Genomic DNA, 60,948 nt, shown 5'->3' on the forward strand with positions numbered 1-60,948 from the left:
TGATATGAAAAGAATGGAGCTTTTTGAAAACATAATTTGTGATGTGCTGCCCAATGCCTTTTTTGGCATGGACGCCCTCTTAACACCTACAGTATGTACAACAATCGATGGTCCGAGATTAAACCTATATATATGTGTGTGTGGCAATGCTTGATGCCAAGTCTTCTATTACGAAAAACAGAAAGAGTGTGGAAATACTTCCATCCTCGGAATACACTTTACCCAGATTCTTAGCTTAACCTCACATTGATTTATCTCCGAAAAAAAGTGAATAAACATATAGTCTTTCTCATTTGATTTTCTATAGCATAGTCGGGAAATACCATGACTGAACATCGACCTAGTGGTGTATCAATCTTACAATGACACCAAGGAACTTTTTAGTTGGAAATTCTTGCTATTTATTATTATTCAGAGGAGTTAGCCCTACCCCTTTTAATACCAAAAACATATGATAACATTTTAAAAGACAAAAAGGGTATTTAGTGCCACTCTAAGAGTGGTAACCTCTGTGTTGGTGATTAGTCACGGAACACGTGTGTCTCATTCTGTATTGTACATGTTACTAATGCGTGTTGTCTGAGTCTTTTTGACTGATTCACAATTATTCACGTTACATCCATTTAAAAAAAACAAAGAAATTGTAATGCCATAACTTGTATATCAGTATATCAGAAAAGACTTTGAACTTGTTATTAACATTCAATTCACAAGAAAAAGGAAATTGTTTTTACATTCATTTATTTGTAAGGCACATGCATTAAAACATAAAAAAAAAACTTAAACACACATCTGGTACCAAACACTTCACTCTCTTGACATCTCTTTTCCCCCTTTTTAACACACAATCACAAAGAGAGCTGAAAAAAGACCTGTATTCTAAAATATCTCTGTTGAAATTACATTTTCATGAACATTGAAAGAATCATATATCAATGTAGGTAAAATAAAGCAGATCACCTGTAAAACATTATAACGAAAGTATATGTACTCGTATCCATTGTAGTCAATAACAAAATAGAAACAATTTCATGTTAAGTTTGTTCTGTCTTATAATTTGACCGTATAATCACTAACCAATTGGTCTGCAGATAGTAGACCATAAAAACTATATTGCTCTTTATATACACTATATACATATTAAAACTACACTTATTGACAAATGGACTAAACTTAAGGTAAAGGACAATTAGACAAAGGTCATGAAGCTGTTATGAGAATCATATAGTCTTTCTCATGATGTAAAGGCTCATGTCAAAAGGAAATTAATGATATAAGTCGAACTGATTCCCTTTAGTAAACATATCTGTATTTAACCTCCACAAGAATGGTCATAGTTCAAAAAGTGACAACCCTGACACATCTTTGAATGCGAAGAAGGAAAATATGAATTCACACTCAAGGTTTCTTCTGGTAACTCGAGACATATCTATATCAACCCACGAGTACATGTATCATGTCAATGCTCAATTGTCTCATATTGAATTGCAGAGTAGAAAACAAAGAATAATAATGTGCAATATTTATTCAATAATCTAGTTTCCTTATTCAGCCTCATTTCTGCATAAATTTGCTTCTGTTTAGCCAACTCTTTTACGTGCCCCTGTAAGAGAGCTTTAAAGTGAGTTGGTACAATGTTCTTAAATATGTTTCCATCCATATCAGAAAAGGAAGGGTGTTTACGCTCTTTTTTCCCTAGTAATTTGATGAAGTCTTACAGATATTTCTGTTTGTCAACGACTGACTCCTGATGTACCCTGGGTCGTGACAATTCGGACACCTGTGTTATATATACTATTTTGATAACCTTTCCTACACCAAGCATTTGGCTGTACCGAACAATAGTAGCCTCTGTTAGATTTCCACCAGTATCTTTCACACTCTCTCTAAAATGTAAATGGTAAAAGGAAATCCTTTTAGATACTGAATATTTAATTCAAATGCATTGAAAAAGATTTAAGAGTTCTAGAATTTGGTTGTATTAGGTACTACAATATTATCAGGTCTACAAGCATGTAGTGAATAATTTAAATCATAATTGTAATGACGCAATATACGTCAATATATATGTGTGGAAACATTCAGAATATTATTTATTAAATTTCTATTATGCATAGTTAAAATGAAACGAACTTCATATTCTTTGTTAAAGAATTCCATCTGCAAGTCCATGGCAATGTTTTTCCTCTGCCTCCATTTGGGTTAACTGTTCTACTCCACACCAATGTGTGTTTCAATCGTTCAATAAGGTTCATGCCCAACCATATCAATGTTAGTATAGTGTCTCTTGTTATCAACAAGGAACTCTGTAACCGTCATTTTCTTCTTCTGCTTCCTTTTCTTTTTATATGTACTACCATTACAGGAATCACTGCCAAACCATTTTCCCTCATCACTTTTTATATCATGCAGTCTAAATTGAACCAAATATCTCTTAGGAAATCTTTGTTATCACAACAAACCATGTTAGATCCAGGCACCTCTGTCTAACAAATGCAAAACGGAGACTCAGGCATGGATTCTACCTCTACTTCAACACCCAGTATTTTTCCACTATATCCTGTGATGATATGAATATTTCATCCATAACCTCTGTTGCCATCCTTTTCATATAGCGGATTTGTTCTTGCTTATTGTTTCGGAAATCAAATGAAATGTCATTTAGTAATACAGTTGTCATGCAGTGTAAGCCTTCTGTACAAAATCCTATGAATTCCTCCCAATAGTTAAAGCTTTCCTTCACATACCTTGTTACATTTCGATGATTGAAATAATTCTTCAAATGGAATAAACGTCCCTTTTCTCTGCCACTGGAGCCTATGTACCATTCATCGAAGATATCCTGCAAAAACAAATTAAAAAAAAACAGATCAAGTAATGCATGCCACCCAGAAATTTTCTGACATATGTTTTTCTTTAAGGATTTGTCACAGGCACTTGGGACCAGGATTTTTTTTATTTTCCTCAAAAATATCATTAAATCATTTTGTCTCCATATTTGAGTAATTATGCGTGTTCTCTGACATGTCCGCTTGCTATTTATTGCTTTTATACTATGCCTAGTTTCCATCTATATATTTCTTTAACAAGGCTAGAAACTGTACAAATTCTTAAAACAGAACATTTTTTAGCAACGGTAACTCCGCTTTGTTTTTCTCTAAGAATTTTTTTCCCCCAGTCGTTAACGACGAATCATTCCGTTCTTATCGTATTTTCCTTCTTGCACAATACTTAATTCCGGCACGACAGTGTCTTAATAGTCAGAAAGTAAACTTTTAAAATTCGAATGCATAGAAAATGTTTCCTTTGACTTAATCCTTGTCTTGGTCTTGGTCTTTTTGTAGTGAATTCTTCTTCACTTCCTTCAATAAAATAAAGAAATATTTAATAATATGTGAAAAAAAATCCCTATTTCAAACTATTATCATTACAGTTTCCTTTCCTTCCAGATATCTTTCACCGAGAATATTGGGCAACTTTTCCTCCAGATCCATTTCAATATAATAGTTAAAAAAAGAAGTCAAATATAAAAAATGTATAAAAAAAGCTCATGAATTAATGGTCAATTCTGTTTTCAATCTTCAGTCTGACCCAATATATATCATAAGGTTTTGTCTACTATATAGTGTCCCTCTTAACATAACCTCGGCTTCTAAGAATGCATTTAAGTCTGTGTATTGGCTTTAGTTTATTGCAACTTAAACAGCTTACCTGTTGTGATACAATTCTAGGCCTTTTAATCTTTCTTGGGATGACATGGACTTCTCACGTTAATCTTCTTTGACAAGTACCCCTTACTGGTGCTGGTTACTTCTTTAAATTATTGTTTTACCTCAGATTTGGCCTGTCGGATTTTAGCAATATTTGCTAAATTCCATGAACATGATATGCACAGAAATCTGCTTTCTTTTGTTCTGGAATGTAAAACGCAACAAAGTCTTCTTCTAATCTCTTTCTTATGGATTTGTTTAAACTTTTTACTTTTACTTTCCAAGATATACTTTGTCGATCATAGGACTTTTTCCTTAAAATGTTTTTTTTCGTCTGCAGTTGCAGCGGCAATCTGCCATATTGTTATCGCTTAACCTGCGGAAAAGTCTACTTTACGCATAGTAGTATTCAATTTCCAAATATGGTCAATGAAACCATATATGGATAGGCTCCGCCCATCTCCGATATCGTGAGATCGTCAACAATTTAAAAAAAATATTTCGGACTAACGCTTTCAGTATGGTAAGTGACAAATATAAGATACTTGAATGAAAGAAACTAAATTTAGCCAAAATAATTAAAAAAAAAAATAAATTTGCGTCATAACAGTCAATGGAAAAGAATTGTATACCTCATGGGAACGTATGTGGATGGAGGGTTACATTATCATGTAACTATATATGAACCAGATTATTATGAAGTTTTGTTCAACCCAATGCTTTTCCTAGGCTATTAGACTAGTATGCATGGAGTACCTAGACAAGCATTTAACAATCATAACTATCGGATTTGCCAAATTAAGCAATACAGGTTGTCTTTATAAGCCTGAAAGGGGAATAAAATTATAAGTATTATACAGATACTTCCTGCAGTAAAGGTTATATTATACTGAATCATTAAGTTCATGTAAGATAAATTCAATGTAAACTGACAGAACGATCCCACTCCTCTATGCACAAGTTTTGTATCTTCTTATTTACAAAAAAAAAAAAAACCAAATATTGTTAATTTCTCCATTTACATTTTTATCAAATTATTGTCCAGGATGTGTTTGTTTTGGCGGAAGTATGAAAAAATTGACAACGGAATGGAAAGAATAAGTCATATTTCCGGTTGGAGCGGTGGTATTTTTGACAGAAGGGTAGTATTTATGAACATAATGACCAGAGTGTCCAATGGTATACTTGATACACTCAAATATACACTAGATTCCACTAAATCGAATGCCTGTTGAATGCATATTCCTGTTAACTGAATAAAGTCTCAAAGAAAAAGACATTTCCTATCTTATCCTTGTAAAAAAATACTCTTATTTGCAGAACATAAGGCCAAAAATGAGAAAATTCCTCTTAACTGCATAAATATTTTCTCTTAAATATATATATATATATTTATATATATATATATATATAAAGGTCTGAAAAATTCCCAACCATGTTAGAACTGTCAAATTTGCGATGCAAATTTTTGGTCGTTCCCTCCGCGGGACTCGAACTCGTACTGCTGTGACATCTATGGCAACACCGCCTGCACAAAGTCCAGCGCCCTAGACCACTCGGCCAGCTAGGCTATATAAAAATATAGCTTTCGCTGGCCGGGTCATTCCTCCTCGTAGGATTAATCTAGGGCTGTAACTTAGTACACGATGTAAGGTGATACGGGACAGTTCATTTAGATGTTAATATGTAGGATAGAGGATCAAATTAATGATGCATGTCACAACAAATCAATATTATACAACGTCTCAGAATGTGACGACTCTATTTGCTACACTGCTCCATCGGATCAAATTGATACAGGGAAGATATATAAACGTATAGAAAGGTCTGAAAAATTCCCAACGATGTTAGAACTGTCAAATTTGCGATGCAAATGTTTGGTCGTTCCCTCCGCGGGACTCGAACTAGTACTGCTGTGACATCTATGATGGCAACACCGCCTACACAAAGTCCAGCGCCCTAGACCACTCGGTCTTTGATTAATTACTAATAGATAGATAGACATTGTAAAGATAGATAATGAATTGTTTATGCATCTATGCACTTATTGTCCATTAAGCCATGGCGGTCCACAACAAAGGCTAATTAAGAATGATCATCTGGTTTCCGGAGAATGTGCATCAAAATGTCCACAGAATAATTATATCAACAACAGCCTCGCAACGACTATGTTACACTTATTAACTCACATCTAAAGGGTATTCTAGAATATTTCTAAATGTTTAACATCACTAAATATAACAACATTCTAGTAAATAATTGCACAGCAAAACAGGATGGTTAAAATAATTCAACGTTGTTTTTGAAGTAGCAAAACACTAACAACTTATGGATTAGTTCATACACTTTTATATAACACAGCAAACAGCTATCTATCCAATATATGATACACGGTTATAACGAAAGTACAAATAAGTAGTCTTACTGCCTTCCCAGGTTTATATAATCCAGTCAAAAAGAACGGCTTATTGCTACTAAAACATGAAAGTCATTTCTAATGGTAAATGATAATAAGACAGCAAATCAACATGATAACATCCAATAATGTCATATCCTACAGCAATTGTCATAAGCATGGGTAGATATGCACAAATTTAACCGGTTAGTTGCTCGTTGTATATAATAATGTAAACAGTTTCACTATTGCTTTTGTTACTTTGTATGCATAATTTTAGTTACTTTATATTCTTTGATGTGTATGTCTGTTTTCCATGTCTGGTCTTTGTCCCTTGATAACATTCTTTTGATTACCGCTATAACCTTGGTTCCCTTGATTACTCTTTCAATACATTCACCAATCGATACCGCGCAGTTTGGACATGATGCAGAGTTTTATTCTTCTCCGGAGGTGTAATCTTCACCTACGGCATGTACAATCGACACCATTGGTACCCAGGGGTGACTCTAATACGCTTTCTCTTGCCACACCACCGACTAACCAACACATGAAACACAACCCGTTAATTTATATAATTAAGATATCTATAGTTCCAATTTTGGCATATCCAGATACATCAAATCCTTACACATTATATTGTGATGCAAGTAAATGTTATATTGGTGCTTGTTTAACTCAATCTTGTAAAGAAAAATGGAGTTAAAACTAGTGAAAAGCCAATATATTTTTGTCTCATAAACTAAGTCTCGCTCAAAGAAAGTGGCCAACCAAAGAAATGAAGCATTAGCATTTTTTTTTATAGTTTATCTATAGATCATTATTTAAATTTAGCAGAATTCGTAATTAAGACTGATGATAAACCTGTTAGAAATTTTAGAATTGTTTGGAATAAATTTCTGTAATAGCCTTTTCAACAATATTTCTTTGATGTAATGGGGTTCTATAAGGTTTTAATTTGATTGGTTGATGGTCACCAGTTGATTTTCATTTTTACTGTATCGGTTTCTCCTAACTGTGTATCTTTTTCTGCAAAAATATCTGATTTTTCAAGAATGATTTTCTCAATATCAGTCCTGTACTCACCAGGATCATTTATTTCTTTAAACTTTATTTCATTTGTGCAATTATTCTGACTTTTATTTACAATATCAATTGAAATAATGGGAAATTTTCTATATTTATCCAATTTGATCACACAATTACTCAACATTATACTTACATAATCTGTTTAAATTTAATTTGTGATATTGTGATATTTCTTTATAAATGAAACAAAATGTATTAGCATTTTGTGGTTTCAAAATAACATTTGATCGCAATCTTGCCATTTATTCTACCCGTAAGGCACATTAATATTTTGTATCCTCAAACACATGAGATCATAATAAATTTTAACACCGTTTTCTGTCATCCATTCACGTCCAAGGATAATTTTTTTTGCCACCAGCAACACAAAATAGACTTAAATTTTTAAAAGTGAATTTGTATCCGATTGTAAACTAACAATTTTTTAAAACAATTTTGGTGGAATTTTCATATATTTATAAGCATTTTAATGCAAAACTTGAACTCCGCACGCGCCTGAATCAATAAGGCTACGATATTTTCTTTTCTCTATTTTTATTAAACAGGAATTCGGACTACCAGCTTAATATATTTTGAAATGTGGCAAACTATTTCCATCAATGCACTCTTCATCGGCTTCATCATAAAGAGAGCTTTCAAGTTGTCCTGATACGTCTAGTTATTCTTAACCTTTTCATTTTTACAAAATTTCATAATGTAACCTACTAGTTTACATTTCCAGCATACTACAGGTTTCTTTTTATGCGTATAATACTGATAATTTCACTCCCCTTTCAGGCTCATTTAATCAACTAGTATTGATTAATTTGGCAAATCTGATAGTTATGTCAAATTTGATATGCTTGTCTAGGTACTACTTGCATAATAGTCAAACATCGGGTTTCACGAAACTTCTTAATTATCTGGTTCATATATAGTTACACGATTCCGTAACCCTCCATCCACATACGTTCCCGTTAGGGTTTCGATTCCGTTCCATTTACTGTAATGACGCAAAATTATTTTCTATATTTTGGCCAAATTTAGTTTCTTTCATTCAAATATCTTATACTTGTCACTTACAATACTGAAGTCGGTGTTAAACATTTGTTTCTTGCTTTTTTCATCGTTAATCTGAAATATATTTTCATGTTTCATACATTCTTAGAAATCGAAGTTGTGTAAGAGGGATATTATTTAGTAAACAAAACCTTACTGACTTCTGTTTTAACCACTACATTAAATGGAGCTGGAGGAAATGTTGCACAGTATTCACGGTGAAAGATATCTAGAAGGAAGCTGTAATGATAAAAGTTTGAAATTACGATTTTTTTTTGCATTTATTTTCAAATATTTTACATAGAAGGCAGTCCACTCCAGTGAAAATAATGAAACCACTGCAACGAAGACCAAGACAAAGATTAAGTCAAAGGCAAGTAAAGATCCCCCCTCCAAAAAAAAAGGAAAAGAGAGAAAGAAAAATATTCAAGTGTATCTTCCCATTCTGTTTTATGGATTTTATTGAAACTTTTTATGTCAGATGGTAAGACAATACATGTACATATACAACAGTGATCACCCTGTTAGTCTGTCTGTATCAATTTCATGGCCCGGCCGTGACATTTTTTTTCTTTTGATGAAGGTTTTATATATTTGGCTTGTTGGTAAATCATCTAAAGTTGATTTGTTGCGTACCATATTTGTTGCCAGTTGACCTTGAACTTAAACCTCAAGGTCAAACTTATGATTTATAGGTAAGAAATAAGTGTCCTATCTGAATTTTTTCTGTCTTTCAATTTAGGCTTATGATATCTAGAATGTTGATAGATTGACCAAAGATAAGCAATGCATGGTGCACCATGGTTTATGACCTTTGCCATCCTATGATTAATCTTTTCTTTTTTTTTTCAATATAAACTTTTGATAGTTTGGTATGCGGGTAGATCAGCCAAAGGCAATATGTTGTGCACCATGTTTGATTACTCTTGACCTTGAACTTTCAACTCAAAGCTAATTAAATGATTCTTAATTAATGGAGAAATTCAGGTATGGCACTCAGAGGTAGTTTCAATCTCAATGATATTCAGTTATACATGTGTATATTATGATAAGCTTTTACTACAATGTATGATATCATCTTTTACAGGGTACAGCTTCGCCAGTAGAAGTGTAGAGAGCGTACAGATATTTCATAGCAAGACACTACATGAGGGGGGTTTAAGTTCCAACACAGAGTTGGATTCCAGAAAAACTTTGCATGAAGTGTATCTTGAGACAATTAGATCAGAAGTTTCCAACCTCGTTAAGAAAAAGACCACTTAATTCCATGGTAAAAAAAACTCAGAATGAAATAAAATACTTCAGTTGGGATATGAAATAGCGGACTTAAAAGAAAACTTTCCTGCCTAGAATAATGCTCTAATTGGAGCACTAACATCTAAATACTCAAGAATATTTAGTGGATTGTCAACTAGATAGGGTGTGACTGTCATACAAACTGTTGGTACCCTGATATCGATCATTATGTATCAACTGCAGCCGCGGAGAATGAGTGACCTTCAAGAACTTAACCATGCAGATGTGGATGGTAGGCTATAAAAGAGAGGTAAGATGGATTGACTGACCATGATATACATGTATATGCGTAGTATGCTTCGACTCTCTCTGCTGTATACATTTATATGTATTGATCAACATACATATCGTTTTTAGAATCTTCATTATACACATGATTGTTTTTAATTCACTTTTTTTTTCATTGCAGTACATATACTTTGTTTTCTTTTTTCTAGGTATTTGCAAAATTCAGTAACCTTACAATTGGCACTGGAATCAAAGGTGTGACAGCATCTATTGACAGAACTCATCGAAATTTTGACCAAGAAGTAAAAATCATGGAAGACAAGAGTAGCAGATTACCTGCTATTACCATCAGATATATCAACTTCAGCTACAGTATCTTATGGTAAGAGCCAAGAAATCAGTAAATGTAAGTTGATTATGCTTCATCTTCATTGCGCATGTCTTATGAAGAATTATCTGACATTTTACCGATCCAACCGACTGAACCGGAAATACAGAATGAAACTGCAAGAAACAAAACTTCTGAATTATCCAGTAAAATAGACCACAAAGGTATGCCACATGTAGCATGTAGAATACCATTATCAGTATACCTCAAGTTTTGAAACGTTGCATAATCATTAAAAAATGAATTTAATAGTACATACTTTACATATATTTCTGACAGGTCCATGAAAACTCAATGAAAAGTACTGTTTATAAAATTTCCACATTTGGTAAATTTCAGAAGTCTATCATATTAGTAATACCTGTACTTGTAGTTATTGAAAGGGCATCTGCCTAATTTTTATTAATAATCAAAGGCAGATAATTTAACGCAAATGAAGAATATTTTCATTAAGGTTGCATGCCCCAAAATTGTACCATCACTTAAACTGAACCAGAAAAAAATGATGTATAATTCATGTAAATTGCTATTCTCCATTTGCTTTGACAATGTAAATCAAAAACCAACTATAAAACACCAGACCAGAGACCGAAAAAAAACCAAAACAAAATGTATATATGGTGCCAGCTTATGCAGCTTTTGACAGAGTTTCGAGCTGGTACTTAAGGATGCAATGAAGATATAAACTAAGTTCCTTTGGAGACCTTTCTGCCATCACCAATTGATGAAATAGACCTTCGATCAGAGATTACCACAATTGTACAGAGGATATTACGTACACGTCTCACAGCGTTTAGTGAACTTCAAGTCTGATATTAGTTGGCAATTCCAGCATTAATACAATACAGAGTCATTAAAGTGATGAGTATGTGTTATAAGATGAATATCTCCATAATAATTTTTTATCTGTACCAGTAACCTTGAAAAACCTATATGTACAACATCAATATACTACTTGATTGAATCAATGAGTAATGCAATTATGATTGGGAACTGTGGACTTTGGGTTCCCGATGTCTGTCTGATTGAAATTTCTTTCAAAAGGGGGGGGGTAAATATTGTGGCTACCTTAGTGGATACAACTTGCATTTATACTTATTTAAGAGAACAAATGATTAAACTGACTTATACTATAATAAATGTAATTATACTTGCAAACTATTTAAACAGCATTAATGTACATGATATTTTATTAATACCATTTTATAACCTCGGCAGATTCCTATTGGAATTATTGACAAAGATGAAAGTAGGATTGCAGATATGATAACCATAATGGAGAAGTACTACAATTATGATCCTGTAAAGCCTACAGGAGAACTTCTTGTCCGTTCTCTGCATGCCGATGGGCTCAGCCGTGAACGTGAAAATGACTCACAGAAGGCCCGAATTAATACAGCTAGTCCAACTACAAGGCTTTTCCGTGAATATCTAAGAATGGCATAAACGCTGTCTATTACAGGTACATTTTAATAGCCACAATGATGTTGGGCATAAATGTGGGTTTTGCTCACAATAGTTCTAGCTTTAAGTGATTTTAACTATGTTGTCAATTTTAGGATATCTTTAATGAATTGTACATAGGCTTCAGTGACAGAGAAAGGGGAACTTTATTTCATTTGAAGAATTATTTCAATCATCGGAATGTAACAAGTAATGTGAAGGAAAGCTTTAACTATGGGGAGGAATTCATAGAATTTTGTCAACAAGGCTACATATTATTACTTGCCTCACACTGTACGGAAACTGTATCATTACAACAAGCAAGAATAAATCCGGTATATGGGAAGGAGGATCGCAACAGAGGTTATGGATGAAATATTCATATCATCACAGGATATAGTGGAAAAAATACTGGTTGTTGAAGTAGAGGTAGAATCCATGCCTGTGTATCCGTTTTGCATTTGTAAGACAAAGGTGCCTGGGTCTGACATGGTCTATTGTGATAAAAAAGATTGTCGAAGAGGTGTTTGGTTCCGTTTAGACAGCATGGATATGGAAATTAATGATGTACTTAGTGATTCGTGTAATGTTAATACAAGTAAAAAAGAAAAGAAAGCAGAAGAAAATGACGACTGCAGAGTTGGTTCCTGGTTGATGACAAGAGACACTATACTCTAAGATTGATTAGGTAGTGCTTGAACCAGATGGTTCGTAAAGATGCGATAAGAGAAAACGATGGCAAGCGGAAGTTTTACATGTTACAGTTTTATGAAAGGCATCACTCGAAGTATTTACTCATCGGTCAACTTTAAAACACACATTGATGTGGAATAGAACAGTTAACCCAAATGGAGGCAGAGGAAAAACATTGCCATGGACTTGCAGATGGAATTCTTTTACAAATATATATATAAAGTTAGTTTTATTTTAACTATGCATAATAGAAACTGAATAATTAATATTCTGGATGTTTCAACACACAGATATTGAATTACATTACGTCATTACAATTATGATTTGAATTATTCAGTACATGCTTGTAGACCTGATAATATTCTAGTACTTAATACAACCAAAATTTAGAACTCTTTTTCAATGCATTTGAATTCAATATTCAGTATCTAAAAGGATTTACTTCTACAATTTACATTTTTCAGAGAGTGTGAAAGATGCCGGTGGAAATTTTGTTATTGACTACAATGGATACGAGTACACATACTTTTGTTATGATGTTTCACAAGTGACATAAACGATGTAATAGTATTTTATTGTCTATGGTTGTCCATTTTCGATTCTGTTTTGTTGATCTGCTTTAATATACTTACATTGTTATACGATTTTTTAAATGTTTGTGAAAATGTAATTTTGACAGAAATCATTTTGAATACAGGTCTTTTTGAGCCCTCTGTGTGAGTATGTGTGAAAAAGGGAAGAGAGATGTCAATGAGAGTAAAAATTTGATGGGTACCAGATGTGTGTTCAGGGTTTTAATGTTTTAATGAATGTGCCTTATAAATAAATGAACGTGAAAGTATTTTCCTTTTTCTTATGAATCGAATGTTAATAACAAGTTCAAAGTCTCTTCTGATATACTGTTCATCAATCTGTAAAATAGATGTAACGTGAATAATTCTGAATCAGTCGAAGGGACTCAGACAGCACACAATAGTAACATGTACAGTACAGAAAAAAGACAAACGTGTACCGTAACTAATCACCAACACAGAGGTGAGCCACTATTAAAGTGGCAATAAAAAACCATGTTTGTCTTTTAAGATGTTATCATATGTTTTTGGTATTGACAAGGGTAGGGCTAACCCCTATGAATAATAAAAAAACAGCAAGAATTTCCTACTAAAAAGTTCTTTGGTGTCACTGTAAGATTGATTCACCATGATGTCGGTGTTCAGTCATGGTATGTCTTTTTCGGTACTGTAGATAACAAAAATTACCCAGTGGTGAAACATGAGTCACACACAATGGAAATCATACAGAATTGGTGTTCCTGCAGTATACCAAGTTCCAGGAAATCGGTCTAGTTGTTTAAGAACATATGTCCTCATTTTGTCAAAATATCATAACTCAAAAATTTAGTGCAAAAAAAAAATCTATGTATTTTTGTTGCATAGAGGTAAGCCCATTTCAAGAAATTTTCGTCAATAGTTCCATTAAGAAATAGCAACTACGAGTGAGGATAAAGCTTTGCATTGAAGGTGCATAACTACAACAAAAATCAGCAGATGAATATAACTCCAGTGGATTTGGTGTATATTATCAAAAAGTCAATGACCAATTGGGATGAATACATAAGCCAAAGGCGACTTGTGGGTTTTCGATCAACATCAAAGACAGTCTCACACCAAAAAAAAAACTGGCAAAAACATTACGAACAGGCCCAGAAAAATAGTCGCCTAAATGTACGTGTATTTTGACTGATCAGTATGGTAGGGCATATAAAAATACACATAATTCATTCAATAATTAGTTAGCATTTTTTCATTAACTGCTAGTTCTATCTTAAAACATGCAGAATAATCCTCAAAAGTCACTTCATAAAGCCCTTAAGTGGTTCTTGTTGTTTGCTGGCATATGTACATTGTGTCTGACAAAAAATGTAACACTAATATATCCCACAGTTGTATGACACCTAACAGTCTCCACTACAATCTGATTTAGTTGTCCATCTCGTATATTTCAATACTGTCTATGATTGTTTGTTTGTTGGGGTTTAACGTCCGAGCAGCAATATTTCAGCCATATTCAGACGATACTGTCTATGAGAAATTCCTTCAATACTGCTGTTCTGAAGCATTTCCCTCCCTCAACAATTCCACGGAGTTGGTTCTTCTCCTCAAGCTTACAATAGCTTCTCTTGTAGGCATAGCATATAGCTTAACTTTGTCGCCCATGTTATCCCCATCGACCTATATCTTGCCGGTATCCGAGAACGCTTGCAGGAAGACCCCAATGAATGACAATGTCTACATCTCTGATGTTGATTCCCATACCAAAGGCAATAGTGGTTATTAAAACTTTTATGTTAACATTTTATCTGTAAAGTCACTCATTATTCTGTCTTTGGGTTCAGAGCCTGTGTTTGCATGAAACATTTCAATTTTCCTGTTGTTGACTGGTGAACAGTTGTCAACAACTGATCTCTTCATTAATGCTGTGATGATCTACATGTACATTCAATAACACACATTAATGGATTTCACATACACTATTGTCTTCTTTAAATTGTCTGTGTTCTATAAGTAGTCTAGCAGCCATGACAATTCTGTTTCATGATTAGTCCTATCACAACACCTCCAGTACTGGTATTAATTGAATGTGGATCCTGAAAAATTCGAAAGATCTTTTTGAGACAATCAGTTCAAGACTATTATCTGAATATAATAGCATTAAAACTATGATTTTTCAACTGTGTACTTCTTTTACCATACTCAGTTAAAATCCCAACTTAAAAACATCATACATCGTTGTTTTTTTAAAAAAAGATGGTACACCCAGATACAAATATATAGTTCTTGTAGAGATTCCTCATACTTTGTAAGAAATAATTCCAAATCATCTTCCAAATATACAGAGGAAGATGTTTACAAAATGGTGGAATTTTTAATCGACAACATATTTGTCCAATGTGGTGGACGTGTTTTTCAACAAACGGTCGGCATTCCAATGGAAACAAATTGTGCTCCTTTACTTGGTGACCTATTTCTTCACTCTTATGAGGCTGACTTTCTAGCTTATTTGATCAGAAAGAAAGAATTTCGTTTGGCTAGATCCTTCAATCTCAGTTTCCGCTATATAGATGACGTATTATCTTTAAACAATCCTAATTTCGGGGATTTGATATATCGCATCTACATAAAAGAACTTGAGATAAAGGATACTACAGACACTGTGAAGTCAGCCTCATATCTTGACCTACAATTAGAAATCGATGGTAAAGGAAAACTATTGATCAAACTTTACGACAAACGTGATGACTTTTCATTCAGAATTGTCAACTTTCCTTTCATCTGTGGCAACATCCCTTCGGCTCCTGCGTATGAAGTGTTCATATCACAACTCATACGTTATGCCAGAGCTTGCCGAAACTACGCAGACTTTTTGTATCGCGCTAGAACTCTAACAAATAGGCTTCTGGTACAGGGTTATGTTGCTACAAAATTGAAGTCATCACTACAGAAGTTTTATGGTCGTCATCATGAACTCGTGGATCGTTATGATGTATCCATCAGCACCATGAAAACTGATTTATTCAGCGGGCCATAGTTTACCTTTCCTCGTTTGTCTATCCCGGACTTGACTTTTTATGAGCAAGTCGGCGAGTGTTTCTAGAAAAGCAGAAGACGCTTACCCTACCGGTGCACCTGGTCCATGCTCCCAGTTTTTACTGGAGTCCGAGTTGCTCATTTGCTTTTGTTACTTTGTATGTATGATTTTAGTTACTGTATGTTCTTTATTGCGTATGTCTGTTTTCCATGTCTGGTCTTTGTCCCTGGATTACATTCTTTTGATTACCGCTATAACCTTGGTTCCCTTGATTACTCTTTCTGTACATTGCTGTATGTCCAGAAATATGCTAGGCCTAAAAAGGAAAACAGTTTAGAAATGATTCAGAAAAAAAAATATCTTGAACATATCATATGAAAAACAAGCCCTCCATTCTATTAGCAAAGTAGTATGGAAAGGTATAAAAAAGCAAAAGCATAATCAATAATAAAACAATGATCTTGATTCATTACAATTTCTCAGAAAATAATCAAGTTGCAAATTCTATGCAGAATGCATCTACATATGATAACTGACCATATATCTTATATTACTAAATGTTATTTCAGATCTACTTGGTAGTCTTAATTTACTTTTTTCTTAAATTTGCATACATGTAACATTCAAAGTTTCTGTTTGTATTTTAGTCTGTAAATTGTGAAGTGAAATTCGCCCTGTCTTATGGAAATGAAGTTCATTTTCATTGTGTAGACTTTTTATATAAATATTGACAATTATTAAAGGTATCTAGTATGTGTTTTTCCATGGATGGATTTATATCACTACCTTTTACTATTGTGTCATCCGTAAGGGCTTTACAACTAATTTTCGGATCTGCAAAACTTGGTCCTTGATCAAAGATTTAACATTTTGATATAATTAAGGCTGAATATTTTTGAACTGGTTCGAGCTGAAATATAATGTAGGAAACAACTAATTGCTACTATTCTGATCTAAAAAAATCTTTTGCAATGGCGGACTATTCGGACGTGAGTTATGGGCTCCGAAAATTTTCTATGTATTTATAGTGTTTATGGGATTTACATGGCTATATAATAGTGTAGGACTGATTTATATTGATTATGGATTGTAACAATATTTGGATTGAAGATACACAAAAGGTAGTTGAAGTTATTTACATTTAATCGGACTGTATTTTGTTTTCGTTGTCCAAAATGGCTGAACACAATTTAGTAAACAATAACACAAAGGATGACAATTGTAATACACCTGTTGGAAACTCGATAGAGAGTGCCCGTAGAGTTTTATATGACAATACACAATATAATGTACCATGTAACACTCCAGCATTAAACCAAATACCGATTCCACAACGTTTGATATTCTCTGATCAACCCTCCCCCCCAAAATTTCAAAACAAACAGTCTACCATTAGAAGCAGTTCTAAGTGACATATATACGAAATTGAATAAAATTGATTCTATCCCTGCTCTTTTGGGTAACCTTGAAGCCTTGCCGTCTATAGACAGAAGACTCGGTGCAATTGAAAACCGATTTTCACATACTGAGACTGAAATACTGCAAGTAAAAAGTGACATAAAGTAATTAGAAAACAGGGCAGCAGGATCAGAAATAAACACTACAAATATTACACAAAGGCTGAATATGGTCGAGCGGCAACGAGACCAAATGAAGTATGAACATGACGAGTTGAGGGAACGGCTAGTTGATGTTCAATCTCGTTCAATGAGGGAAAATCTTTTGTTTGGGGGTGTTGAGGAGCACGAGAGCGAAAGAAATGATCCTGACAACATCAACACTGAAAACGTATTACAAAAAATTATTAAAGAAAAACTGGGTATTGATGATGAAATCAGGTTTCATGTTGTGCACAGGCTCAGACCAAGACGTGATCGTAAACCTCGTACCATTGTTGCGAAATTCGAAAGGCGTTAGGATAGAGACCGCGTTTTAAAAGCAGCCCCTGGTAAACTTAAAGACTCTCCATATAGTGTCTACGAGCAATTCACGAACGAAATTATGGAGAGACGGAATATTCTGTGGCCAGTGTTTAAAAGGGAACAAAGGATGGGGAAAAAAGTTAAGTTTAAAGAAGATAAACTTTATGTAAATGGTCAAAGAATTTATCCCGAGGATGTGCAGCAAATGCGAACACAAGGTCATCAGTACAGCAGGGATACATTTAACGGTAGATGTGTGAACAATGAAAACATGCAAGCTCCTGTGACCATTTCCCAACACACCCGCAAAGTGGAGATGTTCAAAACGGTTCCACATAGGACAGGCCAACAAGGGGACAGTTTGTTTTTGATCAATCTTCTGACAATTTTAAAATCTCATGTCTAAATATTTGTAGTATAAAGAATAAATTGTTATTCAAAGAATTCAATGATATTTTGATATTTTAATAAATTATGACATTTTTATATGTACTGAATCAAAAATTGATAATTTAGATGTGTTGAATTTACCAGAAGGGTATAGTAGTTTTTCTAACTGTAGAAAACAATTTTCAAAAAAATCAGGAGGTATTACTGTTATTGTCAAAGAGAAGTTAAAAGATATACTTAATTTTCAAGATACTGATTGTGAATTTGTGCTATGGGTTAACATTGAAAATATTATTAAACAAAAACATTTACTTTTGGGGTGCATTTATATTCCCCCCAGAAAACTCTAAATATTCTTCACAAGAGTCTTTTGACCAAATTGAAGCAGAACTTTTGTCATTAAAAACTGAAAGTACTGTTACAGCACTGATTGGTGATTTTAATGCCAGATCTAGTACACTGGCTGATTATGTTGTACCTGATGACAATTTAATGAGGTTTTTGAATATTGATGAAATGAATGATGTGCATAACTATTTGTATGAATTTCAAAAGCTGCAAGAAAAGGGTATACCTGTGGATAGAAGTAGTGAAGATAGAGGTCGATGTAGTAATTATGGTTATAAAATGTTAAATTTTTGCAAAAATAATAGTATTTTATAGCAAATGATAGAATTTGTGATGATGCAGGTATAGGTAAAGTTACATGTAGTGAAACTAGCATTGTTGATTATCTTATTGTTTCGCCAGATTTATTTCCCTCTATAACAGAATTTCAAGTGGTAGATTTTGATCCATTGATCTCTGACGTTCATTGTCGATTACATGTCACATTTTCTATTTTGACAACAAATGATTTGCATGACAAAGGTCCAACGGTGGGTGTTAGTAAACCTGTCCGTTGGATTAGTGACAGGAAAAATCAATTTGTTGACAGCGTTGAAAATAGCTTATTATTACATGTAGATGAACTTACTGATCGGATTGATGAATTTGATGTAAACAGTATTTCGTTTCAAACCGATCTAGATACTTTTGTAGAAGATTTGAATAAATTGTACCTAGATTCAGCTGTAGATACGTTTGGTACTAAGACTGTTTATTCGAATACTCAAAGAAAAATTGATCAACCGTGGTTTGATGGTCAATGTCATGAAAAACGTAATGAATTTCACAAAGCGAAGAAAAAATATAATCGCTTGAAAAACGATGACAGTCGTCGAGGATTAAAATGCGCTGCGAAAGCATATAGAGTTCAAATGAATAAATATTATCAAGAGTACCAATTTAAGATCGAAAACGATTTGCGTGCCACGTCCGAATCAGAACCGAGAGAATTATGGAAAATACTTAACAAGATAAATAGATCAGCCGATAGTCAATCAAAGAAATATTGATGAGTTATATGAGTATTTTAAATATCTTAATATTGCCGCCGAAGATGTCGAATCCGATAAAGATTTCGACATTCCAGATTGTAATGATGATGTTATTAATGACATACTAAACGGCAATATTACAGAAGATGAGATTTTGAAAGCCGCAAAAGATATGAAAAACGGGAAAGCACCGGGATATGATATGATAGTGAATGAGTATATTAAGTCTTCGATACATTTATTTTTACCCTTGTATGTAAAGCTTTTCAACAAAATACTAAATACCGGTGTTGTTCCTAAAATTTGGACTCTGGGAATCATTTTACCTATTTATAAAAACAAGGGTGATCCCCTGAATTCAGATTCATATAGAGGTATAACCCTGGTATCGTCAATGGGCAAACTTTTTACTGCTGTTTTAAACAACAGATTGGCAAAATATGCTGATTTATTTGACGTTATTCCTGACGCACAAGCAGGCTTTAGGAAGGGATACTCAACTCTTGATAACATTTTCTGTTTGCATGTTTTGACTGAACTATATATGTCATTTGGTAAAAAATTATACTGTGCCTTTATAGATTTTAAAAAGGTATTCGATACGGTATGGAGACTTGGGTTATGGCAAAAATTGGTACAAAAGGGTGTTACTGGTAAAATACTTAATGTGATTTATAGTATGTATAATAGCATTAAGTCATGTGTTAAGCAAGGGGGTGATATATCTGAATTTTTTTCGTGTGATCTTGGAGTAAGACAAGGCGAAAATTTATCGCCTTTCTTATTTTGTATTTTTCTCTCAGATTTGGAAGACTTTTTGAATGCCAATAATATTACAGGCCTTCAAAAAGTTTCAGAAAAATGCCAGGACCATCTAGGAGTCTTCATATCAATTTTTGTGTTACTTTATGCGGACGATACTATACTGTTAGCTCAATCTGCGGAAGATTTACAAATTTGTCTTAAAGTTTTTGAAGATTTTTGTTCTCAATGGAAATTGTCAGTTAATACTGACAAATCAAAGGTATTGATATTTTCGAAAAGAAAAAATAGAAATGTATTCAATTTTGAATTATATGGTTCAAATTTAGAAATAGTGAATTCTTATTCATATCTTGGTGTACTTGTTAATGATAATGGTAGATTTACATTAGCAAAAAAGAAACTAGTTGAACAAGCACAAAAAGCTCTGTTTGCTTTGTACAGAAAAATTAGAAATATTTCGATACCCATTGATCTGCAGCTTAAATTATTTGATTCATTGATTACACCGATTTTATTATATTCATGTGAGATCTGGGGTTTTGAAAATATAGATATTATGGAAAAAGTTCAACTTTTCTTAAAAGAGTATTATCTATCAGGTCGAGTACACCCAACTTTATGATATACGGTGAAACAGGTAGATTTTCTTTAGAGATTTTTATTAAGTTACGAATGTTGAATTTTTGGTCTAGACTACTGACAAATGAAACAAAATTATCAAGTATTATGTATCAATTGTTGTATAATATGCATCAAACAGGCATGTGTAACTCAAAATGGGTCAATTATTTAAAGTCAATATTAGATGATACAGGTTTAAGCTATATATGGAATAGTCAATGTGTATTGAGTAGTTTTGATGTAAAAATATGTGTAAAAAAATATTTATGTGATCAGTTTATCCAAAAGTGGCATAGTGACATTGACAACTCATCTAGAGGACAGTTTTATGCATTACTTAAAAATGATTTTTGTCGAGAAAAAATTTGTTAAAATTGAACAAAAACAGAAGAATTTTTATAAGTAAAATAAGATGTTCAAATGTGAAATTTCCAATCGAGACTGGTCGTTGGAATGGTATTCCAAAAGAAAATCGTTTGTGTCATCTCTGTGAAACTGAATCCATTGGAAATGAATTCCATTATCTGTTTATTTGTCCACATGTAGAAATTAAACAGTTCAGAATTAAATACATACCCCAATATTTTATAACGAATTCAACCTATGAAAAAATGAAAGGTATGCTTTCATTTTGCAATGTAAGAGTTTTGAATAATTTGGCCATTTTTATACGAAAAATAATTTCATACCTATAAGGAAGATTGTTGTGAACAATATGTATGTACAGTTTACGTATTATATGTTTGTTTGAAGTTCGCCATTGTATTGTTTATGTATTATATATGTATGCCTCTTGTTACAGTGTAATCTGTCTAGAGTGAAATAAAAACTTGAAACTTGATCATTAAAAAGTTTCCCAATAGTACCCCCCAAGTTAACACAGGGGCCACCACAATTAAAAATTTTAGGGTGGGGCAAATCAATGCTCAAATACCCTGTGGTGAAATCTGTAACATGTCTGTACCTTTTAAACTGTATTTGATCCTTTTGCCTATCAGAATAATATTGCAATTCACAGTATGGTTTTCCTCACTTAATTAAACAATGAATAAATTGGGAATAGTTTTAGAATTGTCAATATTTTTAGACCTCTTTTAGTTATAGAAGAATCCCTCTTTTTCTCTGTGCATACAAAATAATCCACGCCATTCACAATCTTTACATGTACAGTATACACAAAACATATATCTCTGTTTCTGAACTTATAAAATGTTTCCCAATTCACAGTCACATATACATTTTGTACCAGTCGACCCCAATACTTCAAAAAACTTCAAATGGATAGTATAAGTGCACTATTTGCTGTTATAACACATAATTTCGTTTTTTTTTCTTTTCAACAACAACAAAAAAACAAAAACAAAAACAAACAAAAAAAAAAAAAAAAAAAAAGAAAAATCCCGACCCCAAGTACCTGTGCATACACCCACACTTCCATGACAAAACATGTATGTCATTTTTAATAATTCGTTGAAATTAAAAGAGATATCATACATGTAAACTAGCTGATATATTTGTAGAAATGTCTATATGACTTGTATGATAAATCATTAAGTATTTTGTAAGACAAATTATAGAAAATTGAAACTTAACGATTTATAATATAATTTCGTTATCGGGACAGGGTTAAAATTTCTGCATGTACCGAAAAATAAGACTTAAAGTTTAAAAGATACGCAAGACATGCAGTTCCATGGCTTATATCATTAACAATTCTGTTGATCTAGATCTTGATATCAAATCTTTATATAATAAGTGAATATTAATCTGACGAAGCACAATGAAATTCCCTTTAAAAGTTTTTAATAGTGATAAAGTACTAATCATTTTGCAATGGGACAATATGTTTGCTCTGCCGACAGAAGAGATTGATTGATAATCATTGATTAATTGATCATGGTTTTACGTCCTACGACAGATATTTTATGCATCCAGGACGAGAACGATTGACCGATCGAAAAGACCCATCTTTACACCTGTTCAACTCGCTAGCCGGATCTTTAATGTGCTAGCTCACAGAAGCAACAACCCGCAGATCGGCATGCCACCCCTCTCGAGCACATCATTCTGATTTCGAGCCACCCAGTCGCCGCTCTATCCCCTAAAAATCGAACCCAATATCCCCGCACTCGAAGCGAGCACGCTACCCTGAGACCACCGATGCGAATCAGCCAGAACAAAATTTGTCATATGGCCTACATAAAAATATCGCTTAAAAACACGCAAAAGTATTATGCTAAACGGTGAAAATGCTTGTATTACTATTACTTGAATATCTTGTTCAAAAACAAAAATAATAATAAAGGTGTATAGGCCAATAAATGGTATCATTTATAAATTCATTGATGCATTGAATTATATAAATAGCACTGAGGATAAGAATCATGCAACATATGATTCGTGGTTGGAAAGCCTACATATTTTTAAAATGTTATAGTAAACAGAAATTAAGATGTGACTTTTCATATAACCCTTGTTCATATGGGATAACAATTATAAAGAATGTACTGTATAAAGTTCAAAATTAAGGGAGATAACTCTGTAAAAGACACTGAAATACAGTGGAAATTGTTGGATTTTCGAAATGGATTATCTCCTAAGAGCAGACAGATTGGAATGAACAATTATACATTTCATCATATAGACCTATAAAGCAACTTAATAACTAAAATAAAAATGAGTAGTCTTTTTTTTTTGGGGGGGGGGGGTGGGGGATGTATCACATATGACAGAATTTGCATGATTCTTACAAACACTGCTACTTAAACATTAATGTCTCTCTTGAAAATATACTGCTATATCTGTTTTGTTCGACTGAATTCTGAAACAAACAACCCATCAATGGCTGAGTTTTTTTTTGTACTATTATAGCTGAAATATTTATAACCATTTTGTAACAAATATAATGCAGATACTGTTTTGCTTAAATAATTTGAAATCTTTTTAATCATTTTACAAAATAATTAAATTTTTCAGTTGGTTTTCTACGAACTCTTGAGAAAGGATTTCAGAATATTATTTCAAACCTAAGATGTTCCAATTAGGCCTGCTTGTGTAGATGTATTCGTCAAGTGTAGACTACAGTTTAAAACGTGTTCTTATCTGAATAAAAGACTAAATAAAAATGTTTATTATATATGATATACTCAAGGTAGTAAAACACAAAAATAAGTATTAAAATTACATAAATGGATTTTGATTCCATAAATATTCGTGAATAGCTCAAAAAGCATTCATTTCGGAATGAGTGGATTTCCTTTTTTTAAAACTGAAATTACATACAAGTATTTATTATTCTCTTCGAAGATTTATAAAGTTCAAACGGACTTTACAATTTACACCGAGAAGTTTATTTATAGGACTATATAATTTACACTTGTAGCAGTTTAAATGTCTATTACTTAGTATTTGGTGGATGACTGTGTCTCATTGACAATCATACTACATCTCCTATTTTCATATACTCATGTACAAATTTACACCGAGGTTATTTTTAGATATTTTATAGTTGCTCCCCGCTACCTTATCTCATTATTGCAATTTGATATTTTAGGTAGTTGATATAAATTTATTCAGTACATGCGTACTTTGATACACACTTTTACATCGAGTTTAACACTATGACTTTACCGGAAAAGCTTTCTTAGTGTAAGGTTAAATATATATTTGTGAGTTTCCGTTTAGTAACAAAATAACTGGAACTTAAGGCGAACTTGGAAAAAATATATGATTCCCAATATCTTGTAAGTAAACGAATTCACATTTTGATTTTTTTTAACTGAGTACATTGTATTTTGATATCTACAAATAGCGTTAAATGGATCATACGTTGTACTTTTAACTGTATATACTCCCACACAAAAGAACAGTCAACATAAACATTGAATTAATTTCTCAAATCATAATGATAATTTATCATATAAATAGTTTCTATATGAATGTGAAATTTGCATAACTCCTATCAAAGAAATGTATTTGAAAAAGTGTCAAATCAGTGTGCTTGTCAGTATTTGGTGTGTCCATATTTTCTTAGAGTATGGAAATATAATACTATCTAGCCTAGATATTATACAGTCATGCTTGAATTCGTACACACAACAATATCGTAACATGTTCACATTTAGATAATTTGTTGTTTTACTAATTGGTATATAAGATAATTGATACACAAAATGAAATCGCTATGTACATCAGATATGCTCATTGGGTTTGAATGATGGATTCAGTAACAATTAATTTACATTTTCTCTACAGTGTGGAGTTAACAGAAAAAGGGGTTGGGCAGAAGATCAACCAACGAATTGCCTTTACCAACTTTAAGTTCGTTTTGTCAAAAATATATTGTATTCCGTAAAATTAATGACCTAATTCAAAATTGCTGGTCTTCGTTACAAATGTTTTCTAGGTATTTAACAAATATTTAGGTATTTCATCGTTCGATTTCGGTAGGTTAAACTTCTTTTATGTAAATAAAAGACATAAAGTATTTTAAAACACGTTTAGCTAATTAACATTTTCTGTGGCTTTCAACATGTCAGATGCTATAGGTTAGGATGGCACCAAGTCAGAAAATAGCTTGCCAGACAACCTCTAGAATTGCTGGAGTAATGTTCCTGTTAAAATATGACTGCATGTAATATGACAGTCATATGATTATATCTTTCATCGATCAATTTTGACAGTGAATTCATCCCCTATTCAATCATTGTAAGTTAAAATTTTGAAGTATTCCGATTTTATAAACTAATAAACTTATACACAAATATTATGATGTAATTTGCAGGAAGTAAACATGTTGTTGTTTCGGGACGTAAGTTAAAACCACGTTTCCGGAAACAAGGTTAAATCTTCTTGTCGTTAGGGAAGTTCATTCAGCTCAGACGAAGTGTGTGAAACTTATAAAAATGATTGTTAAGGAATACACTAATTTGAAATTAATCTATACATTAAATGAAATAGTATCAATGGAACCAACATTTGTGTATAATTTCCAATAACCGAAAAGTATACCATGGAAAACAACGTACGGTACAATTATAATCATTTCTACCATGATTTATTTTTAGAAATTTTCAGGATTTGAATCCCAACCTGAAAATTTCTGATTTAAATAAAAGAAAGGCCAAGTAAAATAAATGATATTATATTTGTTTCATATTACATGGAATTTTATCATAGGATAGTAGATTTTTTTGAATGACGTAAATTTCAGGTTTTTAACCTGTAAAAAAACGGGAAAATAATCATCAAAAAGGTGTCTGAATCGGGTAACCTGAAAAACAAATTAAAACAAAACTAGATGGACACCAAAATCACTATGCCCGCAAAGCTGATTTTCGGCGTACTACCTCGGTAAATGTCGGAGTATTGTATAATTAGGTTTGCTGACTTTCACACCAATAAGATGCCAAAGTGGGTTTACGGATAATACCCATGGACAACCAAGGTCCGAGAAAAGCGGACATTTCTTCATGATTAACATCTTCCCATTTATTTAATCTTGAATTTGGTTTTAAGTTGTTAGTGTTCCGAATCTGGTTGGCATACCGATTAGTTTCTTCACCAAAAATGTCAATAATTGGAGTATTGTCATCAGAGGATAACCAAAGGAAATATTCAAGTGGTTCAGAAATTCAAACGGGGGGATTAGTTGGTCCGATTGATTCATCAAAAGGTTCAATATCATGTGGAAATTCACAACTGTCAGCATTCTGCACTGTCCACAGATATTCAGGGTTTAAATCTGGATAATTTTCTTCGTCACTTTCTTCAGCACTCTCCTCGTATAGGCTGATATCTGACACATTATCGTCAAATTCGTCGTTCATTTTGAATAAGTATGACGTCATCGTATTTATGACGTTAAGACTTGTTATGAAAATTACTTAGCAACATGATAAAAATACAAAACTGTAACTGTTAGCCTTTTTATTGGTCTTAATTGTAATTTAATTTGTGAAGAAATTTTTCTTCCTGAATGACATATTATACACATACTACCTGCAATTGAGGGTGGTATACTTAATTACCACTCGAAGGAAGAATGTCGCCCGAGACGTAGTCGAGGGCGATATTCTTTCCTGAGTTAGGTGATCCATTATACCACCCTCACCTGCAGGCAGTATGTGTTATATTATACTGAATATCTTTTTTAACCAGTATACCACCATTCTATTGATAAACAAATATCAAAAGATCCATTGACTTAATATTTCTCCTTGTAAAGTGCTTTTTTCCCCTCTGCAAAACCATCCTTAACCCTTTCAGTGCCAAAGCGACATTTTTGTCGTTTGAGGGTTGGCTGTCAAAGCGACGTTTTTGTCGTTTGGAGGTTGACTGCCGAGGCGACAAATTTGTCGTTTAATTTAAAAACAAACACATTTTTGACTTATTATACTGTCTTTATTTTACAGTAATTCATGATACTATTTTGTATATATGTAAAAGGGAATGTAGTCGCAAAGTCGCAATGTTTTCTTTCTGTTTTCATAAAAGATAATGTAAATGACGTCATAGCATTATCGCACGTGAAAGTGCGGGGTAAAAGTGGTTGTATAGCCCATGGCAATTCGCGGTCATTAAAGTAATCTTTTCTCGACCGTAGCCTCATGAGAGGTATTTATGTACGACACATAGACACTATTTAGACTAGCTTTCGTATAATTTCACAAGAAAATTTTTCTTGTTTAGAGTTAATTTTTTTTCGAAAATATTCGGGTTATTAATTTCTAATGAACTACGCGCAGGTATCACATATCAATGCGCGAATTACAGAATAATACATGTATAGGTAACAGTGTGTGAGAAGATTTCTAGAAATCGAATGTCAGTCGAAGAAAGTGGAAAAGCATGGATCTAAAGTCATTCCAATATGCATTCATAGACGAAACCCAAAATATGCACAAAAAACTATTTTGTTTCTTGGATTTTGTTTTACCTGTAGTTAAGGTCCGTACGTACATTCATATTGTTTTAATAAGTTATAGAAGATATTGAACACTAAGCCACGCAAAAAAAAATAACAAAAAAACCTATTCAGCTTATAGTACTTGTACAGTGCACTGATATAGCAAATACTTACGAAATGCATTTCAAAAGTTTTATTCCTCTGATTCATATATAGTACAAACCCATAGGCAGAGTATATCTGATGATGTGTCACTTTTACCTTAAACACTGTAAACGTATTGATATGCGCTATTTCCGCGATGGACAAAAAAATAGTACACGCGGAATTGAATTTTAACTCTGTATAACGCTGATCATTTTACGACACCGCGAAAAAAGACACCTGCGAATATATATTGACAGAATCCGTAAAACTCCGAAACCGCAAATATAACCCGTTTACAGTTAATGTGTAAAATCCGTGATTTAATACAGGCAACTCATTTTGAATCAACATAAAAAGTTTCAACTGGAAAACATCATATATTTTTGTCTGGAACAACTTTTTGCTGTTTACATAAGGAGAATGGATAATGCGAGTATGTCAAAGGGACAACCACCTCACCTGGATGAAAAATGTCAGCTCAAGGCCACCCATCGGTCTTCAATGAAGATGGGGACGTAAAACACGTTTTACTTTTTCCTTCCAATTTTCGTATTAGGTTTACCAATTTCTTCTTTATAGTTGGTTTAATTCTTCATTGGTAAAAAGAAATGGTAAACGTCATATATTTCACTCTCACTAAATTTAAGCATATCGAGGTGGCAAAACGATAATAAATGTACATGCAAATTAAGGACACAAAAAAATACAAGTACTCAAATAGCCCAATGCAGTCAAAACAAAACTAGCTCTGCAAATATTTCGTTTATTTACTATACACAGTTTTCATATGTTTGTGTTCTGTTGCATATTATGACATACAGACTATTAAATGGAAATTTGTTCGAACGTTTCTCCTGAGACCAAGCTTGTCGGTACCCATTTGCCATATTTTCTGTGTGATGTGCTAGGAAAAATGTCATCAAATCATGTCAGATTTAAAGTTCTAAATAATTAATAGGCATTAGGACATTCTGGTATTACATTAATATCTACCCAAAAGAATGAAGCATTATAAAAAAAAATTAGTTTAAAATTTCGAATGATACGTAAGATCGAGTTTGAAGGTATAAAGTTTTTTTCCAAGTCAAAGAATACAAACAGCAATATTACAACGTTTGCAGAATCGATCAGAACAAATTGATATCAGATCTATTGTTTTCTGAGGCGTAGACCTTTTTTGGGGAGGGGGTGGTGATTTGCTTATTGAAGGCATGAGAAATATTTTAGCAGAAGTAGTATTTCTATTTGACATTCTACAGGAGTACTGGGAAATATTGATGAATGATCACGTTTTCTTTATTTGGCTAAGTAAAACTTTATGCAAAAAATGCGGAATAAGCTTTCCTTTAAAACATCCTAGCCCTCTTCCGCTAATAAAATGGTACAATGTTTGTTGCCTTTTACACTTGTTAAAAGAACAGTTTCCTCTTCTGGTGATGTCTGTGTGGCAGTATGATGTCAGTAAAGTTTAACTGGCGACGTTTCCAACTGAAATTTGAACGCCCGTTTCCGTTTTTCGTCGGTATCACTTATGCGCTTAAAATTTCACAATTATCTTCTTCTCGGTAAAACGCTCGAAAGGTCTGTAAACAAATTACGTCATTTTGCACGTTTGTTTTGTTTATATAAACATTAAAATGAACGAAGTTGAATATTCTGACAACACGAGTCTAATATTTTGTTTTCGATAAATCATCGTAAATCAATTATTTGTACTGAAAAACGGCAGAAAACCACAGTACTGAAAAATGACTGAAATTTACAGTACCGAAAGTTTACTGAAATTTTCAGTACTTAAAATTGACTAAAATTTATAGTACTGTAAAATGACAAAAAATCAAAGTACTGTAAAATGACAAAAAAGGTAAGTACTGAAATTAACGAAAGAAATTCCTTACTGAAATGCTATTGGAAAGAAAGTACTGATTTTATATCGGCATTAAAAGTACATAAAATCTGCAGTTAAATTCCTGGTAGTGTATTCATGACGTCGCCAAAGTATTTGGCGCTGATAACGTCGTTTTGTTGAGGCTTTGTGACGACGTCAGCAATGTTCAAGATTTGAATTTGGCACCGAAAGCGTTAAAGAGTAATCAAGGGAACCAAGGTTATAGCGGTAATCAAAACAATGCAATCCAGGGACAAAGACCCGACATGGAAAACAGACATACACAACAAAGAACATAAAGTATCTAAAATCATACATACAAAGTAACAAAATCAAATGAGCAACTCGGACTCCACTAAAAACTGGGAGCATGGACCAGGTGCACCGGTAGGGTAAGCGTCCACTGTTTTTCTAGAAACACTCGCCGAGTTGCTCATAAAAGGTCAAGTCCAGGGTAGACAAACGAGGAAAGGAAAACCATGACCCGTTGAATAAATCAGTTTTCGTGGTGCAGATGGAAACACCATAACGATCCACGAGTCCATGATGACGGCCATAAATCTTCTGTAGTGATGACTTCAATCTTGTAGCAACATAACCCTGTTCCAGAGGCCTATTTGTTAGAGTTCTTGTGCGATACAAAAAGTCTGCGTGGTTTCGGCAAGCTCTGGCATAACGTATGAGTTGTGATATGAACACTCCATACGCAGGTGATGAAGGTATATTGCCACAAATCAGTTCTATGCAGCATACATAGGAACATTCATACCAAGTGTGGATTCAATTGTAGTGTCAGAGGAGAAGATATTAGAAAGAAATAACTTTAAAAAAACAGCAAAACTCGTTGAAAAAAGGCAATAACTCCAACATTACCTAACAACGGATTAAAACTGCAGATATATCTCATCACTGAACAATTTTATCCATGTCAGAATTTAGCTAAACCTAACGGTTTTGAGGATATATGCATAAAAAAACAAACAAAACTACTGTCTGACCCCTATGTTCTATTATTAGTAACGAAGGCCATGTTTTCGACGAATCAAAAATCCTCACATAAGTTTTATGCAAGATGCCACAAGGAACATTCATTCCAAGTTTGGTTCTAATTAGTCAAATAATTTCAGGGAAAGAGTAATCAAGGGAACCAAGGTTATAGCGGTAATCAAAACAATGCAATCCGGGGACAAAGATAACATATGGAAAACAGACATACAAACAAAGAACATAAAGTAACTAAAATCATACATACAAAGTAACAAAAGTAAATGAGCAACTCGGACGACTCCACAAAAACTGGGAGCACGGACCAGGTGCACCGGTAGGGTAAGCGTCCTCTGCTTTTTATAGAAACACTCGCCGAGTTTCTCATAAAAAGTCAGGTCCGGAGTAGACAAACGAGGAAAGGAATACCATGACCCGTTGAATAAATCAGTTTTCATGGTGCATATGGGTACACCATAACAATCCACGAGTTCGTCCACATGATGACTACCATAAAACTTCTGAAGTGATGACTTCAATCTTGTAGCAACATAACCCTATTCAAGAAGCCTATTTGTTAGAGTTCTAGCGCGATACAAAAAGCGTAGTTTCGGCAAGCTCTGGCATAACGTATGAGGTGTGATATAAACACTCCATACGCAGGTGTTGAAGGGATGTTGCCACAGATGAAAGGAAATTTGACAATTCTGAATGAAAAGTCATCACGTTTGTCGTAAAGTTTGGTCAATAGTTTTCCTTTACCATCGATTTCTAATTGTAGGTCAAGATATGAGGCTGACTTCACAGTGTCTGTAGTATCCTTTATCTCAAGTTCTTTTATGTAGATGCGATGTATCAAATTCCCGAAATTAGGATTGTTTAAAGATAATACATCATCTATATAGCGGAAACTGAGATTGAAGGATCTAGCCAAACGATATTCTTTCTTTCTGATCAGATAAGCTATAAAGTCAGCCTCATAAGAGTGAAGGAACAGGTCACCAAGTAAAGGAGCACAATTTGTTCCCATTGGAATGCCGACCGTTTGTTGAAAAACACGTCCACCACACTGGACAAATATGTTGTCGATTAAAAATTCCACCATTTTGTAAACATTTTCCTCTGTATATTTGGAAGATGATTTGGAATTATTTCTTACAAAGTATGAGGAATCTCTACCAAGAACTATATATTTGTATCTAGGTGTACCATCTTTTTTTGGAAAAACAACGATGTATAATGTTTTTAAGTCAGGATTTTAACTGAGTATGGGGAATAGAAGTATACAATTTTGAAAAATCATAAGTTTTAATGTATTATATTCAGATAATAGTCTTGAACTAATTGTTTCCAAAAGATCTTTCGAATTTTTCAGGATCCACATTGAATTAATACCACTTCGGGAGTAACAAGTGTTGTGGTAGGACCGCAGACCCTCTTTGACAGTTGTACGTATAGAAGTTAAAAGTTTTGAAAGAGGTTTGGTGGTACATTTTGCAGATCCAACTATGAAACGTTGTTTGTATGGATTCTTGTGGAGTTTAGGAATCCAGTACATAGATGGTAAATTCCAATCATCGTCCTTGGTAGAGAGACCAAAAGGGGATAGCGCAGATTTATGGTTTTCCACAATCTCTTTTTTGGAGAGTGTGGTAGCAGTATAGATCTTATCACTGCTATTATTTTCTACGTCTACCTCTGATAATAAACATTGGATGTAAAACGTTTTGCAGACAAAAACAATGTTGTTTTGGGCTTTGTCTGCTGGTACGACAACATATTTGTTATGGATAGTAGACAATGTTTTTGCTACATCGGGGTCTTTAAAAATGCCGTCTGGTGTTTTTTGTTTTGGGCCGAAATTAGAAAATACAGTAATACCGGACTGCACAACGGTAAGGACGAGATAAATTTCTGGTCGGAGCGGGTTGTTTACTCGAAGGAAGGGTGGTATACTGGAATACCACTTATCCTTTTATGCAATCAACATTCTAGAATTTAATATGTATAACATATTTCCTTAACGCATTCGGCCGACGAAACACATATGTGTCCTTAGCGCAGGCAAAGGTTTAAATTTTTTAAACCTCTTGAGTGCCAAGGCTTTCCCTTTATTTTGTCAAGGAAGAATTTGAAATTTCTCAGTGCCAACTGTTCTGTTTATGACATACAGACTAACTTTACGTCACAAGTAGGGCACAACGGCGATCGAACGCAGAAACTGAAAAAAAGGCATTGCATATGGAGTTAACGAGTTCTGTGCCACAGGGCATTGACAAACATACGTACAAATTCGTACATAAAAATAGAAAGAAAGGAAAACGATAACAAACATAGATATGATATAGTTAGTCGTTTCAGAAAAGTGTTTTCAACGTGAGGGTTTCTAGAAAAATCTTATTTACCAAATTAAGCCTCTTCATAGATCGATCCAAAAGGGGACAGGGGCCCGCTCCCCCCATAAGGTCGACAAAATTCAGTTGATAAAAAAAATCACTGAGCCATGACGGAGCCGGGCTCCATCTTACGCCTTTTTCATGTATCCTAAATTATGAAACTATATATATGAAATGACACCTTCTCTAGGTCGAACTCTCTGAAAAGGAGCACTTTTTTCATTTATTCTGATGTAGTTTGATATATTGGATGAAAGGATTTGTTTCTGTTATCAGGTTAAAAATTTATAAGTCGTTGGATCAGATCTTTACATGTTTTGACTTTATATTTCATTTCCTGTCAGACTAGACGGGAAACAATCTTCTTTCTAAGTACAATTCTCTCAGAATCTCGTTTTTGATCTTGAACCTTATGAATTAAGCTTATTTAAAACATTAAAAGGAATACTGAGTCTCCCAAATTTATTATATATTACAATTATTACTTGTATGCTGAATGATTTTATTTCCTAATCAGAAAATACCTTGCGCTATTACAAAATTTGCATGTAACAAAATTAATTTTCATAATCATAATTATTATGTTCAGCTAACAAAATGTTCCGTGCGATAGATGTCAACTTTGAGTGAACATCTTTTGAAATATTTGCGATTTTATCTAAAAAAAACATACATGTATATAATGCACCGTTGATATTGTATGTTAGATAATTAAAAGTTTATCATTTTTTTATTTGTTGCTTTAATTGTTATGAGTTTTTTTTTACAAATATTTCTTTTTCTTCTATACGAAATAACACGTAAAGCGGGATGATTTAGATAGATTGTACTGAAGAAGAAAAAAAGAGAGAAGTAAATGAAAAGTGAACATTCAGTGATCAAAGGAAAAAAAACAAATAGACAAAAGATCAAAACTTGCAAGAAATTTTTAATTTTCGCTGTAAAGCACCCCACATATCATCACGTTTAGACTTGTGATATCAGTTACATTATTGAAGAACAACTGACTTGTTTTTTGAATGTGTAGACAACAGTTGCTAAGCCTATACATAGGCTCTTTGGCTTAGTAAGGGTTAAGAGACCCAGGCCTGTTCTTGTAAGTTTATACCCTTCACTTTCAAGCTCAAACATTTTAACATTTAGAGGCTTCATTCCTTGTAGCTTCTTTGATATACACTGGTAGAACTTATCGGTGCTGGATTTAGCTTCATATTTCGATATTTTTGATTTGAGTTCTTTGACAGTCATGTATTTGACAGTCGCCTCTACAAATAGAGTTCACTGGCGACGAGTTATTTGCTACACCTAACAACATCTGCCCCACCGATATCGATATCGCCAATCGTCGACTTTCTACGACGTTTCGTCATTTACAATGAATATTGCATTTTCTCAGTTACATTCAATCGGTACACCCTCGGCCAATCCCGGTAATGATCGGAATCAACGAGATTGGCCGAAAAGTTGCGATTTCACTTGTAGTAAACACTGTGATGCTATAAATGTCACGAATAGAATTTCAATAAAGATGGCGAACTCGCGGCCTTTTGTATAATCTGACTGTTTAATATTTAAAAAATACTTTTTTTCTAGACTTGTGTAAAGCATTATGACGTAATACTAAAGCGTCGTGTTGTCGACGTGACGTAATTTTCCAGTTTACCAGCAAAGGGAATTTCGTATTTCCATCCTTACGATGTTTCTTCGAAGTATATTAATTTTTCCTGTTTTGTTTGTTATCAGTAAGTATTCGAAAGTGTTATATATTTTATTTAAGAATCGAGTGGTAAAACAAACTTCATGACCTTCTGCAGATCTGACAAAATGTTTCCAGTTTAGATGATCTCTATGCAAATCCATCACCCTATTTCTACATCTCTTGAGAAGTGGAAAAGAGAATGTTTTGGAACTGTATCAAAATAAAGTTTCAAGCTGATTTTGTGTTGTTTTACTTAAAGACTTGCTCAATGATATACAGAATATTACATAGCACTCATCTGTGAACAGAAACAAAAATCGACACGATATTCCAATATACACATTTTATGTACCACACCTCTGGCAACAAATTACATTGTACAAGAACATAAAAACAACTTGGAATACCATGAATAGTAAGCAATTCAATTCTTGACAAACAAAGCTACGTTATTGACTTATAGTATCTATGAAGATAAAAAAAAGCCCTAATAGTTAAACATTTTTTAGCTAACTCCATTACAAAAGGAAACGTATTATGGTTTACAATGTCAATATTCTGTATTTATTTAACATATATTTTAGGTATACACGGAGAGTTAAACAGTACACTCTTGGGATCAACTGTAGTATTGTCGTGTGAAAGTATTTCTAGAGCAGATTGGTACGGTCCTTATGATGGTGGAAGTGTGGAAGTAACATTAGGATTTAATAATATGTTCTCAGGCGAGCTCAGAGAACGAATATTCACATCCGGAAATAAACTATTCATCTCTAATATTCAGCCTAGTGATGAAGGGATATATAAATGTAGTGATGGGGAGGAGATTGTATCAACATTCAATTTATCAATACCTGGTAATTTCTTTTCATTTTTTCTTCTTAAGTACTTCTCTGTCTAAGAGTCAGGCAAAATATGCATCAGGTGTGGCATATGAAGAAAAAAAAGCGCAGTGATTTTATTGTATTATCCAAGTATTTATTCTCCATAATCTCCAGAAATATCCATCAAAGTGTTTGTAAAGCCTTTTTTAGATATTGATATGTAAAATTTAGTTGAAATACACTATGGAAAAATTGCGGGAAATTTTCCCTCGCCTTTTCCTTATATCAGCAGTTAAAAAATATCTATGTTACAGATGCTTCATGATAAATTTAAATCGATCTTCAGGTGCTTTCTAGATGTATTGAAAATAACTAAATTTGGAAAAATGATGTGCTGCCCATTGCCTGATTCTGACACAGAATGGTACTTCAATGTTCCGTATCTGTTGTAATCTCAATGCATGATTCATTGATGTACTATCAATTCAGGTTGTACATATGAAACGGCCCTACCTACAAATATAAATAATTAATTGAGTTTTTTGATTGATCGATTTTCTTCTATTTGTTTTAAAGTATCATCAGATGAACTAGGAAAAAAGGGGTAAATACACTTATTTCAAGGTGTATTTCAAAATTATGAGAGAAAGAGAAAAATAAAGTTAACTTTTTTTCTTCGGCTTAAAGAACTTTACATCATAAGTACTAGACAAAAGTGTCGAAGTTGTATGATGATTCTTTATAAAAGTTATTCCCCTTGAAAAGCGAAAAATGACCTCACTTAGCTTATATTTTGAAAACCATAATAGACACAAATATACCAACTTTCGGTTGATGAAAAGATTCTTCTTATAAAACCTACATATGTTCTCATAAGTTGCAGAAGGACTCCTTGTTAGAGTTATTACAGAGAGAAATCAAGGGAACCAAGGTTATAGCGGTAATCAAAAGACAAAGACAAGGACAAAGACCAGACATGAAAAACAAATATACACAACAAAAAACATAAAGTAACTAAAATCATACATACAAAGTAACAAAAATAAATGAGCAACTCGGACTCCACTAAAAACTGGGAGCATGGACCAGGTGCACCGGTAGGGTAAGCATCCTCTGCTTTTCTAGAAACACTCGCCGAGTTTCTCATAAAAAGTCAAGTCCGGGGTAGACAAAAGAGGAAAGGGAAACAATGACAGGTTGAATAAATCAGTTTTCATGTTGCAGATAGATACAACATAACGATCCACGAGTTCATGATGACGACCATAAAACTTCTGTAGTGATGACTTCAATCTTGTAGCAACATAACCCTGTTCCAGAAGCCTATTTGTTAGAGCTCTAGCGCGATACAAAAAGTCTGCGTAGTTTCGGCAAGCTGTGGCATAACGTATGAGTTGTGATATGAACATTCCATACGCAGGTGTTGAAGGGATGTTGCCACAGATGAAATAACGTTTTTGTAGTATTTAGACAATATCTTGAAAACTATAATAGATAGAAAGAACTTTCAACTGATGAAATGATCTTTATGACAAGCCCTACAAAAACTTCAACTGAGTCATTGTAAGAAAAGACTTATATGAGGAATTGCTGACATTTGAAGAACCGTAGCAGATAGTAAAAATATCATAGTTGTTGGAATACTTTTGTATTTCAAACATAAAATATTCGTAAGGCGAAAAAATGAATGCAAGTGGGTGATATGGTTCCTTTAGTGCCTCTAATGGTTTATCTCGTTAGAAATTAAATATACGGTCTGTAATATAAATTATTTGGGTATCATTGGTTGATTTTCCTTCCAGCTTTGATGTATTCAAGTGATAAGCAGTACTTTAGACACGTTGAAGTTGATATACTGATGAAGAAACTATTAGTTGGTTCGATGTAAGCCCTTACGATTATAAAATAACGATTATGAATGTAGATTTTGTTTTAAACTAACCACATGCTTTAATATTTTCTGATAAAACATTTCAAATGTACTATGACCTTTCCAAAGGTAGAAACCATAACAACGCATGCTTATAACCCAACTATTTCACAGACAAACACAATCAAGATAAGCACGTTGACATTAAAAGTTAAGACGTTACGCACGCTATTGCGGCACATTCGGTAACATCAGAATTCGATGTTTGTCGACACTTTTCGTTTCTTGCTTGCTTGTTTATTGAAAAACGTGTACAGTAAAGCAAAATATACAATATTTTTTTATTGGTAGTAATTATTTAAAACATCTTGAACATTTCTTAAAAAATCGAAAAGATTGTTAATCAGTACTACCGGTAAATTAAATTTGCAAATGCGTGGAATGCAACCGCCACATATATGCACGCTATGTCTGTCTAGAGAGGGAATATAACAACTTACTCCTGCGATAAGTTAAAATGTGCATTTTGATATACATGTATGATTTTATGTTACAAGTACCAATAGAAGAATTTGTACCTTTCACAACTTAGTATTTTGATTGAAAGAGCTTTATATCCATCTGAAAATCGGGCTTTCATCAACACCCATTAGATAGTTGATTGATTTTCGTTTCATTTGCTCATTTGCGTTTTCTAAAATAAAAAAAAACTGTTTATGACTCCCTTTTCTGCATTCATTTTATCTATTAGCATTCTGCTTTTCTATACATTTTTAAAGTTCTGTCAACACTGTTTTGCGTTTCCGTCATTCTACTCCGATCGAATTCCTATAAACTATAAGAATTTATTCTATTCTTTTTTTTTTTGGTTTATTCTTTCGTTTGTTAATAACACAAAATACAGATACTCTTAGTCTTTTTATATCCCTTTGATTTCGATTTTTTTGTCTCTTTCAGTTGCATATTTTCTATACTTGTAATTGCAAAGACAAGTATAAGTGTCTAGTGCTTGTTATCTAAAGCCAAAATTATTTCCATTTCATTTCCCCATTTCCAAACGTTCAAAAAGTGAAAGTTTGACAAATCGCTAGACATTTGCTTTGTTCGAATTTTACCCATTTTAAACGGTTAAAACCATAAAAATGAAATGTGTGTATTCCTAAGTGTATGTACAATTACAAAGTATTATTATTTCATAGAATAAATTGTCAATTGATTGTAGAATTGCGTTGGAGCATGACAATTTCTCAACGGACCCCGAAAATATTGACATATGACATTTCGCTAGACATTTTCAAAAAGACGTAACTTTTTTGCTTGTAATGAAAATATTATCAAATGTCGACGTAGCATTGCTGAAAGTATGTACATTTTTAGGAAATATTAATCGGAAAAGAATATTGTGTAAATAAGTTCTTACATTATTAACAGATTTTGGTTACTGAACACTTTTAGAAATCTGACTATTTACCAACACTTTCATTTTTGCATTGAATATTTTTTTTGCCTAAAATTAACGCAATTTCGATAATTATCTCCAAAGGAACATATGATATTATTCATCCATGCAAAGTTTGGCGAATTCCGTACCCTCTGCAATAGCGCAATTCACTATTTTAGCTTTTTTGAACCTACACTGTGTTACACATGACAATTTTGACGTTTTTTTTTACGAATTTTTGGAAAGTTTAATGGATTATAAAGAATTAGAAGTACCATTTGTGACAAATATTCAGAACTTATTATTTGTCCTGATTCCAACAGTATACAGCTTTCACATAATCACAGTTTTGATACTGTTTTAATCGTCATTTATAGTTTAGATAGGTGTGTTTTTTCAACACAGCGGCAATAGCGTGCGCGACGTCTATATGAATTCGTTACGTCTTATCGTGTTTTGGTTCCATGCGGACATTTTTGTCATTACACCAATTGAAGTATCTCTTTCAAAATATAATTGGGGGGGGGTATGTTTCTTGTATGAGAGGAACTTTCTAATTAATTCATGCCTTTTATAGGAACAAGATATCAGTAATAGATTTGTCGCCACCCATGAAAAAGGTAATTGTCATTCTCTTATATATAAAATACCCGCCTATTCTTGCCTGCCTATATTCAACGTAAATTTTTACTTTATATAGACACCAGTGTAGTATATCAGATACATGCTGATCACTATATTTTAACAAATATAACATTTTCACTAGAACCAATGTATTTAAAAAGATATTTACACTGGACGAGTTGGAATTGTGGATCCTCATACATTGCATGTCATGCAGTGCAGCTTCCCTGAAGCGGTACAAAACAATTCATGTCACTTGCAATAGGTACTTTGTGAGGACAACATATGTTTTGTGCATATTTTAAAAGAAATAATGTCCTATCGAACATAGATACTACTGAATGAGCTTGTCAGTGTTCTGGGAAAAAAAACACAAAGAAAAAACATATTTGTATGTGTTATCCCGTTTTCGATATGTTATGTGTTGAGGGGTTTCAGTAGATTTCCCCTTTCCCGAGTTTTAATATTGTAAACATTATATTTGTGTTTATATTTCAGATAAGTAAAAATATTCCTGCCAACAGAAATAACGTAGACAATTGTGTATTATCGCATACTCGGGTACGCTTTCAAATTTTATATGTTAGAACTTAGGTACCTAAAAAAAAAAAAAAAAAAAAAAAAAAAAAACAGATATTGCGAAACGTAACAATTGCTCCAGCATAATGTATAACGTTATTCCAAAACTGTACATATGTAATACATAATTTTTCTAAGATTATAATTCTTTTATACTAATGGTTTTGATCAGATGTGGCGGGGGCTTGTTAGGTTAAATCGAAAGACATACACATTTTAAATCCATTATGTTAGATCTGTGTTTTGTCCGTTTCTAGACTCCATACTGTCAAAATCACATCAGACTTTTAGCTAAAGTATCGGACACTATATGGAAAGTGTGTGGAACAAACGGTGGCAGTCCAACAGGATACCAGTTCAACATTACTGGTGGCTTTTACGAAGAAACAGAAAGTGTTCCATGTTCTAACGATCCTTTCCACAGCTCTACAGCGGTTTTTGTTGGTAATCCTCCTTGATCAATGTAAACTTGCTGTAAATCTAATGTTTATCCTCGGTCGTTTAATGTAAATGGATCAGGCAAAGTCCACTCTGCGACAGGCATTCAATAAACTGCAACAGACGTTTTAACCGTAAATCAAAGAAGTGAACATTGAAATGAGATTAAAACGGTATTTGAAGATAAGGATGACTTAAACATTATTTGTTTGTTCTCTATGATAGATAGTTATATGCCAACAAAGTTTTATATTTACCCAAAAGCACATAATCTACTTTCTAGCGGTTACAGGAAGTTTGTTTTTCATAAATCACAAAACTTGAAAACCAAGTATGCTAACTGTTGAAATGATTTTCCTTTTGAATTCCCGATGAAAATAGTCCTATAATGGACAGATTGCAATTGAAGAAAATGGACTTTTCATCAATCCATGTTTCCACTTTCTTGGAATTTTTACAAAAAACGATGATTCAGATTTGAATGAATATAATTGTTTGGTCATTTAAACAGTTTTAAAAAATTTAGTCCTTGACCACATTTTGCTTAGATAATCAATGTAGGGACACTGCATGCTTGTCCATTTTGTCCCAAAGTTAGTCATCTCGCTTTACTTATTTCATGATTGAATACAATTCTGAAACCCAAATTTATTCATTATAGGAAGTTTGTCTTTGACATATTTGGTCATTAATTCACTTTAAGCCAATAGTGGATACAAAAAAAAATGAAGCAGCTAGAACTATTCAGGATAAAATTTACATGTACTGAACTTAAAAATCAAAATTTCCAAAATTTTATTTATTGACCTTTAAAATTTCGAATTAAAGATGTTAATCGATTTTAAGCTTTTTTTTCTCAAAATTGAATAGATAACAGATTATTCAGTTCGCTGTAGGTTCTTATATTACAATCAATATGTGCATCTGGTTAAAGGTTGGACACCCGCAGTCGTATCAAGCTACGCCCTTAGGAATATATTGATTTAAGATGTATCTAACTTGGTCATAAACTGTGTTAGATTAGCGATCAATTAGTCTATGGATTGTTTTGCCTCTTACATTTTCCTGTTTGATAGTCATCATTATATGGTTATATTGTGGGTGTTTCACTTTGACAATTATACATGTATACGTAGTTTCGGACACTTAACGACATCACGTTTTGATCTGATCTTATGTACAAATGATCTTAAGTAGCGTACACTTGTAAGTAAAACATTCACGAAAACATTCTTGTAAGTTTGAATAATCTCTGCTTGAGTTTCATTGTATTTCTTTCCTTCAAACGTTCATCTTATGGAAAGGCATTTGAACAACATGTCACCCAAATTTGAAGTATCGGAATTTCTAATAACTTAACAAGTTTTTTGCAGAGCCTCTACAATCCGGTGGTAGACCTCACATTTACTATGGCTCCGTGTATTACTCTGACCGAACAATACAAAGACCAATATACAATACAGCTGGATCCATCCGGGAATACATGAAAGGTGTTGATAGCAACAACTGGATGAAAAGTATGGCCATGGAACAAATTAATTTTGTATACTGCATAATTCAACTGAATTTAACTAAGTTTGACTTCCACTTGCGACAAAAGTTGTTTCAGACTAGTTTTTGTGTGTATTTGTTCACCAAGTGAACTCTCATAGAGTGGTTAATGTTCTATAATTTGATTTTTTTTTGTCTTCAACAAGGAATACAAAAAGATGAGCAGACCGAAATACCTCATTGTATTACTGTATTGAATGGGTACAATGTGATCAAGGACTTTTGATTTTTTAGTCACTACATAAGATACATGTAAATACAAATTGTAGATGGCTTTGATCGTATTGATCATTTGATGAAGGTTGGAAGTTTATAAAGGTCCGGTTATTTCTTGATTTCACCAATAAAACGGTAGTGTATATCGAGGTTCGTATTACATTAAACATGAAAGATAATAATTAAACAGGACACAGCCTAATTATACGATTTTGTGTTGTGTTGAACACTCGTGATTGGATAAAACCATTCGTTGACATAACTGAAGCGGCAATATGAAAACGAAGATGATACATAGAACTTCTATCCGACATTGAAAACAATGGTTGCAGAATCAGTCTATGACGTTGAGACTAATATAGCCACGTGAATATAACTCAATCAATGAAATGACGCACGATAAGTGTGCACTTTCAAATAATTGGGCATGGATGTCGTGACAATGACAGTTCAATCACCCCACCGGCCAGTGGGTACAAATTTTATATGGACGCCAAGACAAAAACAGTCTTTACCTACGAAAGATATTCAAAAAATATTGTTTGATGCAAAGATTTATTTATTTCCCCATAAATCGTACAAAAATGTTATAACCTCCCGTAATCGTCTCTAATTATTTAGATAGCCAGTAAATGTGTTGGAGGGATTCGGCTAACGCCTCACCTTCCAGCATAATTTACTGACTGTCTTAATTACCGAAGACGGTCGCCTCGGAACTGGATAGATACTAGATAGTAAATACAATTGTCTCTAAACACAGTAAATGATTGGTCAAGGTATACATTGTTTTTATTTGTTTACCTATTTAAATTTTGTTTACTTAAGTTAAATATTTAAAATATGATAAAATATTCTAACTAAAGACAGTTTGGCTTTAGTAAAATTTGTTTATTTCTTGAAGCTTTTTGTGTTTCCACTTCTTTCAGATCCAGAATTTATAGGATCGTTTGAGCTAAATGACACTGTGCTGTTTTTCTTCCGAGAAGAGGCTGTTGAAGTTGACCAAAAGAACCCTAGAATATACTCAAGGGTAGCTAAAGTCTGCAAGGTAATGTACACAACCAGGTTTTTTTCGAGGACTAATTATTGTAAATATGAATTACAATTACATGTACCTAAGAAAGGATTAGGCAAAGAGCAACATTTAATTTAAAAGTCTGGAAACAGTGCTGCAGATTATTTTCAATCTGAATATTTTATTTAATGGAAGGCATCTTTTAAAACATTTTTTTTCTTGGTAAAAGATATATTTGTTGATATAAACATTCAATCAGTATTCTATATTCTATGTTTACAAAGGGTAAAGCAGAATGAGGTCTCATCCTTGTTCTAGAAACAAATCCAAATTTTACGGTATGATAGTCAGAATACTGAGCCACTTTTCATCGTTTTCAATTATGCTAAAACATTGTACATACATACATATTACTCATTGATTGATTTCCCCGGACAAATCCAAATCAATTTACTTTTTTTTTGGAGATTGAGGCCTGGGTCATCAAGTTCAGAGGTACACATACAACAACTGTTTTCAATTATTATTGAAAAACTGTACCCATTGTTAGTGTAAGATGTATACTGTATTGATTGTGACTTCAGAAAGACAAAGGTGGAAATACTCAACTTAGGAATAAATGGACCAGTTTCCAGAAGGCTAGACTTACTTGTTCTACTCACGGGAAATACCCCTTTTACTTTGACGTATTACGTAGGTAGATTCGAGTATGTAGGTATGCTTATAAAATTCGCCGTGTAATTTACGCTTTTTAGCAGAGTATTGGATGTGTTGTACTCAGATTGTAACGAAGATCAAGGTTAATAGTCCAGTGTACCAGCATACAATACATTTGTAGTTCCTGAAATATTTTGTATATCATTTACAAGTCTGGGCACAGATTGGTATATGCCGAGGGGCAAGTATGGACGCAACCTGGTATTGCCCAAAGAGCAAATTTGAACATACATACGTTTTGTCTTGAAAGAATAACCAATGATAACTAAGATTCTATATCATTAAATACATCAAGAGGCACTGTCAGTATCATTTGGTTTCAGAACCACATAACATGTATGTACATTCAGCATAAAACACTGTTATTAACTTTTCTTTACGATCTTTATTTGTATATAAATAGACATTTGATGCAAGAAGTTGGAATTCTGTTCTTTCATACCCCAAGCCAAGTCAGAAAAAAGCTTGCCAGACAATCTCTAGCGCTACTGGGGTAATTAATAAATAGACCATCCGTTTAGGCCTAAAAATGTTTCCGGTCACCCTACACAATGACCCACATTCACCGGTTTGACTATGCCCGGGGGTTTGTAAACGCCTTGATGCTTTACACCGTCCGTGAGAGACCCCAAACGATAGCCAAGGACGTTAAGAAACATCTCAGTCCATCGTGTATTACACATATGAATGCAAACAGGGTCTATCAGTATTGAGTATATACGTTAGCACGAAAACGAAAATTAAACCAAGCAAAAGAACAGACAGCTAGTGGTCAGCGTCACTCATATCGTACAAATGATTGGCTAACACTGTGTTACCAAAGATTTTTGGGGATTTTAGTGGTTTATAACCACAAAGACAGTCGAATTATCTCATAGAAGCAACCATGTTCTAACTTTATAATGCATGAAATGAAGTAACGGATATACGGAAAGTGCTATCATTTTCAACTTTATTGTTATAGTGTTATTTAAATACTGATATAACTGGGCCTAATTCACTCATGCATTAATCAAATATCCATGATTATCAACCAAACAATACAAACAGCGCTTGACGTTCCCATTGCCAAAGAAACATATTTTTATTTTGTAATACTAGAGACTCTGTGACGATGTTGCACTTTTTTACTCTTTACCATCCAATATCTCAGAATTATAATCCAAGAGTATGTAATAACATGTTTATAGTCATGATATAATCAGTTAGTGTAATAACATGTATAGTCTCGATACATACTGAAAATTACATGCTAAATCTGTATCATATGCTTTACCAACCAAAGACTAGATATCACCCCAAGTCCACTAGGCCGAGGAGTGATATAGTCGAGAATGGATACGGCATTGGATACAGACTTTGACATGTCATGTTCACTTTGTCACATATTTTAACTGTACTTAAAGTGTGTTCCGAATAGGTGTGCAACATAGGCTTAGGGCTGCGATATAGGTCTAGGGGTGTGGTAAATTTATGCGGTATAGGGTTTAAACAATCACTTATAATGCATATACAAAAAAACCGTATACTTTACCTTAAATATATGATTTAACCAGTTAATGTAAAACCATATGTAGATTTAATATAACCAGTTATTGTAATATCACATGCAGTCAAGATATAACGGGTTTTTATCCTTAGTTAAAACTTTAATTTAATAAATTGTACTTTTTTTACAGAGGATGTCGTGACAGCGGACAAGGTCACGTTTTATGCACTTTTCACAAGGTACATTCATGTTTATCTGTGAACATTATACATATTCCTTACCCATGCCTGCCATGAAAGTATCAAAATCGTGGTATCATAGCCTGTATGAACTATGTATCGACATCGATGTACATCAATTTACCAATGTTGATATTACATGTACCACCGATTTTATTACAATTGCGGTGTAATTTAGTAAGGGTGCTTCGTTTGTATCTTTTTTATTCTTTTATATTTATATGTATCCGTGTATAACGATAAGAGAAATCACTGAATTAAGTTCGAAATACCCTTATTGTACAATGCTATTGTAAAAAGATATGTAACTAAAAGTGACCAATGTAATTTTGTTTGTGAATTTAAGGTAGTAGACCTGGGTACCCCTAAAATGTTCCCATAATTCAATTTTCTTTAAATTTGTACATGCTATTTAAGTAACTGTGGCGCATCATTTGTTAAGTATTTAAGAAAATGCACCATGCAGATTTTGAACAGTGAAGACTAAAATATTGCTATTTTAAGAAACCTGAATCACTGACCAAACTGATCCATATCTGGTATTTAAGGGTTATTTTGACAATATATTCAAATAAATAACTGAATATTAAGTCAAATTCACTTTAAAAGGATTAATATATGAGATTGAACATGAAATTTTATTCTATCCTTTTTGTTTTCTTATGCTGAACAAAGCAACAAAATGAAACAGAAAGCTTGAAGTCTTATAAGAAATTATGAAAAAGTATAGTTTTTTTTTTAACTCTAAAAGGTTAAGGAATTATGAAACTGGGAAGGTTACTAGTACTGGTTAGCCGTACTGTCTCACGACAAGAGATTATGTTCATATTTCAATTTGAATATTTTATCTAAAGGAATTTTGGTTGGCAGTAGAAATCATCATTTTAAAACGTTTTCCCACCTTATAAAAATATATTCCTCAGTGTACCCATTTGAAATATTTTATCAATAGATCTACTTCAAAAGAGCAGAGTTGCTGGGGCTGGCATCTTTGTTCTAGAAGTTGAAACCTTTCTTGGAGTTATTTCCATTTAACATCAGTATCACTTTGAAGCTTGCATATTAGGAGTCATTCAAACGCTCTTAGTGACTAAAATCCTTTTAATTTGGATTACCTCCCTTACCCCAGGTCTACTACCTTAAGGAATCTGTTAGTGTAAGAATTTTAACAATAGCACTAAAAATGTATATAACCAAGAAGTAATACATATCTTTTGCATAAATTTAATAGATCATAGATACGTTTATGCTTACGTTATCTTCCCTATACAAATTTGATCCGATGTAGCAGTGAAGCGAATAGTCGTCACATTCTGAGACATTTGCATGATATTGATTTGTTGTGACATGTAATTAATTTAATTTGATCCTCTATCCTACATAACACTACCTATAAGCTGTCTCGTACTACCATACATCGTATAATAAGTTAAAGCCCTAGATTAATTCTACGAGGAGGAATGACCCGTCTATCGAAAGCTGTATTTTATATAGCTTGGCTGGTGGAGTGGTCTAGGGCGCTGGACTTTGTGCAGGCGGTGCTGCTATAGATGCCAAAGCGGTACGAGTTCGAGTCCCGCTGAGGGAATACCCAAACATTAGCTTGAGCAAATTTGATAGTTCTAACATCGTTTGGAATTTTCCAGACCCTTCTATTCTGACGTCTGTATCAATTTGATCCGATAGAGCATTGTAGCGAATAGAATCGTCACATTCTGAGACGTTTATGTATATATACATATATATAAATTTATATTATTTCTGAAATCAGGCATACTGAAGGAGACATTTTCTCCAACAAATATGTTTTTATGCACTTTAACCTTCCCCTAACATATTCTCAAGTCCAACATTTGGTTCTTTCAGATAATTTTGAACCATTACGTTTTTAGTGAAATTTCTAGTTGTTTGAAAGTTTTGCTTAAAATTACTGTTAAATACTTCATGTCTACATGAGTAGTTTTGGTTTCAAAAAGGTAATTTTAACACTGATAATTTGATGTTTGCGACCTGTAGAAAACATGTATTTTTATCTGAAGTAATGTTGTTAACCTTAGTGCTGTTTGTCTTTTTTTCCTAGCTCTGGAATATCTGCTTCTGCTATCTGTGCGTACACATTGTCTAATATCGAGCAGGTTTTTTCCGGACAATTCATGTATCAGCCTAATCCATCGTCATATTGGAAACCAGTCCCAGACATCCCAAGTCCAAGACCTGGTCAGGTGGGTATCTTAAATATGATAAAAATATAAACTTCAAGCCATTTTAATCGAGAGAGCAATAAATTACCTTTTTTAAGAACAGCGTAAACGTTTAAAAAGAAAAAAAAAACGTCTCATTTGATAAATTTTAGAGTTTTGTCTTCTTTGTAGTGTTCAGACGATTCCCTGACTCTTCCAGATGCCACATTAGAATTTATAGCCAACAGGCCACTAATGTACGAAAATGTTCCCCCAAAGTCAGGAAAACCAATTTTTGTCATGGAAAAAGAAAATTTAAAACAATTTGAGATACACAGAAACATAAAAGAATTGGTATTTTATGTAGCATCAAGTAAGTTTTATTTTTAGATACTAGTATTCATATGTTCAGTAAGTTCATAAGAACTGGAATATTTATTGTTCAAGCACACAGCCCGCAATTGAAAACAATGAGAATGAAGAACATCCTTCGAAAGTGTTCCTATTAGCTGTACTGGTATATATGTTACCATAAGTCAGTGCAAGTTTAATTCTGTTAGTTCTCGTCCTGAAATGCATGACAAATCTGACAATGGATATTAAACTACAATGTATTTATACTGATTGTTTCAAAGATGAAGTGATGATGAAATGATTGTTGTTAGTTTCATTGTACCCGGTTTTATTAAATAATATATTGAAATTTTCCGTAAAATCCTCGAGTTTTTCCTCAAATCTTCAATTCTCAAGCGATTTCATTAGTCGACATTTGAGTTGATGAAGGAAAATCTCAATTCGACTACTGAATAATCTGAATGGTACCACGTAAATAGTATATTAATTGTTTATTTTTCAGACCAAGGAGTTATATACAAACTATTTTCGAAAAACTCAAAGACATATATCGTTAGTTCATTTAAGGCAAAACAATTTGGAAAAAGTGACGCTGCAATTTGGTCAATTAAACAATTTGTAAGTATGTTACAGAAATTAACCTGTCCATCGATGATATACTTTCTGTGTCTGGAAGAGGTGATTGTGGTCTACATTGGTTAAACAAAAGCAGTCTATGTTTTATGTTCTATGCTTAAAGCTTTATTTTCCATAAAGATGACAAAGTTATTGCTTATACTACATATATTTCCCTCAAGAAAGCGTGAACAAGTATCACCTGAATTATTGAGTAAAACTAGGACAATCGTGGGCAATGTTCCCTTAAAACCCCTTACTCCACCTTTCGACCTCAAAATTGATTTGGAACGATCTGTTAGATGAGAGGTACATACTGGTAGTGGTAGTATGTAATGAAGATTTTTTGACAGTTTTATTAAATTTGATTAGTGGTGTTGGAGGAGTAACAGATAAGAGATGGATAACCCTCTTTGTAATGGAAGGGAGGGAGTACGAACGGATGGACGGACACCCTATACCCCCACTTGTAAATATAGCATCAACAGACAAGCAAACATTTCCAAACAATCAGATCCGGGCATCAGACATTAATATTTCATTTTCATAAACTCAACATAATATATCTTTAAATGCTGTCATAATTGTTTCGAAATACATTGTAAGAGCATTTGACTTATATTGTTTTTAACGGGGTGTTAATTTGATTCCACTTTTATTGGAATGGTCCAATGTCAATGTATAAATCTCATCATTATTAGGGTGAACATGTGTACATAGGAACTGACCATTCAGTCCAAGCCGTACAGGTTATAAACTGTGACCAGTACCGTTCTATCAACTCATGTATCAAAGATCCACACTGTGCCTGGATTAACAACACCTACCCGATACCTAACGACCAATGCTACAACAGGTGCCGCTCTCTTGCGTATGTTACAGAAAGTGGATATTTGTAAGTAAATGTGATTGTTTTGTAACAAGCCATGTTGCCAATCATGTATTTTCCAAAATATTACCAAATAATGTTTCAGCAGTCAGAAATATATTGCCATGTTAGATTAAGTAGCAGTCCGCCTAAGAATCATGCAATGTGTGATTTATCGATGTCAGACATTTGAACCAAATTGACAATCTGTCGGATATAATGGAAAAACAATAAATAAAATAAAAAAATGAAAAATATTTTCACCTTTACCATAGCAACGACCACTCCTTAGCAACTACCTTAAATTTATTTCGGACAAAAACACAAAAACATCACAATTTGAATATAATTTTATTTATCTAATCGTTGAAATTTGCCAAACTACATAATTATATTAATGAAATGTGTCTTAAGAAAACAATTTCCAATAAAGTACAAAGCAAACTGGATCTGGATCTGGTTGCCACAGCAACCAAAATTGTTAATTTTTGACATTTTGAAATATACGAAAATAAACCTCAAGGTCAAATAACGTACAAATTTTGGCAGAATATGATACATACTTTTGTCTGTGCCATTTCTTTTTTGTCTTTGATCTTTGGCATTTAAGTATATCACACCAAGGCCAGTCTGAACATAGCCTATTTTTGTATATTTTAAAGTGTCAAAATTTAGGTTGCTATCGTAACCAGATCTAAACCAATTAGATTGCTTTGTTCCTTATTGTAAATTATTTTCCTAAAGACACACTTCATTAATATAATAATGTAGTTCGACTAATTTACCATTTAATATATAAAATTACATTAAAATTGTGACATTTTTGTGATTATTCGGCCCTAAATTGATGGTTGCTAAGGAGTGGTTGTTGTTATGGTAACGGTGAAAATATTTTTCAGTTTTTCATTTTATTTATTATTTTCCAAGAAGTCCAACTGATTTAAAGTCAACTTGTATAAAATATCTGATATAAAAAATCATTTACAGTGAAAATTGCATGATTCTTAGGCGGACTGCTACTTAAAAGTAGATAATCTTTTGATAACTTTATTTTCTTAATTTCATTAAAACTTTTGTTTAGAAACATGTTCGTCTTTGGTTTAAGTGACAAACCTTTTATGTTGAAGTTAAATTCTGTTCATTGTGCAACTTGCAATTTATAATAAATAACTATAAAGCATAATGATTTAAATCACACTATCAGTTTTCCATGTCAATCCTTGTATGTGAAATTTGTTTTTTTCTAGGGATTTTTCTTATACTTATACTAATAGTGACCTGTCCGATTTACAACTATCATGTAAGTAAGAAAGTATCTCTGCTTTGACATTATCTGATAAAATGATTTCAAAAAATGGACAAAATATACGAGAATTAAGGGTTCAGCATAATGAGTTTCACTGACTGTGAAATCGGATTTTTTTGTCCTAAAATCAGTGAAAGGGCCTACCACCTACAAAAAATAAATAACAAGTCAATGTTAACTTGTTTATGTTCGTGAGGTGAAAAGTAAGAGAGAAACCAGGAGTAACAGGCAATTCTTAACCTGGTAATGTAAGGAGAGAAATCAAAATTAACAGCCAATATTTTACTTGGTAATTTGGTAAATTATAATGGTGAACATCTAAAATAACAGCCACTACTTACATGTACCTGGTTATGTTCAGAGATAAATTGTAATGGTGAACACCATAAGTAACAGCTAATATCTTATCTAGTCATGCTAGGGGGTGAATTGTAAAGGTGGACATCTTGGTAAAATATTGTATTTTCAGGTCCACCAGAAACACCACTGCACCTTGGATTAATTAATGTATCGTCGTCTTCAATCACAATTAAGTGGACACTTAGTAAAGGAAATAACCAGACCATAGTTATCCTGTACAGAATTCGTGGAAGTTCGTGGGAAAGTGTTAAATTTAATTCATTTATAAATAACAGATATACGATAAAAGAATTGACTCCGGAAATTTTATACGAAGTTAAAATTTATAGCACGAATTCAGTGGGAAACAGTTCGATTTCAGAGTCGATATTTGTTGCTACTCTGCCTTTTGTGGAAGAAAGTAAGATTTAGTTCAACTTCTTTCTGCAAATTGGAAGTAAATATATCATACATGAATAATAAAGGAATAAGAGTAAAAATATTGTAATATTGTGATTGCTTTTTATGTTTTAAAGATGAAATTAAGGTAAATTAATACCTTTTTTACTCTTATCGCAGTTTAAAATATTCACGCTGTTAGATTCTAAAACGCAGCTATTTAGCTATTGGTGACCACTTCTGCAGTTCAAGTTTAAATATTTTCTAAATATGCATGGCTGTTTATTTTCGGTTGGCATTGTTGTATTTAAGGTACCGACGTGTTGCTACCTCATACAGAAAGACCAATAAACGACGTAACACAACAGTCTAAAACCACAGGTAATACATACTATTTTTATTTTAAAAACAGAAGTACAAAATATACATCAACGAGTAAACTAGGAAACTATGCCAAAATATTCTTACCTAATTTGATAAAAGCAAATACTGGCGAAAAAATTAAGTACTAGTATACTAGTACACATAAAATTCAGACTCTGCTAATGGTAAAGTGGTACATGGTGAAGAAAAAACCCACAAAACAAACGATGCTTTTTCAGTCTACCTATGGTATACTTTCACATAACGCTTATCATTTCTGCATTCAGATGTGCACTTTTTAGAAAATTATACAATTATCGTCCACTAACATCAACCAAATGAAGAACGATACCTGTCGCAAAGTTCCAAGTTCATGTACAATCTATATAATTCTTATCTCAAAAGCGCAACAACCTAATAAAAAAGGCTAAGACTGGTTATGTGAAAAGCTTTTGCCTGCACTTAATTTTGCCAATTTTTTTTAATTGGTTTTTTATTTATTTTTTTGAGATAAAATACATCCAGTAGAGGCATAAATGATGCTCTAAAATGCTATCTCCGCGGAGCTTCGGGGCGGGGGGCTTCGCCCCCTTTGTTCCCCTACTAGGGCTCTGCCCTGGACCTGCTAGGGGCCTTAAGCGGCCCCCCAGACCCCCTGCCGTAATTTTGCCTACACTTCAATTTGGTCTCAGCTACGCGCCTGGTAACTGTTTCTAAGAAATCAAAGTAAATTCGGTGGGTTTTTGACATGCATGCATCACCTTCAGTCTGATTTCTCGAAAGACTGCTACTTAAAATAGCTAATATATTGATTACATGGTGCTTCAAACCTGATTAATAAAAGTATTTACAGACTTACAACTTTGTGAATTTAATCTCAAAGTAGTACCGTATATTAATTGCAAAAATGCATTATTGTCTACCCCGGACTTGACTTTTTATGAGCAACTCGGCGGGTGTTTCTAGAAAAACAGTGGACGCTTATCCTACCAGTGCACCTAGTCCATGCTCCCAGTTTGTAGTGGAGTCCGAGTTGCTCATTTACTTTTGTTACTTTGTATGTATAATTTTAGTTACTTTATGTTCTTGATTGTGTTTGTCTGTTTTCCATGTCTGGTCTTTGTCCCTGGATTACATTCTTTTGATTACCGCTATAGCCTTGGTTCCCTTGATTGCTCTTGCAAATACATAGCGTAAAACTAATGACGTCTTTGTGAACAAAAAGTGATTTAAACACAGTTGTAAGCTTTTCTCGCAGTGTGTATTTTACATGCATGTTCGTGTCATATTCAATACTTTTCGGCACAATATTTCACAATATTCATACATTAACCCTGATAAACATATATGCGGCAGTGTTTCTTGTTCTTTAAACATTTCATTTTCTTAAATAGCATAAAACGTTTATCTGTTTCTTCAATTCATACTACCATCAACAAAAGGAATCACGTCAAATAAGAGGTACACACATAACTGAAGCTGTGACATATATCAAAATTTTAAAACGACAGTCAAGAGCAGAAATATAAGCAATTGAAAAGCTTAGAGATCATTTTCAATGATAGTTCGAATAATGCTATTCTATTTCTTTTTATTACAGTTTCATCAATAACGGAATTCTCAGTTCATTTCTCCAAGGGATCACCTCCAGTTAAAGGTAGGGATGATATTTGATAGTTGGCATGTAAGTAAACTGTCGATGAAACAAAGTCAGTAAACACCAAAAAAAGACAAAAGACAAAGAGCATATAGCTTAACATAAGAAACTAAGAAATACATACAGAAGCAAACAACAACTACTTAAACTACAGGGAACCTACAAAACACTGGTTGACATGTCAATGTTCATGTCAGGTGATAAAGAAAGAGCATCATTTACAGGTGGGGCTCCTGTTTCATATGAGATAACCATAGTCAATATCGGATAAGGTAATCATATCATGCTTACGACCGTACAAAACCTTACAGCATACAAAACAATTATCTACGACAAAAGTTTGTAAATATGAGAATTCTATATTTTACAAATTTATCATGGACGAAAACATATAAGACAGTTTTCTTTGGCAATTTATAGAATGGGCCTATGAAAACCTTTATCACTGTTTTCTGCTATTATTTGATTAGATGCCATCGACTTCCTTTCCAATGTACATAAGGAAGTCATAACAGTAATTAAAGAATGATATGATACATTTTTTTTGTACAGAAGTTTACTCCATCATGTGTAGAATTTTTTTTATTTTATTCATCACTTTGCTACAGGGACATTTGATATTGAAAAGGATCGATTCACTTTATACAAGTTTCAGTCATATCCTCTATGGTTTATTTAGTCTATGGTAGTTTATCAAGTACGCCATTGACTGTTGATTTTTATACCCCCCCCCCAATTTGCAAAGAGGGTGTATATAGTGGTAGGGGTATCCGTCCTTCACAGTGGTACCTTACGGATATCTGTTACTCCTCCTAAACCACTAGATGCAATTGTATGAAACTTTCATAGAGTCTTTTTGACATGTTGCCATCCGGCACCTTTTGTTTAAGATTTTGATCAAAATCAATTTTGGGTTCCATAAAGCAAAACATAGATCTTGTCGTGTTAGAATAAAATGAACATTTGTTTCTCCTTCTTAACCCCTGAATGGAATTGAGTCTTTATCACATGTTCCCATTGTACATCATATTTTAGACTTTGCGCCGATTCAATTTGGAGGTCAGTAGGTGCATGTTATCAAATGGGGGAGTGAAGGGTATCAAGTTAATGAGCATTGCTCACAGTTTTTCTAGTTATATCTTCTTTCGAGTGATGTACATGTTTTGCTTTAAAATTAAGCTCTGATTCCGATGTATGCTAAACGCATTTATGTTTTTTAATCGGGTTTCCTATTAACTTAAACCTTTGTAACAGTATTAGTGGAACCAACCCTTATAATTCCCGATAACCGAAAAATAGATATGATATGCATATAACTTAACCAACATAACGTGAGCATGGCACATTCAAGCCGTTCCTTTTTTTGACTGATTGTTTTTTTTTATTTCTTTGTTAACTTCTAATGGATATAGTAAGTAGTTTTGACTGATTGTTTTTTTTTTTTATTTCTTTGTTAACTTCTAATGGATATATAAGTAGTTTTAGTTTGTAGTTTGCATCTTCTGTTAGTCTGCCAATTGCTTCCGTTATATCGTTTACGTTATGATTATTCATCTATATTTTGCTGTATTATTGTTACTTTCGTAGCAGCACAGTCTGGAGGTACTAATTCAGCTACTGATCAAGACTCATGGAAGCATGCTTTCATATCTTTGATAGTCCTCGGAGCGCTGTATTATTTGGGGTTCGCTATCGTACTGGCAATAGCAAATTGGCGGAAACAATGTGAGTTTCAAGTAGTTTTCAATCTCCTATTCACTGGATTAGTTTACTTTAATTAAACTTTGTAAGTTAACAGCTGTCAAAATAGCCTATAAATGGGTTAAAAGCAGGTTAACTACATTTTCACGTAAACATTTTAAATATTGAATAACGCATGCCATAATACTCTAACGATCAAAATACTTATCAAATAAATTGTTAAGACACTAGACGAATTATTTAGGTTGTATATGTTTAAAAGATGAAAAACTTTATTTTAAATCAGATTGTTTCATCTGTTCAAATAATACTTTCATGTTCATGAACCGTGGCCTTCTTTGCGTGTAATATTGGTCGTGGTGTACTAGGCTTTAATCCTTGACTAGTAATAATTTCGCAAATCATAGACACATGTTTAATCAAGAAATTATTTTAAAATTGTATTAGATGCTCAAACTGGCGATGTTGAAGGAAATGGAAATAATGTTAAAAGTAAGTCTCTTACAAAATGCTTTGATAGTAGTAAATTTCTTAACAATTTTTTGTTCATTAAGCACCAGCAACAAAAATAAAAAACAAACGTTGGAAAAATACTGACGTGTAATGTGAAGAGAAATACATTTACACTCAATATTGTTTATTGATTGAAAGTTATGTTTTGTTATGTATGGCGTAGGCTGATAAGTTATCGACCGAAAATCTGCATAACTGCCGCAATTTCTTCCACAAATGAGTTTTTGGATAAAAACTCCATATTTAAGACTTGCTGGATTGTTGCTTAACAGAAATAAGCTGTAACCAGGATTCGTTCTATGTTGAATGTTGTGTTAGGCTTAAATCATTTGACGGATGTAATCAAGGCCTTCAATACTAAAAATCTCTTGTTTTGTTGAATAGAACTAAAAATGAAGATTTGAAAATGTTAAATTTTTTTTTTCTTTAGAAGTAAAAAGCCTGCGAAGAAAACCTGATGGCAATAGCAATTCATTGGTAGGCTCTTTTGTTCACTTTTTGAATATTTGATCTATATAGCATTTATGATAACCGATTAAAAAATTGACGAAGAACTGAAATAACAATGCGATAAATATTCTTTTTAAGCAATCAAATAGTGAGAATTAATCAGACAGTAGTCATTCCACTGATTGCTCATATTGCCAACACTTTGATCCAGAGTCGGAGAAACTAGGTCAAACACAAAACCATTACTGTGGCAGTGACGTCGGAAGCGACATGAAAATTTACTGTAAATGAACAGAAATAAAATCAAATAGTATAAAACTAACAAAGGAAATAATTTCATTTGTCATTTAGCTTTCTTATCAGGCAGAGGTCAGAAAGCTGCTTAGTTCTTGTTATAGAGGTTCATATGATATCAGAAGCAATGGTAAGTCTTTTGACGCAGTGAAAAAATATTTTTTGTTTTCAACGATATTTTCACCTTTTGTATTATTACTATAGACACGTTATTGACCATGTACATTTCTGATTTTGAACAGATAGATCATTGATTTTGTATAACGGAAAATTATCTTGAATGACTGAAATATAAGTAATGTCCTTTTACTAAAGATCTCTACTTTAAAATTGTTTACGAAGTTTGCTAATTGAATGTAGATAACTGCTTTGAAACTAGTTTGCCCTAGCATTTCACATCTAAATTTTAGTAGATCTCTTGATACATATAAGACAGAATGTGAAACCCAACAGAAATCATTTATATACCTATTTTAGAAACAGTTAAAGAACACATAACCAGTTCTAGTTTGACACTGGCTTGTTTTGAGATAAAAAATAAATTGATTGTATGTGGAAATGGCAGTTTACAAGAACTTTCGTTGCTTTGTATATAGTTTTCTCCAAAATTTAGATCTGTATACTAACACGATGAAAATGAAACATGCATAATATGGCTATGTAGACCAAAAAGGCCTTTACCATGGGAAGTGTCTTGTGATACTTTAAATAACAATATCTTTCCCTTTTTATTTGGAAGTATTTACTTCGAAAATAAAACCTAGTTAAACCTTGTGTAGAACAGTGATCTATAATCAAGGTGTAAGGTAATGGGACATGCAAGTCTTGTCTCGTGGTTCGGTGATTTCAGGAGAATGGGTCCCAAATTCCCATTGAAAAGCAAACGAAATGGTTGTTTACAGAGTAAAGACTGCTCTCTTATCAACGAAAATCCCTTATCCGTAAATATGATAATAACATTATGATACTGTTTCACGGTAAAATTAGTATGGTAATACATGTAATACAAAATAGACTTCTGGTAACTAATCAGCGTACAAGTGTCCTTGGAAGTAATTCAATACAAATCCGTCGCACGTTTTGAATGTAAAACTTCCGAATAAAAAATAATCATGTGCGAGACTTAGATGCCCTAAAAGATCAAGCGAAGACCCAAATAGTAGTTTACCCTTAGAACAATAAAAACACAGAATAACAAATAAAACGTGACAACATATTCGTATTCCACAAATGTTAGTTGGAGTGATCGATGTCAGTTTTACTTAATCTATTACGGATTTAACATTTTCAAAACTGCAAAGATTTGTTGTAACTGTAATACAAATCAATTCAGAAATCTTTTCTGATGCTTATCAAATTGGTCTATTGTTTACCCAAAGACAGAGTTACTAACGAACTTTATGTTTCTTTCATATTGAATTGTCTAAGGATTTATTTTGAAATTTGTTTTAGAACTTAGTTAACTCATAGAACACATATCTAATATTTGAACCATTTGTTTTAAATGCAATTGTATTGTAGAAAATGGACAAGAAAATGGAGTCCCATGTGAAAATCCGGACGAGGAGGATCGACTTTAACCCAATGTTATATAAAGAAACGGAATTGCTTATTTTTTATCGTTTTAAGTGTTTTATATGTTTTGTTATGAAAAAGTTTGGAATCGAATATAGTTAATGTTGCGTAATTATGAAAATGTTACTAACTTAGATTAGAGCATCAGTGATGTAGTAAGCAATAATTAAAGCAGGTATATAAGGGAACCTTTGTAATTGTTCCATATTCCAAACCTCAAGTTTCTAACATTCCATAACAGAATACATTTGATGCTTTTTTGTTTTCCATTTCTATCGATTTCTAGTCATAATTTTAAAAGGTTAATGCTTTATTTAGGTTCTCGCAAACGTTCATGATAATTTAGATTTTTTCGTTTATGTTTATGTTGTGTCAAATGTTGTGATCTACTGCACGTTTTTTACATCAGGGTATGATTGTCACTTGAGAGATTGGTTTTCCCTACATTATGTTTGTTTTCTATTTAATGATTCAACTATACTGTCTTTAGTAATGGCTTTGAATCATTTAATCAATCATTTGTATGCTCCGAAAGTATAAGATTAGGGCATATTCTTTAATTCTTGTCCGTTCGTCCCACAAGTTTTCGCACGATAACTCATTAGCGCTTGCACCAATTGAAATGAAAGTTTTAGAAAGTGTATATATATCCATAGTGGTAAGCTGCCTTTACTTGAGTTGAAAAATTCCAACTTTTGTGTTTGAGTTAACCAAAATTAATTCATTTATAGGGGTGCCTTTTCGTTTAGCTTAATAACTCAAAATCGCTTGCACCACTTTAGATAGAACCTTGGGAAAGTTTTTATATATATAATTGCGAACCTCCTTTAATTTTGAAAAAAATCCACTGCTTTATTTGAGTAACATTAATTTAAAAGGGATGTATTTTCCAGTTTTCACACAATAACTCAAGAACGCTTGCATCAATTAAAATGAAACTTTGGGAAAGTGCAAGTATACATATCTGTAGTGGTAAACTCCCTTTAAATTGAATAGCATCAATCATGTATATTTAGCAAATTTCGATATGCTGTACACGTGTTTCAATGAGTATTCTCTCTTCAGTAGCATCATAATCAAATATATAGGAAGATCTAAATCCAAATATTAGTTGTTTACAAGAAGTATTCAAACAAAACCAACGCTACCGAAATAGGAAGCAAAAAATTCATCACCAAAGGTTCCACCATGTGCAATACAAAGAATGTAGCCTCAGTTGTTTAGGTATTTTGAAATTTGTAATACGGCAATTTCTGATAAATACCGTAAAAAAAATCTGATATAATTCGGAGTCAAACAAGACTGTTTGGTTCGTGAAAACCCTCAGGAACCTTGATCCACCAGCAGTGACATCGATCCAGTGGTAACTAAATACAAAACACAAACCACATATACTGCAAATTTTAATATGCGGTATACGTGTTCAAGGAATTACCCCACATTAATCGTTTATCATAAAAATAATCTTGAATATTCTCATTGTGCTTTTTAAAGTTTGAATAATGACTATTACTTTGAATCGTTCTTTTTTATGACTCGTATAAGTAGGTTTTGAACAGTTAATACCTGCAACTTTAATCGTGAACAGTCTAGAATTAGCATCCTGTAAAGGATTTTAATCCATCTTTTGTACATTAGTTTTCCTTATCTAAGTATTGTTACTAAGAAGCTCAGTGAAAAGCTGTTAATTTATTTGGTTGAGTAACTGGAAATAGTCAAATAATTCACATGTGGAGGCATCATCAGTGTCTCCCAGACACAATGATATTTCTGGGTTAGTCATACTACGATCCTAATAAGGATTTTTTTGCTGTAAAATATCGATTTAAATGACTAACAAAGAAGAACTATTTAATTTGTCTCATTTCAGCTTTGTATGTGTATGTATGAAATAATGAACTACGATATTGTTTGATAAGTTTAGTTATAATGCCATTCATAAGGCGTATGTGTATTATCCAGTCACAAATGGTTTGTCCGTAGAGTAAATGTAACGTCCTTACGTCTGACTATCAAGAAATTGTAAATTTTATGTATAATGTCTTATTTGATATTACCCAAATTAACGACATATAGTCCATTTGGAATTTTGATTTTCATTAACACAGTGAGGTGCACTACGCTATTTGAATGCCTTTACACTGCTCGTCTTGTTATTTGATGGATAAAGAATAAATATCCGGGAAAAAAATTGCTGTCGAAATATTTCAATACTTGTTGATTATATAGAACCTTAATATTTACACAGACACAGTACAAATGCAAAATACAATATTTACAATATGAAGAATCATTTACAAATGACAAATGAATCCTGAACATTTCACGGTGAGCGGTATTGTCGAGTGCGCCACCGAAAATACCA

At 33.0% G+C, this 60,948-nt stretch overlaps 1 protein-coding gene, 1 long non-coding RNA gene and 1 pseudogene across 7 annotated transcripts; 2 read left to right on the plus strand and 1 right to left on the minus strand.

The window, feature by feature from the left end:
• Positions 1-724: 724 nt before the first annotated feature.
• On the minus strand, positions 725-2,532 carry LOC148622747 (uncharacterized). Its single transcript, XR_015920687.1, has 2 exons — positions 2,134-2,532; positions 725-1,886 (listed from the first exon to the last, which is right to left on the minus strand). It is a non-coding gene; the product is annotated as an uncharacterized LOC148622747 (long non-coding RNA).
• Positions 2,533-4,179: 1,647 nt separating this feature from the next.
• LOC148622748 (uncharacterized) lies at positions 4,180-13,115 on the plus strand (annotated as a pseudogene). The gene is made up of 8 exons (XR_015920893.1): positions 4,180-4,233; positions 8,342-8,605; positions 9,320-9,778; positions 9,966-10,755; positions 11,060-11,159; positions 11,363-11,606; positions 11,704-12,259; positions 12,363-13,115. The product of XR_015920893.1 is annotated as an uncharacterized LOC148622748 (transcript).
• An 11,400-nt stretch (positions 13,116-24,515) lies between these two features.
• Positions 24,516-60,615, plus strand: LOC148622749 (semaphorin-2A-like). Of its 5 annotated transcripts, none has more exons than XM_088572897.1 (24): positions 24,516-24,593; positions 34,861-35,009; positions 35,551-35,823; positions 37,593-37,674; positions 39,679-39,721; positions 40,224-40,286; positions 40,562-40,748; positions 42,116-42,259; positions 43,436-43,557; positions 44,109-44,217; positions 45,921-45,969; positions 48,050-48,191; positions 48,342-48,522; positions 49,006-49,121; positions 49,820-50,013; positions 51,234-51,286; positions 51,762-52,052; positions 52,343-52,411; positions 53,994-54,050; positions 55,638-55,775; positions 56,199-56,243; positions 56,695-56,741; positions 57,066-57,138; positions 58,530-60,615. In XM_088572897.1, the coding sequence occupies exons 2-24, from the start codon at positions 34,964-34,966 to the stop codon at positions 58,586-58,588; spliced, it is 2,583 nt and encodes an 860-aa protein (XP_088429023.1). In that variant the 5' UTR covers positions 24,516-24,593; positions 34,861-34,963; the 3' UTR covers positions 58,589-60,615. The 5 variants fall into 5 exon arrangements, with proteins under 5 accessions (XP_088429023.1, XP_088429026.1, XP_088429022.1 ...); XM_088572896.1 differs by having other exon boundaries at positions 24,556-24,688; XM_088572899.1 differs by having other exon boundaries at positions 24,556-24,688; positions 57,078-57,138.
• Positions 60,616-60,948: the final 333 nt, after the last annotated feature.

The sequence above is a fragment of the Perna viridis genome, chromosome 3, assembly GCF_037379345.1.
Source record: "Perna viridis isolate PV_CMFRI_1.1 ecotype Kerala chromosome 3, ASM3737934v1, whole genome shotgun sequence".
Taxonomy (NCBI): domain Eukaryota; kingdom Metazoa; phylum Mollusca; class Bivalvia; order Mytilida; family Mytilidae; genus Perna; species Perna viridis.

Excerpts from the sequence above, each read along its gene's own strand:
- LOC148622749 (XM_088572897.1), top strand. The coding sequence starts at position 34,964 with ATGTTTCTTCGAAGTATATTAATTTTTCCTGTTTTGTTTGTTATCA. Across the intron at positions 48,523-49,005 it reads GGTATTTTATGTAGCATCAA|ACCAAGGAGTTATATACAAA; the intron begins GTAAGTTTTATT and ends TTTATTTTTCAG. Across the intron at positions 55,776-56,198 it reads AGCAAATTGGCGGAAACAAT|ATGCTCAAACTGGCGATGTT; the intron begins GTGAGTTTCAAG and ends AAATTGTATTAG.